This window comes from Salmo salar, chromosome ssa05 (assembly GCF_905237065.1).
Source record: "Salmo salar chromosome ssa05, Ssal_v3.1, whole genome shotgun sequence".
Classification (NCBI taxonomy): domain Eukaryota; kingdom Metazoa; phylum Chordata; class Actinopteri; order Salmoniformes; family Salmonidae; genus Salmo; species Salmo salar.
In genome coordinates, this window is record NC_059446.1 from 86935632 (window position 1) to 87007720 (window position 72089).

A 72089-nucleotide genomic window follows, 5' to 3' on the forward strand; every position below is an offset into this window, starting at 1 on the left:
ATGGGTGGTGGGAAGGTTAGGGTTAGGATATTAGGGGTTGAGGGTAAGGGTGGCTGGTGGGAAGGTTAGGGTTAGGATAGTAGGGGTTGAGGGTAAGGATGGCTGGTGGGAAGGTTAGGGTTGGATAGTAGGGGTTGAGGGTAAGGATGGGTGGTTGGAAGGTTAGGGATCAGGGAGTAGGGGTTGAGGGTAAGGATGGGTGGTGGGAAGGTTAGGGATCAGGGAGTAGGGGTTGAGGGTAAGGATGGGTGGTGGAAAGGTTAGGGTTAGGATAGTAGGGGTTGAGGGTAAGGATGGGTGGTGGGAAGGTTAGGGTTAGGATATTAGGGGTTGAGGGTAAGGATGGCTGGTGGGAAGGTTAGGGTTAGGATAGTAGGGGTTGAGGGTAAGGATAGGTGGTGGGAAGGTTAGGGTTAGGATAGAAGGGGTTGAGGGTAAGGATGGGTGGTGGGAAGGTTAGGGATCAGGGAGTAGGGGTTGAGGGTAAGGATGGGTGGTGGGAAGGTTAGGGTTAGGATAGTAGGGGTTGAGGGTAAGGATGGGTGGTGGGAAGGTTAGGGTTAGGATAGTAGGGGTTGAGGGTGAGGATGGGTGGTGGGAAGGTTAGGGATCAGGGAGTAGGGGTTGAGGGTAAGGATGGGTGGTGGGAAGGTTAGGGTTAGGATAGTAGGGGTTGAGGGTAATGATGGGTGGTGGGAAGGTTAGGGTTAGGATAGTAGGGGTTGAGGGTAAGGATGGGTGGTGGGAAGGTTAGGGTTAGGATAGTAGGGCTTGAGGGTAAGGATGGGTGGTGGGAAGGTTAGGGTTAGGATATTAGGGGTTGAGGGTAAGGTGGCTGGTGGGAAGGTTAGGGTTAGGATAGTAGGGGTTGAGGGTAAGGATGGCTGGTGGGAAGGTTAGGGTTGGATAGTAGGGGTTGAGGGTAAGGATGGGTGGTGGGAAGGTTAGGGATCAGGGAGTAGGGGTTGAGGGTAAGGATAGGTGGTGGGAAGGTTAGGGTTAGGATATTAAGGGTTGAGGGTAAGGATGGGTGGTGGCAAGGTTAGGGATCAGGGAGTAGGGGTTGAGGGTAAGGATGGGTGGTGGGAAGGTTAGGGTTAGGATAGTAGGGGTTGAGGATAAGGATGGGTGGTGGGAAGGTTAGGGTTAGGATAGTAGGGGTTGAGGGTAAGGATGGGTGGTTGGAAGGTTAGGGTTAGGATAGTAGGGGTTGAGGGTAAGGATGGGTGGTGGGAAGGTTAGGGTTAGGATAGTAGGGGTTGAGGGTAAGGATGGGTGGTGGGAAGGTTAGGGCTAGGATTTTAAGGGTTGAGGGAAAGGATGGGTGGTGGGAAGGTTAGGGATCAGGGAGTAGGGGTTGAGGGTAAGGATGGGTGGTGGGAAGGTTAGGGTTAGGATAGTAGGGGTTGAGGGAAAGGATGGGTGGTGGGAAGGTTAGGGATTAGGGATAGTAGGGGTTGAGGGTAAGGATGGGTGGTGGGAAGGTTAGGGTTAGGATAGTAGGGGTTGAGGGTAAGGATGGGTGGTGGGAAGGTTAGGGATCAGGGAGTAGGGGTTGAGGGTAAGGATGGGTGGTGGGAAGGTTAGGGTTAGGATAGTAGGGGTTGAGGGTAAGGATGGGTGGTGGGAAGGTTAGGGATCAGGGAGCAGGGGTTGAGGGTAAGGATGGGTGGTGGGAAGGTTAGGGTTAGGATAGTAGGGGTTGAGGGTAATGATGGGTGGTGGGAAGGTTAGGGTTAGGATAGTAGGGGTTGAGGGTAAGGATGGGTGGTGGGAAGGTTAGGGTTGGATAGTAGGGGTTGAGGGTAAGGATGGGTGGTGGGAAGGTTAGGGATCAGGGAGTAGGGGTTGAGGGTAAGGATGGGTGGTGGGAAGGTTAGGGTTAGGATATTAAGGGTTGAGGGTAAAGATGGGCGGTGGGAAGGTTAGGGATCAGGGAGTAGGGGTTGAGGGTAAGGATGGGTGGTGGGAAGGTTAGGGTTAGGATAGTAGGGGTTGAGGGTAAGGATGGGTGGTGGGAAGGTTAGGGTTAGGATAGCAGGGGTTGAGGGTAAGGATGGGTGGTTGGAAGGTTAGGGTTAGGATAGTAGGGGTTGAGGGTAAGGATGGGTGGTGGGAAGGTTAGGGTTAGGATAGTAGGGGTTGAGGGTAAGGATGGGTGGTGGGAAGGTTAGGGTTAGGATAGTAGGGGTTGAGGGTAAGGATGGGTGGTTGGAAGGTTAGGGTTAGGATAGTAGGGGTTGAGGGTAAGGATGGGTGGTGGGAAGGTTAGGGTTAGGATAGTAGGGGTTGAGGGTAAGGATGGGTGGTGGGAAGGTTAGGGCTAGGATTTTAAGGGTTGAGGGAAAGGATGAGTGGTGGGAAGGTTAGGGATCAGGGAGTAGGGGTTGAGGGTAAGGATAGGTGGTGTGAAGGTTAGGGTTAGGATAGTAGGGGTTGAGGGTAAGGATGGGTGGTGGGAAGGTTAGGGTTAGGATAGTAGGGGTTGAGGGTAAGGATGGGTGGTTGGAAGGTTAGGGTTAGGATAGTAGGGGTTGAGGGTAAGGATGGGTGGTGGGAAGGTTAGGGTTAGGATAGTAGGGGTTGAGGGTAAGGATGGGTGGTGGGAAGGTTAGGGCTAGGATTTTAAGGGTTGAGGGAAAGGATGAGTGGTGGGAAGGTTAGGGATCAGGGAGTAGGGGTTGAGGGTAAGGATGGGTGGTGGGAAGGTTAGGGATCAGGATAGTAGGGGTTGAGGGTAAGGATGGGTGGTGGGAAGGTTAGGGTTAGGATAGTAGGGGTTGAGGGTAAGGATGGGTGGTGGGAAGGTTAGGGTTAGGATAGTAGGGGTTGAGGGTAAGGATGGGTGGTGGGAAGGTTAGGGTTAGGATAGTAGGGGTTGAGGGTAAGGATGGGTGGTGGGAAGGTTAAGGCTAGGATTTTAAGGGTTGAGGGTAAGGATGGGTGGTGGGATGGGTGGTGGGAAGGTTAGGGTTAGGATAGTAGGGGTCTCTCTCTCTCTCTCCCCCCCCGCCCCATACTGGTCAGCTGTCTCCCTGACATCCACTATGAGGCATCAGGCCCTGGCTGTCATCACATTACATACTGACATCCACTATGAGGCATCAGGCCCTGGCTGTCATCACATTACATACTGACATCCACTATGAGGCATCAGGCCCTGGCTGTGGCCACATTACATACAGTAGTAGTGTTAAAAAGTCACTGATATCAATTGAATCTGACAGCTTAAAAATATGGACATGCTCTCATGTGATCTAGCTTGACCTCTAGAAGTACTGTACCTAAATCACACTGGAAATCCCTTAGAGGAGCAATGCCCTAATCAGGAGGTGTGGTTATATTGTCACTCCTTTGCTGTGTCATGTCCTCTAATACTGGGGTTTCAAACATCATGGACTCTAATATTGGGGTTTCAAACATCATGGCCTCTAATAATGGGGTTTCAAACATCATGGCCTCTAATGTTGGTGTTTCAAACATCATTTCCTCTAATATTGGGGTTTCAAACATCATGTTCTCTAATACTGGGGTTTCAAACATCATGGCCTCTAATATTGGTATTTCAAACATCATTGGCTCTAATATTGGGGTTTCAAACATCACGGCCTCTAATAATGGGGTTTCAAACATCATGGCCTCTAATACTGGGGTTTCAAACATTATGGGCTCTAATACTGGGGTTTCAAACATCATGATCTCTAATACTGGGGTTTCAAACATCATGAGCTCTAATACTGGTGTTTCAAACATCTTGGCCTCTAATACTGGGGTACCAAACATGATGGCTCTAATACTGGGGTTTCAAACATATTGGCCTCTAATACTGGGGTTTCAAACATCTTGGCCTCTAATACTGGGGTTTCTAACATCATGGCCTCTAATACTGGGGTTTCCAACATCATGGGCTCTAATACTGGGGTTTCTAACATCTTAGCCTCTAATACTGGGGTACCAAACTTCATGGCCTCTAATACTGGGGTTTCTAACATCATGACCTCTAATACTGGGGTTTCTAACATCATGGGTCTCTAATACTGGGGTTTCTAACATCTTGGCCTCTAATACTGGGGTACCAAACATCATGTCCTCTAATACTGGGGTTTCCAACATCATGGGCTCTAATACTGGGGTTTCTAACATCATTTTCCATTTACATTTTTACATTTAAGTCATTTAGCAGACGCTCTTATCCAGAGCGACTTACAAATTGGTGCATTCACCTTATGATATCCAGTGGAACAACCACTTTACAATAGTACATCTATATCTTTTTGGGGGGGGGAGGGTAGGGGGGGGGTTAGAAGGATTACTTAATCATATCCCAGGTATTCCTTAAAGAGGTGGGGTTTCAGGTGTCTCCGGAAGGTGGTGATTGACTCCGCTGTCCTGGCGTCGTGAGGGAGCTTGTTCCACCATAGGGGTGCCAGAGCAGCGAACAGTTTTGACTGGGCTGAGCGGGAACTGTGCTTCCTCAGAGGTAGGGGGGCCAGCAGGCCAGAGGTGGATGAACGCAGTGCCCTTGTTTGGGTGTAGGGCCTGATCAGAGCCTGAAGGTACGGAGGTCTTGTAGCGGATGTGAGCTTCAACTGGAAGCCAGTGGAGAGAGCGGAGGAGCGGGGTGACGTGAGGTCTCTAATACTGGGGTTTCTAACATCATGGCCTCTAATACTGGGGTTTCTAACATCATGGCCTCTAATACTGGGGTTTCTAACATCATGACCTCTAATACTGGGGTTTCTTTACATCTTGGCCTCTAATACTGGGGTACCAAACATCATGTCCTCTAATACTGGGGTACCAAACATCATGTCCTCTAATACTGGGGTACCAAACATCATGTCCTCTAATACTGGGGTTTCTAACATCATTGTCTCTAAAACTGGGGTACCAAACATCATGTCCAATAATACTGGGCTTTCAAACATCATGGCCTCTTAAAAGGGTCTTTTAGCCGTCCACTCAGCTAAGGATGTCACACTCTTAGAAAAAAGACTTCCAAAAGGTTCTTCGGCTGTCCCCATAGGAGAACCCTTTTTGGTTCCTGTTAGAACCTTTTCTGTGTAAAGGGTCCTACATATAACTCAAAAAGGTTTGACCTGGAACCAAAAGGTTCTAGATAGCACCTTTTTTCCCCCTAACAGAGTAGATACGAACTTCATGATGTGTGGTTGTTTCATCCCTCTCAGACACGTCAGGGTCTCTAGTGAGATGTGAACCAGTAAGGTGAGAAGATGTGAACCAGTAAGGTGAGAAGATGTGAACCAGTAAGGTGAGAAGAGGCCAGTGTGAGCAGGTTTATTTCACCCAGGAGTCACCACTCGATGCCACAGCTGTCAGTTACAATTCAAACCGATGCCGATGGTGACCGATGTTCGTTTAATAGAGGTGTTCCACGACTCGCCTGCCTGTTCTTCAAAGGCTTTGGCCCCTTTAGCCTGTTGAACATGCTGAACCTAAAGTCAAGCAGAATCTGGTCGAAAGTCAAAACCCCACCCAATCTGGCACTCCAGGAAGACTCGTAGCAAACACTCAATTTGAAGGAAAATGTATACTATTTGATCCCATGTCCAGCTGGCTCTGAGACGAGAGGCTGAGAGCCCCTGAGGGTGGAAAGGCGACCCTTTGACTGTCTGGTTGTTCTAGGAAGGCTTCTAGAGAGAGTTGCAGGTCAGGGGAGTGATAATGAAGTCAACACGTCACGCTCTCTCTTCCTTTTTCACTATCAAATGTAAATGTGGGAAACGTGTGGAGCGCTGTGTATAATCACTGGAGACAACATGCCTCCTGTGATCAGAATCAGATCATTTTTTTGTCTTAAAGGGGCAGTGTCCTATTTTGAGACGCTTAAATACAGTAGTAATAATAATGATGACAATGAATTGCATTTTTTGTAAAGTGGTTTCTTGCATCATGTAACATAATATAATTCCATTTGTCAGTCATCTATTTGGCCAATTGTTTTAGATAATGTCTTACAACGTAAACATCAGTCATGAAATGGTTAAGCCATGCATAAGGTTTTAAAAAGGCCTTCATTGAACACCACATATTGGCTATTGTAGACAATATCACAAAAGTCAATAGCTATATCCATGTGGAAATGTTATGGCATTTGCTCCACTCTGATAGCCCTACCTGCTCTGATAGCTACAATAGCCTATTGGCCACTGTCTGAAACTGTAACTTCAAGCAGGTACAGCCTCAGTGTTCACAGTTAACACACGCCAGAAGTTACACAGAATGCTGACAAAATGAACTTTTCCTCTCTCAAGTCCTTTTCTTAGTGCCAAAACATTTTTGTGGGAACGTTGCTTGATACATCCCTTTAATCTGTTGTTTAGTTGCATATCACTGTGTCCTGTCCTGCCAATGACAGACAACCACAGTCATGAACAATCAGTCTGTAGAGTGCCCTTATTGCTGTAGTAGTAATAAAGCTTCTCTTTGAAGCTGAGGAGAGTGACTCGGGGTGGAAGCGAAGCAGTAAAGAGCAGTATTGTGACTTCCTGTCTGTCGTAGGGGCATTGATTAACTCTGTGACCTCTCAGGGGCTTCCATACAGTAATGAAGCAATACTGACGCAATGCGACCGTGACTCCATCATGGCTCAAATGGCTCCAGTCACTTCAAAGGAAACCTTCGAGGCAGGACTACAAAAGTAAACCAAGTCGTATTGCATGATGTCAACCAGTGATTTATATGTACACTAGATAACTGACAGGAGGAGCTGTTTGAAGCCACCGCACGTCCATCTTCGCAAAAGTATATTTAAAAAAAAAGTTTTAATGTTACTGAGCGCACTACAACAACATAATACTTAAATACATGTAAATTTGTCATTGAAACACTTAATTGAAATACTGTAGAATTCCATTCATTCTTATGGAGGACTGCTTCTTCTGGGGAGTGCCAATATGGTCGACCAGTGGTTTCAAAGCCTCTCATTGGCCAATACAAAGCATCAGCAATCCAGGGTTTATGTAAGTCATTGGTGACAACTGACTTGGATTTGCGACTTTAGGAACAACAACATTGTGATTTGTGGAGTTTTTGGATTGCAAATCATTCTAAAATGACATTAAATCAGTATGAAAATATGGTGGAATGATATACACGGCCATTCAAAACATTGTTTACAACACGATCAAAATACTTGCCAATGGACACTGATAAATCAGAAGAATGTTGCTGTGTTGAGGGGGCTTGACTACAGTTATTACAGACCTGATCCTTTGACTTTCATCTTTACATTATTATTCAAGTTGTGTTGTGTCCCTGCCAACTCACTCCCTTCCCATCACAGTGATCTGTCTTTTGCTATTCTGCACTATGGTGAGCTGTTCTCTGAGCCGTCGCCTGGGAAACGCTAAAAACAAGCGATGAGGAGAGGGCAGAGGAGGAGGAGGAGGCGGAGGAAGAGTAGGGGTGTAGTCTATCGTCATCTTCATCTTCCCACACTAAAGAACACATGTTTCGTTTGGAGAAGATAACTCTTCGGGGACGTAGCAGACACGCAAAAACAGTCGGAACCTCAACTCAACAACACAACGTCTTACATGAACTAACTGCCCTTTAGTCAATGGATCCATTCTCTCTGCAGCCTGCTGCATGCAGCTCTCCCACGTCTCTGATTAGTCAGCGATAATGGAGTCTCAGTGAAAAGAGTGATTATAGCTGAAAGGAAGCCCCTGACCAGAACGTGACTCTAGTGGAGGAGGAGAGGAGCTAGCCAGGGATATAACTGTGGAAAATGTGATGGTGAGAGACCAGCCCGGCCACCTCAAAGCATAGTAAGGTGCTTTCCTTAAAGAGTTCAAAGGGCATTAGTACCCATTACTCACGATCCACTCCCACTGTCTCCGGTCTGGGGCGATACAGTACAGTAGTAATCCTACAAGACATTGGAAGGGACTGATTCAGTGCAACCTGTCTAAATAATCCCTAAGCCACATCATCTTCTTAGCAACAGGACCCGGGGAAGCTAAATATCAAGACATGTTATTACTCTCAATTGTGCTCTTTTCAGCAGGCTCATGCTTTAAACAAATGATATGCTTATCCAACTGTGGGATAAGGAGTTTGGCTCTCAATGTTCATTAGGACAAATGGTAATACATGAAAGGGACATTCATTATGTGTTAACTGTATGAGTACGGCTTTCTTTACCATTCGTTAACATTTAAGTCTGTAGTTTGTTTCTGTTTAATCTGTTTGGATTGTTGATAGTTGTAACACTGGACACCAGTGAAAAAGAGACCCAGGTCTGAATTGAGATTATTTTAAGCCTATAAATAAAGGTTAAATAAGTCTATGTATTGGTTATGTACAGTATGTGTAAGGACGAGAAGCAAGTACAATGAGTGAACATTTAATGAAACACAGACAGGAACAGAATACGGACAGTGTCTGGACAAGGAAAACATAACGACATTAATGTTGACATGGGGAACCAATAGAGAAACAGACAGATATAGACGGGGCAATCAACAAGGTGAGGGAGTCCAGGGGTGAGTCCAATGAGCGCTGATGTGCATAATGATGGTGACAGGTGTGCAGAATGAAGGGAGGTCTGGCGCACTCGAGCGCCAGAGAGGGAGAGCGGGAGGAGGCATGACAATATGTGATGACGTCGTTCTATAGTATAATGGAGTGTTATTGATTTAAATCTATGTATTTACTGTATGTTAATGAGAGGGAGTAATGTTTACCTTAGGACTCCATGCCAAATATGATTTTTCTCTGACTGATTGTGTTTTGGTGAGGAGAGCCTTTTTTCTATAATAAAAAAACACTGCATTACTTTAGAGGAGCCTGGAGATCACTGCATTACTTTAGAGGGGCCCGGAGATCACTGCATTACTTTAGAGGGTCCTGGAGATCATTGCATTACTTTAGAGGAGCCTGGAGATCACTACATTACTTTAGAGGAGCCTGGATATCACTGCATTACTTTAGAGGAGCCTGGAGATCACTACATTACTTTAGAGGAGCCTGGAGATCACTGCATTACTTTAGAGGGGCCTGGAGATCACTGCATTACTTTAGAGGGGCCTGGAGATCACTGCATTACTTTAGAGGAGCCTGGAGATCACTACATTACTTTAGAGGGGCCTGGAGATCACTGCATTACTTTAGAGGAGCCTGGAGATCACTACATTACTTTAGAGGGGCCTGGAGATCACTGCATTACTTTAGAGGAGCCTGGAGATCACTACATTACTTTAGAGGGGCCTGGAGATCACTGCATTACTTTAGAGGGGCCTGGAGATCACTGCATTACTTTAGAGGGGCCTGGAGATCACTACATTACTTTAGAGGGTCCTGGAGATCACTGCATTACTTTAGAGGGGCCTGGAGATCACTGCATTACTTTAGAGGAGCCTGGAGATCACTGCATTACTTTAAAGGAGCCTGGAGATCACTACATTACTTTAGAGGGGCCTGGAGATCACTGCATTACTTTAGAGGGTCCTGGACATCACTGCATTACTTTAGAGGGGCCTGGAGATCACTGCATTACTTTAGAGGAGCCTGGAGATCACTACATTACTTTAGAGGGGCCTGGAGATCACTGCATTACTTTAGAGGAGCCTGGAGATCACTACATTACTTTAGAGGAGCCTGGAGATCACTACATTACTTTAGAGGGTCCTGGAGATCACTACATTACTTTAGAGGGGCCTGGAGATCACTGCATTACTTTAGAGGAGCCTGGAGATCACTGCATTACTTTAGAGGAGCCTGGAGATCACTGCATTACTTTAGAGGGGCCTGGAGATCACTGCATTACTTTAGAGGGTCCTGGAGATCACTACATTACTTTAGAGGAGCCTGGATATCACTGCATTACTTTAGAGGAGCCTGGAGATCACTACATTACTTTAGAGGGGCCTGGAGATCACTGCATTACTTTAGAGGAGCCTGGAGATCACTGCATTACTTTAGAGGAGCCTGGAGATCACTGCATTACTTTAGAGGAGCCTGGAGATCACTACATTACTTTAGAGGGGCCTGGAGATCACTGCATTACTTTAGAGGGTCCTGGAGATCACTGCATTACTTTAGAGGGTCCTGGAGATCACTGCATTACTTAAGAGGGGCCTGGAGATCACTACATTACTTTAGAGGGTCCTGGAGATCACTGCATTACTTTAGAGGGTCCTGGAGATCACTGCATTACTTTAGAGGGTCCTGGAGATCGCTGCATTACTTTAGAGGAGCCTGGAGATCACTGCATTACTTTAGAGGAGCCTGGAGATCACTGCATTACTTTAGAGGGTCCTGGAGATCGCTGCATTACTTTAGAGGAGCCTGGAGATCACTGCATTACTTTAGAGGAGCCTGGAGATCACTACATTACTTTAGAGGGGCCTGGAGATCACTGCATTACTTTAGAGGAGCCTGGAGATCACTACATTACTTTAGAGGGTCCTGGAGATCGCTGCATTACTTTAGAGGAGCCTGGAGATCGCTGCATTACTTTAGAGGGGCCTGGAGATCACTGCATTACTTTAGAGGAGCCTGGAGATCACTACATTACTTTAGAGGGTCCTGGAGATCACTGCATTACTTTAGAGGGGCCTGGAGATCACTGCATTACTTTAAAGGAGCCTGGAGATCACTACATTACTTTAGAGGGGCCTGGAGATCACTGCATTACTTTAGAGGGTCCTGGACATCACTGCATTACTTTAGAGGGGCCTGGAGATCACTGCATTACTTTAGAGGAGCCTGGAGATCACTACATTACTTTAGAGGAGCCTGGAGATCACTGCATTACTTTAGAGGAGCCTGGAGATCACTACATTACTTTAGAGGAGCCTGGAGATCACTACATTACTTTAGAGGGTCCTGGAGATCACTACATTACTTTAGAGGGGCCTGGAGATCACTGCATTACTTTAGAGGAGCCTGGAGATCACTGCATTACTTTAGAGGAGCCTGGAGATCACTGCATTACTTTAGAGGGGCCTGGAGATCACTGCATTACTTTAGAGGGTCCTGGAGATCACTACATTACTTTAGAGGAGCCTGGATATCACTGCATTACTTTAGAGGAGCCTGGAGATCACTACATTACTTTAGAGGGGCCTGGAGATCACTGCATTACTTTAGAGGAGCCTGGAGATCACTGCATTACTTTAGAGGGGCCTGGAGATCGCTGCATTACTTTAGAGGAGCCTGGAGATCGCTGCATTACTTTAGAGGAGCCTGGAGATCACTACGTTACTTTAGAGGGGCCTGGAGATCACTGCATTACTTTAGAGGAGCCTGGAGATCACTACATTACTTTAGAGGGGCCTGGAGATCACTGCATTACTTTAGAGGGTCCATGAGATCACTGCATTACTTTAGAGGAGCCTGGAGATCACTGCATTACTTAAGAGGGGCCTGGAGATCACTACATTACTTTAGAGGGTCCTGGAGATCGCTGCATTACTTTAGAGGGTCCTGGAGATCACTGCATTACTTTAGAGGGTCCTGGAGATCGCTGCATTACTTTAGAGGAGCCTGGAGATCACTGCATTACTTTAGAGGGGCCTGGAGATCACTGCATTACTTTAGAGGGTCCTGGAGATCGCTGCATTACTTTAGAGGAGCCTGGAGATCACTGCATTACTTTAGAGGAGCCTGGAGATCACTACATTACTTTAGAGGGGCCTGGAGATCACTGCATTACTTTAGAGGAGCCTGGAGATCACTACATTACTTTAGAGGGTCCTGGAGATCGCTGCATTACTTTAGAGGAGCCTGGAGATCGCTGCATTACTTTAGAGGGGCCTGGAGATCACTGCATTACTTTAGAGGAGCCTGGAGATCACTACATTACTTTAGAGGGTCCTGGAGATCACTGCATTACTTTAGAGGGGCCTGGAGATCACTGCATTACTTTAGAGGGTCCTGGAGATCACTGCATTACTTTAGAGGAGCCTGGAGATCACTGCATTACTTTAGAGGAGCCTGGAGATCACTGCATTACTTTAGAGGAGCCTGGAGATCACTGCATTACTTTAGAGGGTCCTGGACATCACTGCATTACTTTAGAGGAGCCTGGAGATCACTGCATTACTTTAGAGGGTCCTGGACATCACTGCATTACTTTAGAGGAGCCTGGAGATCACTACATTACTTTAGAGGGGCCTGGAGATCACTGCATTACTTTAGAGGAGCCTTGAGATCACTGCATTACTTTAGAGGGTCCTGGAGATCACTGCATTACTTTAGAGGGTCCTGGACATCACTGCATTACTTTAGAGGAGCCTGGAGATCACTGCATTACTTTAGAGGAGCCTGGAGATCACTGCATTACTTTAGAGGGTCCTTGAGATCACTGCATTACTTTAGAGGGTCCTGGAGATCACTGCATTACTTTAGAGGGTCCTGGAGATCACTGCATTACTTTAGAGGGGCCTGGAGATCACTGCATTACTTTAGAGGGTCCTTGAGATCACTGCATTACTTTAGAGGGGCCTGGAGATCACTACATTACTTTAGAGGGGCCTGGAGATCACTGCATTACTTTAGAGGGGCCTTGAGATCACTGCATTACTTTAGAGGAGCCTGGAGATCACTGCATTACTTTAGAGGGGCCTGGAGATCACTGCATTACTTTAGAGGGTCCTGGAGATCACTGCATTACTTTAGAGGGGCCTTGAGATCACTGCATTACTTTAGAGGGGCCTTGAGAGAAGAGAACAAATCAAAGCCTCAATTCCATGATTCTAAAGTACTGTATATATCAGTACAACCTGTCAAGAAGCCTTTTTTCACCTTTAACCAATTTGGAACCAAATTAACCAATGGAACAGTACCAAAAGTGCACACCTCAACAGTCTACTGTTTGGAAGGACAGAGACATTTAATGTGATGTCATAATTGTTTTATCACCAGCGAGGAAGCCAGCGTGATGTTTAGATTGGTGCTTGGATGGCGAGACGGACTAGGCCTTAAAACAATACATGGTTTGTGTCCTAGCCTGTTGCCATTGCTTCTGCTCTGGGCATCCTCAGTTGGGAAACATATGGTTGCTGTTCATCAAAGTCAGGGAGAGCCAGCGTCCCAAATGACACCCTATTACCTATTTAGTGAACTACTTTTGACCATAGCCCATAGGGAATCCCATAGGGCTCTGATCAAAAGTAGTGCACTATATAGGGAATGGGGTGCCATTTGGGACGAATCCTAAGAGAACCAGTGAAGGCCTGAACTCATCACTCCCCAGCCCTCAGCACCTCTCTGGGCTGATGGAATAGCATAGAACCCTTCATGTTCTCTGTCTCTCTCTCTGTCTCTCTCTCTCTGTCTCTGTCTCTCTGTCTCTCTGTCTCTCTGTCTCTGTCTCTCTGTCTCTGTCTCTCTCTCTCTCTCTCTCTCTCTCTCTCTCTCTCTCTCTCTCTCTCTCTCTCTCTCTCTCTCTCTCTCTCTCTCTCTCTCTCTCTCTCTCTCTCTCTTCCTCCCAGGGTGGTTGTTCTGAATGCAGCTCTACAACTGAGCTGGAGCTGCCTGCCATTTCCCAGAAGCAATACACACACACACACACACACACACACACACACACACACACACACACACACACACACACACACACACACACACAAGCGCATATGCGTACACACACCAAAGCTCACAGTGAAACACTGATGGGAAACGATTGTGTGTTTCTGTGTGTGTGTGTTTGTGTGTGTGGTGAAGGTAAAAGTAATTGTGTATCCTTGTTTAAATCAATATAGTGGCTGGGCAACATAGACAGGAGAAATAAGGGTACTCATATTTGGCCCTCTGTCAAACAGGCCGTGACAATGTCCCTCCCTGGCAGAGAAAGTCATTTGAGCTTGACAGGCATATGTTTTATACAGAACAAATAAACACACACAGCTGTATGGGGTATTTCAATGGCATGTCATTCCATCCCACTGTTCTTGTTCAACTCAGGGATTATAATAATAACAAATGTGAGCGACCAATATTATTTTCATCTTATATATTATGTTTGGAATTTCAGCCAAGTGACTTTTAATTTGGAATTTCTGTCCCATTCAATAATGATAAGGTACAAAGCTCTTGGGACGCTAGATGAAAACCACTTTTTCTCTGTTAAAACATGAGCTAATGAATCACATCAAATTGTATTTGTCACATGCGCCGAATACAACAGGTGTAGACCTTACAGTGAAATGCTTACTTACAAGCCCTTAACCAACAATGCAGTTTTAAGAAAAATATGTGTTAAGTAAAAAATAGATAATTATAAAATAAGAAATAAAAGTAACAAATCATTAAAGAGCGAGGCTATACACAGGGGGTACCGTGCACGGAGTCAATGTGCGGGGGCTCCGGATAGTCGAGGTAATTGAGGTAATATGTACATGTAGGTAGAGTTAAGGTCACTATGCATAGATAATAAACAGAGAATAGCAGCAGCGAAAAAGGGAGGGGGGGGTGGCAATGCAAATACTCTGGCTAGCCATTTGATTAGCTTTTAGAATGACTGATATTGTCATTTTTACACCTATTTGAATTCCATCACAAGGTAGAGGAATGTGCCTTGTCCAATGACTGTGCATCTACAGTAGACCAGAGTCATATATTTAGATCTTATTACATGACTCTGCAGTAGACTATTCCATGACAAGGGCTCTAGTACTGGATTTAGAATTATATGGCGCTCCCTGCTGGCCAATATTTGTACTGCGCTCCTACTGATGGATGGCAGACAAATACCAGATGGATAATTACGGTCTTTACGGGAACAGAAAAGATAGCATGAAAATATTACAAGTTATATTGCAAGAATAATAGTTATTATTTCGAGCTAATATAACAACGAATAAATGCGGTGTGTTTTTTTAGTTTTGCTAAAGGAGGATGCGTTTTACCTGTAGGCTATACTCTGACATTGTCATGGAAAACCCTCACACAAAGTAGCAAAAAACTATTTGCAGATTTCGAAAGCATATTGCACGTATTCAAAATCGAATGCAATCTCTCTTCATGTATTCCCCCAAGAACATTCCGGTTAATTAGCCTCAGGCACGTCTCCATCCCCATGTCCACGTCTCAGAAGTTTGAATTGGGTACTTACTTGTGGGCATCAACTTTTTTTCTCTCTCTTCTCCTCAATAAGTTGCTCCTCCTCATCCCCAAACCTTCCCCCCTTATTAAAACAAGTCCAAAAACTCTCCCTGGTTAAGAGTCTTTTGAAATGTAAGGAGCTACGTGCAGGAAGCATAAACCCGGGGCGTCTGGAAGGAATTAGACGCTGAAGAAGTAGTAAAACTAGCGTGGTTGGGCAGTTCATGACTTTAACCTGTATTACCTACAGCTCTTCTCACCAACATTGACTACTGTTGAATGACAGTTTTTTCTTTTTTCTTTATTTTCTTTATTTCTTTTATTCATTGTATAAATTACACTTATGCCAAAGTTGACTAACAAGATGATTTGTATACACTTAAAATGTATACATTATATTATTAATGTATGCAAAGAGAGAAGTTAAAAGAAGAAAAAAATACAATACTTGAATGAATCTTTTCAACCGTTCAAAGCAAGGAGACTTGGTAAATTGCACAAACTTTTTTCTTTATGAAGAACATTTTAAGAAGCTTCATGAGTGTTTCTGCAAAGGTGACTCAAGAAGGGACGTTGCTGAGAAGTTTTCTCCAAGTTGAACGCTGCAAACCGAGCCTATGCTGACTGCATCCATTTAAAGAAACGGCACAGCCACACACAGCTGCTTCAAGGTATGCCCATCACATCAAATGTATTCACTTTGTCAACTTTGTTATCAACTAACTAACTGTTTTATTTCGTTATGAGAACATACATTTTTATTTTGTTTGACATTTTCATTTAGAATAATTTGAATTAAATTAATGGAGCTTTGGGTGAAACTTATCAACTAAAGTTAACTGACATGTCATGGTTTTCCGGTAGTTGCCAAGTCATGGTTTAATCCACATCAGTGAATCGTTTCTGAAGTGATGCTTTATCTGTCAGGGTGTGGGAAGTATGTAGTGTTTGTTATATTAAAGTACTATGGTAGGATATAGACCGTAGGGCTACTATGCCATACAGAACAGTCCTGTAGACATGTTGATGTGTGGTTTGGTTAAGGCTTTTTTTTATAGACTTAAGTATTGCATTAATCTCAGCCAATATGCGGTGGATAAATTAAATAGTGTAACTATAAAGTCGAAACAAGGTAGTTCTTTATTATTCCCTGCTGCCTACGGGAGAGAAAAAAATCTGCACCATAACGTTTTAGAGTAAACTGGATTCACACGGTACTCCGTCGAGGCTGGGCATAATCACTGTCCAAATCATTTATTGTAAGGTTAGAATAAAATGTATGTTGACGTCACGGCCTCATACGTCATTCGAATAGCAGGGGTGCTTGAGCCAATGACAAGGCAGGTATTGGGTTTCCTTCAGAGCACACTCAGTAGAATAGAAATATCGTTTTTTCCATGGATACAGTATTTTATTTATTTTGTATTTATTGTCACAAACACAGGTTAGATGCGGTGAAATATTGTGTTTTACACGGTCAGCCACAGTAGTACTGGAGCAAATTAGGGTGAAGTTCCCTCCTTATTGAAGGACACAACGATTTTCGAACTTCCTGCCTTTCCCGCTCAGGGTTTTTTATACCTTCAGGGTGGATGCCCGCGCTGTTCGAAACACAGAAATAGCAGCCCGCCATTCATTCCATAGCAGTTTATTTAGCTAGTGGTTTTGAGTTGACTTGATTCCATAGCAGTTTATTTAGCTAGTGGTTTTGAGTTGACTTGATTCCATAGCAGTTTATTTAGTTAGTGGTTTTGAGTTGACTTGATTCCATAGCAGTTTATTTAGCTAGTGGTTTTGAGTTGACTTGATTCCATAGCAGTTTATTTAGTTAGTGGTTTTGAGTTGACTTGATTCCATAGCAGTTTATTTAGTTAGTGGTTTTGAGTTGACTTGATTCCATAGCAGTTTATTTAGTTAGTGGTTTTGAGTTGACTTGATTCCATAGCAGTTTATTTAGTTAGTGGTTTTGAGTTGACTTGATTCCATAGCAGTTTATTTAGCTAGTGGTTTTGAGTTGACTTGATTCCATAGCAGTTTATTTAGCTAGTGGTTTTGAGTTGACTTGATTCCATAGCAGTTTATTTAGTTAGTGGTTTTGAGTTGACTTGATTCCATAGCAGTTTATTTAGCTAGTGGTTTTGAGTTGACTTGATTCCATAGCAGTTTATTTAGCTAGTGGTTTTGAGTTGACTTGATTCCATAGCAGTTTATTTAGTTAGTGGTTTTGAGTTGACTTGATTCCATAGCAGTTTATTTAGTTAGTGGTTTTGAGTTGACTTGATTCCATAGCAGTTTATTTAGTTAGTGGTTTTGAGTTGACTTGATTCCATAGCAGTTTATTTAGTTAGTGGTTTTGAGTTGACTTGATTCCATAGCAGTTTATTTAGTTAGTGGTTTTGAGTTGACTTGATTCCATAGCAGTTTATTTAGTTAGTGGTTTTGAGTTGACTTGATTCCATAGCAGTTTATTTAGCTAGTGGTTTTGAGTTGACTTGATTCCATAGCAGTTTATTTAGTTAGTGGTTTTGAGTTGACTTGATTCCATAGCAGTTTATTTAGTTAGTGGTTTTGAGTTGACTTGATTCCATAGCAGTTTATTTAGTTAGTGGTTTTGAGTTGACTTGATTCCATAGCAGTTTATTTAGTTAGTGGGTTTGAGTTGACTTGATTCCATAGCAGTTTATTTAGCTAGTGGTTTTGAGTTGACTTGATTCCATAGCAGTTTATTTAGCTAGTGGTTTTGAGTTGACTTGATTCCATAGCAGTTTATTTAGTTAGTGGTTTTGAGTTGACTTGATTCCATAGCAGTTTATTTAGCTAGTGGTTTTGTGTTGACTTGATTCCATAGCAGTTTATTTAGCTAGTGGTTTTGAGTTGACTTGATTCCATAGCAGTTTATTTAGTTAGTGGTTTTGAGTTGACTTGATTCCATAGCAGTTTATTTAGTTAGTGGTTTTGAGTTGACTTGATTCCATAGCAGTTTATTAAGTTAGTGGTTTTGAGTTGACTTGATTCCATAGCAGTTTATTTAGTTAGTGGTTTTGAGTTGACTTGATTCCATAGCAGTTTATTTAGCTAGTGGTTTTGAGTTGACTTGATTCCATAGCAGTTTATTTAGTTAGTGGTTTTGAGTTGACTTGATTCCATAGCAGTTTATTTAGCTAGTGGTTTTGAGTTGACTTGATTCCATAGCAGTTTATTTAGTTAGTGGTTTTGAGTTGACTTGATTCCATAACAGTTTATTTAGCTAGTGGTTTTGGGTTGACTTGATTCCATAGCAGTTTATTTAGTTAGTGGTTTTGAGTTGACTTGATTCCATAGCAGTTTATTTAGCTAGTGGTTTTGAGTTGACTTTATTCCATAGCAGTTTATTTAGCTAGTGGTTTTGAGTTGACTTGATTCCATAGCAGTTTATTTAGCTAGTGGTTTTGAGTTGACTTGATTCCATAGCAGTTTATTTAGCTAGTGGTTTTGAGTTGACTTGATTCCATAGCAGTTTATTTAGTTAGTGGTTTTGAGTTGACTTGATTCCATAGCAGTTTATTTAGTTAGTGGGTTTGAGTTGACTTGATTCCATAGCAGTTTATTTAGTTAGTGGTTTTGAGTTGACTTGATTCCATAGCAGTTTATTTAGTTAGTGGTTTTGAGTTGACTTGATTCCATAGCAGTTTATTTAGTTAGTGGTTTTGAGTTGACTTGATTCCATAGCAGTTTATTTAGCTAGTGGTTTTGAGTTGACTTGATTCCATAGCAGTTTATTTAGCTAGTGGTTTTGAGTTGACTTGATTCCATAGCAGTTTATTTAGTTAGTGGTTTTGAGTTGACTTGATTCCATAGCAGTTTATTTAGTTAGTGGTTTTGAGTTGACTTGATTCCATAGCAGTTTATTTAGCTAGTGGTTTTGAGTTGACTTGATTCCATATTCTTTGTTATCATTTATGATTAGCCTATACTTTGTGGAGATATTCATATCTCATCTGTTGTGTAGGGGTTATAATTTTTTTCAAAGATGTACACCTACAGTATACAGTAGACTATTTTCATTTCTGAAAGTAAAATATCCCACTGGGCACAGATGTCAATTCAACGTCTATGCCACGTTGGTTCAACGTCATTTACTTCCACATTGGTTCAACTTAATTTCATTACAATGACGTGGAAACAATGTTGTTTCAACCAGTGTGTGCCCAGTGGGATATGACTGTAAATGGTAAAATTATAAAATACATGCTTTGAACTGTGTGAAAACAAAACCACATGACTGCAAGAGTACATGCTGCCATTCATTTTAACCGCATGAAGACTCCTGTTGAGACATGGTAGTCCTCAACTCAACATATATGGAGATGCTTAAAGCTGGACCAAGTTTGGGAATCCCTGATCTACCGGACCAGTACACATTTATAGTTGAACAATAACTTTGTCACAATAAGCCTGCTGCCTATGAGGGAAGTCATTTGTCCGTTCTGGCTCGGTCAAGGTTACTTACTCTTACTTACTATGAGGAAAGTCATGACTCAGCATGCCCATGGCTACGTGTGGGCCATTGCTCAACAACTTACACAGAGAGATGGCAACACACACAAACTAATGCATTGTTTATGTCTGCATTTCAGACTACCATTTATCTCATTTCTAGTAGGCGTACTCTCTATCTAATCCCACCTACAGTATATACAGTGTGTTAGGACTTGCAATCAAGATCTCTGTAGGTTCTATCTACCAATGAGGTGGTTTGTGTTCTTACAGAGGAAGAGCTCTGTAGGAATATCCACCAATGAGGTGGTTTGTGTATTTACAGAGGAAGAGCTCTTTAGGACTATCCACCAATGAGGTGGTTAGTGTATTTACAGAGGAAGAGCTCTTTAGGACTATCCACCAATGAGGTGGTTTGTGTACTTACAGAGGAAGAGCTCTGTGGAATATCCACCAATGAGGTGGTTAGTGTATTTACAGAGGAAGAGCTCTTTAGGACTATCCACCAATGAGGTGGTTTGTGTACTTACAGAGGAAGAGCTCTGTGGAATATCCACCAATGAGGTGGTTTGTGTATTTACAGAGGAAGAGTTCTGTAGCACTATCCACTAATGAGTTAGTTTGTGTATTTACAGAGGAAGAGTTCTGTAGCACTATCCACTAATGAGTTAGTTTGTGTATTTTCACAGGAAGCATTCCACGCCTGTTCCGTATTAGTGCTCCCAGTCAGGGCCTTGCCAGCCATGCTTAAACACTGTATGCTGGGAAGCAGGTAGGCAGGGAAGCTGGGAGGCAGGGAAGGAAGGAAGGAAGATGGGAGGGAGGGAAGGAAGGAAGCAGGGTAGGAAAGAAGCTGGGTAAGAGGGAAGCTGGGAGGAAGGAAAGCAGGGAATGAAGGAAGCTGGGTAAGAGGGAAGCAGGGAAGGAGGAAGGCTGGGAGGGAGGGAAGGAGGGAAGCTGGGAGGGAGGGAAGCTTGGAAGGAGGGAAGAAGGGAAGATAGGAGCGATGGAAGCAGCGAAGGAGGGAAGCATAAAGACGAGGTGAGTAGCAGAAAGTCAGGGAGCTGGAGCAACAATAAGTAGTAGTGGTGGAGGATCACTGACCAGACCAGATAGGAAGGAGGGAGGGGCAGAGAGATGTGATGGATGAGTCAGAGAGCTAGCTGAATCAGGAAAGCATCCAGGAGCCAAGGGTGGCAAGGCGCCACCACCGCCCAAGTTCAACATCACACACAGTCTCCTCCTCTTCCTGAGGTTCAACCCATCCAGAAAGAGAGAGGGAGCTGTATGAGGGAAGACTCTGTGTTGTACGGTAACTACTACAGCTGATTCCAATCAGGAGAGGAAGAGGAGTAGGGTGTTCATTTAATGATGGAACACTTAATGACAACATGATTCCCACACCGTTGAGAATACTGCAGCCACAGGGAAAGGCCTTACATCTACATAGGGTTCCGGAACTACAAGAGGGTTAAGGGGTGGAGGGGGACGAGGACGTCACTTCACACACACACAACCACACACACACACACACACACACCCTTTTGACATATTACTAGTTGTCTCTTAATCACGTTTCAGAACCTCAGTGACTTTTGTTCATTGAGTTTGCTTTTAAGTCCAGTTCAAGAGAAGCTTCGATCTGAACTAACTACAGTAGTAAGCCTAGATAGAACTACAAGTATCTAACTACAAAAGCAAGCAAGAACTACAAGTAGCTAACTACAGAAGCAAGCCTAGCAAGAACTACAAGTAGCTAACTACAGAAGCAAGCCTAGCAAGAACTATAAGCAGCTAACTACAGAAGCAAGCAAGAACTACAAGTAGCTAACTACAGAAGCAAGCAAGAACTACAAGTAGATAACTACAGAAGCAAGCAAGAACTACAAGTAGCTAACTACAGAAGCAAGCAAGAACTACAAGTAGATAACTACAGAAGCAAGCAAGAACTACAAGTAGCTAACTGCAGAAGCAAGCCTAGCAAGAACTACAAGTAGCTAACTACAGAAGCAAGCCTAGCAAGAACTACAAGTAGCTAACTATAGAAGCAAGCAAGAACTACAAGTAGCTAACTACAGAAGCAAGCAAGAACTAGAAGTTGCTAACAACAGTAGCAAGCCTAGCAAGAACTACAAGTTACTAACTACAGTAGCAAGCTTTAAGATAGTACAGTACTGTATATATAATTAACATCTTGTACAAGGATCCCTGGTCATTCCAGGCGTTCCTGTCTTTTAATCTGCTATAGAATAGTCGTCATGAGGCATGTGTTTCCTGCCATTGATAATGGCAGTATTGAGGGCCATCTTCATTTTACTGCAGCTGTGCCTCTTAGACATGAAGTGGAATCTCTGCAGACTTGAACTATAGTACTGTAATATAGTACCGTTACTGTATTAGCATGTAACACAGATGCGTTATGAAACCATAAATAATGAAATGAGGATCTAACTTTACTGGTCTTCATGACTACACATGAGGTTCCACTTCAGCGTGTGCTACACTAAATCCCATCCAGCAACAGAAGGACATCGCTTTAACATTTATTAATTACAGGACACCAACTGATTTTTTTCCTTCAACAACCCCCTTCTATCCAGATATATTTCCCCCTTCTGCACATGCTGTAAGGTGTAAGTGCCATTGAAGCCATATATTCATGGTGATGGTACACCATTTGATTGATTGATTGATTGATTGATTGATTGATTATTCCCCACATGAAGTTTCACCTCACCATACACCTCAGTATGTCAATTCAATGTCTTATTTTTTAATTCAACAACCCTCTTCTATCCTTTCATCCTCCTTCTACACATACTGTTAGCAAGGCAACTGTTACCAAGACAACTGTTACCAAGACAAGTGTTAGCAAGACAAGTGTTAGCAAGACAAGTGTTAGCAAGACAACTGTTAGCAAGACAGCTGTTAGCAAGACAAGTGTTAGCAAGACAAGGGTTATTAAGACAACATTTAGCAAGCAAATGTTACCAAGACAAGTGTTAGCAAGACAGCTGTTAGCAAGATAAGTGTTAGCAAGACAAGTGTTAGCAAGACAAGTGTTAGCAAGACACGTATTAGCAAGACAACTGTTAGCAAGACAACTTTTAGCAAGACAACTTTTAGCATGACAGCTGTTAGCAAGACAAGTGTTACAAAGACAAGTGTTACCAAGACAAGTGTTAGCAAGATAATGGTTAGCAAGACAATGGTTAGCAAGATAAGTGTTTACCAAGACAACTGTTAGAAAGACAAGTGTTACCAAGACAACTGTTAGCAAGATTAGTGGTACCAAGACAACTGTTATCAAGACAAGTGTTACCAAGACAACTATTACCAAGACAACTGTTAGCAAGACAAGTGTTACCAAGACAAGGGTTATTAAAGTTATATCAAGTGTGGGCGTGGTTGTGTCTGAAATGGCACCCTATTCCCTATCTAGTGCACTTCATACAGCTGTGGCCTACAGGGCTCTGGTAAAAAAAAGTAGTGCACTATATAGGGGATTTGGTGTCATTTGGGACACAGCCCACATCACTGACCAGGTGTGAACTGCACCTCCACGGCGGTAGACCACTACATTAATAAAGTGTTTTTGACTACAGCAGGTATTCCTTTTAGAGCTGTAAAGTCCATTGACCACAGTCATTGCCACGATTATATTTCAGTTGTTGAACAGAACAGACCTCAAGTCCTCTTGGCCCAGTTTCAGCTTTGCTCAGTTCTGCTCTGGCCGCGGTGTTGTATTTCATCTAAACCGTCAAAGCCTTGGAGTTTAGGTTTTCCCCACTGACCATGATTCAACTGTCCGTTGAGTCTATCCAGCTCAGCACAGGAACCCCTCCCTGTGTCCGCCTAGCCTTTATACCCCTCCTGGAACAGGTCCAGGTCCAGCAGAATCAAACTAATGGTCTTCATGTTGGATTCTCAGACATGTAGTCAGACAACAGGTGTAAATATGAAGTCTTTACATGTCAGCTACCATGCCGTTTCACCAACATGGCAGATACATTACGCTATAGCCTACAGAAACACACACACATGTGCGCACATGCACATACAGGCTCACACACACACACGCAAGCCCAAACACAGATACACACACACATATACACACACACACACACACACACACACGCGAGCACAAACACAGATACACACACACACACACACACACACTCACTCACTCTACCTCAGCTGAAGGTACAGTACAGTATAACATGACATGTGTTAGACTTGCTGTTGGCTGCAGCCACAAGGTTTTTATTGGTTATCTTCACTCTCCTACATCCCCCTTCACTTACTCAGCCTTCACTCTCCAACATCCCTCTTCACTTACTCAGCCTTCACTCTCCAACATCCCCCCTTCACTTACTCAGCCTTCACTCTCCCACATCCCCCATCACTTACTCAGCCTTCACTCTCCTACATCCCCCATCACTTACTCAGCCTTCACTCTCCAACATCCCCCATCACTTACTCAGCCTTCACTCTCCTACATCCCCCTTCACTTACTCAGCCTTCACTCTCCTACATCCCCCATCACTTACTCAGCCTTACTCACTATCAATTGAGATCATTGGCGGTGTTATCTCAGGCAAAGGGAGTGTCCCGCCCAGACCCAGACCCAGGCCCAGACCCAGGCCCAGACCCAGCCCCAGCCGACACAGTGCGTCAGTCAGGCCGCATCACAAATGGCACACTATTTAGTGCACTACTTTTTAACAAGGGCTCATATGGCTCTGGTCAAAAATAGTGCACTATACAGGGAATAGGGTGCCATTTGGGACGTATTGTCAGTCTGGAAGTGTTCAAGCTAACCCACCAGCAAACAGCCCTAGACATCACACACAGGGCCTTGTGCAACTGTGAGGTGACATCATCTCAATACGTTGATGACACCCTCAATGTCTCACACACACACACACACACACACACACACACACACACACACACACACACACACACACACACATTTGACATACTTTATTTACATCCACCAATTACATTTTATTTCAATCCACCATTCAATTGAAACATTTCAAAGGTCCCTGTATGCATGGCACTCAAGGGTACAGAAAGCACCTCCTTCTCCAAACAGTCCACTACAGCTGAAACAGAGCAGTACCTAGCCAATTTCTTTGTCCTAGTTTTTGTCAGGCCCACAATCTGGAGGCTCCACCCGAAGCTGTCCAAGCGTGCCACGAGGGACTGGTGCTTAAGCAGCTTCTCGGCAAAGGCCTGCTCCAAGTAGCCGTCAAATGAGCAGCCCACTTCCAAGATGAGCACTTCACCCTGGCCCCCATCAACAACAATATCTGGTGTTTGGCACACAGAAAAACACATCATCATCAACATCAAACCAGGGTTTAGATCTACATAGGGTCCGGAACAACAAGGGTGTTAAGAGGGGGGGTGCAAAACGTCACTTCAAACACACATTAGTGGTTAATACTTCTGCATCTGGCCCGCAGGGTTTAGCTATCTAGGCTGTTTTAGCACCCTCTGAAGGGGGGGTTTAGGTTCACAGTTGACACAAAGTGTAGCCTACAACAGTGAGACTTGAAAATAAAGATTTTAGGGTTGGGACACTCTTTGTACTGGTTTAACACTACAGACGTTAACACCAATGCGTTAGGTTAACCAGTTGGCCAAGTGGTGGGGACTTGGAACATATGGAGGGGAATGGAGTCAGATGTCTTGTAAATGTGATGACGCTTAAAGTCCAGAAACATGCCAGTTCAGCACTCAGCTCGCCTCACACACTGATTACATCCACTTTTCATCCTGTATCAAGTGATCCAGGCCTTAATCCATGCCAAGAAGGTGGCTGATTTTATAAAAAGAAACCAAACTACAGTCTAGACACAAGGCATATCAGGGTTTCTTTGCTTCACAACAGCATCGAAACACTTCAAGGTGTCACTTATGCAATCAAATATCCAAGACTTTAACCACGATGTACCACCTTCTTCTTCACTGTGACAGATAGAGGGGTCTTTCATGGAGAGTAGCCTCTGCTGAGTCCCTAACAACCAGATGGATGTTCCAGTTTTCAGGGGAAATGGAAAGAGAGCCTGTGACTTCGCGTGACTTCCACTTTTGGATGTTAACAAGGAGACACTCCATCTTAACTCATCCTCCACATTTACTGGATTGGTTGAACAGTGCAGAAGAGAACCTCCCCCGACAGTTTATTTCCTTCTCGTCAAGACCAGGATGTACTGTAGGGAATCTAGTTTCAGACCAGTATGTAGGGGATCTAGTTTCATACCAGTATGTAGGGAATCTAGTTTCAAACTAGTATGTAGGGGATCTAGTTTCAGACCTGTATGTAGGGAATCTAGTTTCAGACTAGTATGTAGGGAATCTAGTTTCAGACCTGTATGTTGGGAATCTAGTTTCAGACCTGTATGTTGGGAATCTAGTTTCAGACCAGTATGTAGGGGATCTAGTTTCAGACCAGTATGTAGGGAATCTAGTTTCAGACTAGTATGTAGGGAATCTAGTTTCAGACCAGTATGTAGGGAATCTAGGGAATCTAGTCCTTATTCCAAGTCAAGGAGGCGGCTGATTTAAAAACTCAAATAACTAGTACTCAAGTCAAACAAGACATGTCAGGGTTTCTTTGCTTTTAGACAGCCTTGGACAGCCTTGGACTGCAACTTATACTACAAGCCTTTAATATAGCCTACCAAGACGACCTCTTCCTTTAATATAGCCTACCATGACGACCTCAGTCTTTAATATAGCCTACCATGACGACCTCAGCCTTTAATATAGCCCACCAAGACGCCCTCAGCCTTTAATATAGCCTACCAAGACGACCTCAGCCTTTAATATAGCCCACCAAGACGCCCTCAGCCTTTAATATAGCCTACCAAGACGACCTCAGCCTTTAATATAGCCTACCAAGACGACCTCAGTCTTTAATATAGCCTACCAAGACGATCTCAGCCTTTAATATAGCCTACCAAGACGAACTCAATCTTTAATATAGTCTACCAAGACGACCTCAGCCTTTAATATAGCCTACCAAGACGACCTCAGCCTTTAATATAGCCTACCAAGACGACCTCAATCTTTAATATAGTCTACCAAGACGACCTTAGCCTTTAATATAGCCTACCAAGACACCCTCAATCTTTAATATAGTCTACCAAGACGACCTCAGCCTTTAATATAGTCTACCAAGAAGACCTCAGCCTTTAATATAGCCTACCAAGACGACCTCAGCCTTTAATTTAGTCTACCAAGACGACCTTAGCCTTTAATATAGCCTACCAAGACGCCCTCAGCCTTTAATATAGCCTACCAAGACGACCTCAATCTTTAAAATAGTCTACCAAGACGACCTCAGTCTTTAATATAGTCTACCAAGACGACCTCAGCCTTTAATTTAGTCTACCAAGAAGACCTTAGCCTTTACTTGACCAAGGCGTACCACTTTGTGCTCCATTGTGACAGATGGGTCTTTAGTGTTACTGGACAGACCCATGCAGGCAGCATTGGACACATCAAAGTGTCACTTATGATAGATCCAAGATCTTTAATTAAAACAAAGTAACAAGATGCACTACTACCTGCATCACTGTGACAGAAGGGTCTTTAGTGGAGACCCAAAAAACTGGCATTTAAATAAAACAAGACATGATAGTGTTTCATTGCTTTTCAACGGCATTAGACACCTTGAAGTGTCACTTAAACTATCACATGTCTAAGCCTTAAACAAAAGGTGCCACCCTCCTACTGCCTAAACTGATCAAATGTAGCAGCATATTCTTCAATGTGGCAGAAGGGTCTTTACTGGAGAGGCAGCGTTTTACATTTCCCTGCTCTTGTCTTCCCACGGAGATATAAACAGATGATGTCAGAGGGTGGTGCTCGCTCTCTCGCTCCACTCTTACGTCTGCCCAGCAGATGGGATGCAGCATTAATAAAGAGACTTGGAACAATCGGCCATAGAGAACCATCTGACATTTAGAGGGGGATTTTGGGGAGGGGGATGTAGGGAGAGAGGGATGGAAGGAGTCTGTTTACAGTCTGTCTTGTCCTGTTTTTTTGTTGTTGTAAAACATGGAGTCTGTTGCTATGGTGACAGAGTAGAGTTAGAGCTTTTACTGTGACACATCGTAATGATGATTATTAGGTACATTTATCATCATTATCATCATTATGGTGATTATTAGGTACATTTATCATCAATATCATCATTATGGTGATTATTAGGTACATTTATCATCATTATCATCATTATGGTGATTATTAGGTACATTTATCATCAATATCATCATTATGGTGATTATTATGTACATTTATCATCATTATCATCATTATGGTGATTATTAGGTACATTTATCATCAATATCATCATTATGGTGATTATTAGGTACATATATCATCATTATCATCATTATGGTGATTATTAGGTACATATATCATCATTATAATCATTATGGTGATTATTAGGTACATTTACCATCAATATCATCATTATGGTGATTATTAGGTACATATATCATCATTATCATCATTATGTCTTCTGTATATTTCTAACAAGTTGACCAATTAATATCTGAAGCTGTGTTCATTTAGTAATTACCGTATCAATGTCCTCCCAGTGTCCCTACTGTCATCTCATTATTGATCCCACTGTATGTCCCTACTGTCATCTCATTATTGATCCCACTGTATGTCTCTACTGTCATCTCATTATTGATCCCACTGTATGTCTCTACTGTCATCTCATTATTGATCCCACTGTATGTCTCTACTGTCATCTCATTATTGATCCCACTGTATGTCCCTACTGTCATCTCATTATTGATCCCACTGTATGTCTCTACTGTCATCTCATTATTGATCCCACTGTATGTCTCTACTGTCATCTCATTATTGATCCCACTGTATGTCCCTACTGTCATCTCATTATTGATCCCACTGTATGTCCCTATTGTCATCTCATTATTGATCCCACTGTGTCCCTACTGTCATCTCATTATTGATCCCACTGTATGTCCCTACTGTTATCTCATTATTGATCCCACTGTATGTCCCTACTGTCATCTCATTATTGATCCCACTGTATGTCTCTACTGTCATCTCATTATTGATCCCACTGTATGTCTCTACTGTCATCTCATTATTGATCCCACTGTATGTCCCTACTGTCATCTCATTATTGATCCCACTGTATGTCTCTACTGTCATCTCATTATTGATCCCACTGTATGTCTCTACTGTCATCTCATTTGACATTGACAATGATTCTGTTCTGGTTTGCTTTTCCAGATGAAATGTGACAAAGCTCTCACCTACCTAAGAATTTTCGGGACGACAATGTTTGGAGTCTCGCTACTCGTGGGAATCTCTACCGCCTACATCATGGGCTACCAGTTTTTCACCACGGCACGAAACCACTTGTCCTTCGGGCTGTACGGGGCCATCCTGGTCGTCCACCTCATCATCCAGAGCCTGTTTGCTGTCCTAGAACACCGGAACATGAGGAGATCCCTGGAGACGCCCATCAAACTCACCAAATCACTGGCCCTGTGCATTGCAGCCTATCAGGAGGACCCGGCCTACCTGAGGAAGTGTTTGGTATCGGTCAAGAGGTTGACCTACCCGGGCATCAAGGTCATCATGGTGATCGACGGGAATAACGAGGACGACAACTACATGATGGAGATCTTCCGGGAGATCATGGGGTGGGATAAAGCCACCACGTACGTCTGGAAAAACAACTACCACCACCGGGGACCTGAGGAGACGGACGAGATGTACGCTGAGAGCCTACAGGCCATCTCGCGCCTTGTGCTCAATAATAAATGTGTCTGCATCATGCAGAAGTGGGGAGGCAAGAGGGAAGTAATGTACACAGCCTTCAAAGCCCTGGGGAGGAGTGTGGACTATGTTCAGGTAAGTCCTGGGGGGAGGAGGGGTTGGAGGGGGCGGTGGGGTACACAAAGACCCTTTTGTGCTTTCTTTCTTTAAAAGGATGGTGTGGAGGCCTTGTGTATGTACTGTAGCCCTACGGCTGTAAGGCTAATGCTGTTCACAGAGTGCTAGAGCTCAGCGTGAAACCCATTTACATATGTTTCTGCACTCAGTCCAACTCAGACAAAGTGGGGAGACCTGTAGGCTAATAGGTTGGAGTCAGATCATGTTGCATAGCATCGTGTCAAAACACAGTATTCTCAGTGAGGAACTTTAAAAGTGACAGTATCCACATTAGCTACTATCCCAAGGTGTGTATTAACTTCCTACATTAACATTTACTAAGTAAACAGCACCAACTGTGCTGTATATACTACATTGTGAATAGTTATACAATAATATTGTAGAGTAGGTCCTCCAAACTGCTCTGGATAATACTGGAGTGTAGGTCCTCCAAACTGCTCTGGATAATACTGGAATGTCGGTCCTCCAAACTGCTCTGGATAATACTGGAGTTTAGGTCCTCCAAACTGCTCTGGATAATACTGGAGTGTAGGTCTGATGAAACTGCTCTGGATAATACTGGAGTGTAGGTCTGATCAAACTGCTCTGGATAATACTGGAGTGTAGGTCCTCCAAACTGTTCTGGATAATACTGGAGTGTAGGTCTGATGAAACTGCTCTGGATAATACTGGAGTGTAGGTCTGATCAAACTGCTCTGGATAATACTGGAGTGTAGGTCTGATGAAACTGCTCTGGATAATACTGGAGTGTAGGTCTGATCAAACTGCTCTGGATAATACTGGAGTGTAGGTCCTCCAAACTGCTATGGATAATACTGGAGTGTAGGTCTGATCAAACTGCTCTGGATAATACTGGAGTGTAGGTCTGATGAAACTGCTCTGGATAATATTGTAGAGTAGGTCCTCCAAACTGCTCTGGATAATACTGGAATGTCGGTCCTCCAAACTGCTCTGGATAATACTGAAATGTCGGTCCTCCAAACTGCTCTAGATAATACTGGAGTGTAGGTCTGATCAAACTGCTCTGGATAATACTGGAGTGTAGGTCCTCCAAACTGCTCTGGATAATACTGGAGTGTAGTTCTGATCAAACTGCTCTGGATAATACTGGAGTGTAGGTCTGATCAAACTGCTCTGGATAATACTGGAGTGTAGGTCTGATCAAACTGCTCTGGATAATACTGGAGTGTAGGTCCTCCAAACTGTTCTGGATAATACTGGAGTGTAGGTCCTCCAAACTGCTCTGGATAATACTGGAGTGTAGGTCCTCCAAACTGCTCTGGATAATACTGGAGTGTAGGTCTGATGAAACTGCTCTGGATAATACTGGAGTGTAGGTCCTCCAAACTGTTCTGGATAATACTGGAGTGTAGGTCTGATCAAACTGCTCTGGATAATACTGGAGTGTAGGTCTGATCAAACTGCTTTGGATAATACTGGAGTGTAGGTCTGATCAAACTGCTCTGGATAATACTGGAGTGTAGGTCTGATCAAACTGCTCTGGATAATACTGGAGTGTAGGTCTGATCAAACTGCTCTGGATAATACTGGAGTGTAGGTCTGATCAAACTGCTCTGGATAATACTGGAGTGTAGGTCCTCCAAACTGCTCTGGATAATACTGGAGTGTAGGTCTGATGAAACTGCTCTGGATAATACTGGAGTGTAGGTCTGATCAAACTGCTCTGGATAATACTGGAGTGTAGGTCCTCCAAACTGTTCTGGATAATACTGGAGTGTAGGTCTGATCAAACTGCTCTGGATAATACTGGAGTGTAGGTCTGATCAAACTGCTCTGGATAATACTGGAGTGTAGGTCTGATCAAACTGTTCTGGATAATACTGGAGTGTAGGTCTGATCAAACTGCTCTGGATAATACTGGAGTGTATGGGACCTATTCAGTGCACTACTTTTGTCCAGGGCCCCTAGGGCTCCATTTGGGACGCAGCCTAGTACACTGCTGTCTTTCCACCGTAAACTCCTGGTTTCAGTTATAATTGTAACCTCTGATCCAAAGCTTATGGAGGGCTAACTGTGTTGGTCTTGTCACAGATCTGTTTTAGCTAGCTATTCGCTACCAGACCTGTGTGGTTATTCTCACTGTGGGGTCGTCTGTCTAACGTACCTGATCGTGACGGTTAAAGCCTTGGCTTGGCAACACACAGATGACTTACTTGACTTGACTTAGGTTACGTCCCAAATGGCACCCTATTCCCAAACATAGTGCACTACTTTTGATCACTACCCTAAGGGCCCTGGTCAAAAGTAGTGCAGTATATAGGAAATAGGGTGCCAAAACAGTTCGGTAGAGTTTGTGCATATACTGTATTATAACAACATTTTGTGACATTTTAGTTCGTTTTGGACTACGGTCAGGGTTTTTTCAGCTGTTCGTGCACACACATTTTTTTTCTGGAGGCAAGCCTAAGTTCGGTGTCTGAAGTTTCCACCCCTTCGTCGGTGATTGGTCAACGGTAGGGATTCTTCAATAAAGTCTTTGTTGTCATTCAACATAAGACGACTTGTTTTCATGCACATTTTTTAATTGAAAAACACTGCACCAAACATCTTAGTTAGATGTAAAATTGTGTGACTAAGATCACTTCGGCAAAAAACAGATTTCTTGAGTTATCTTAGATTAATTCAGACTATTTTGAGGAAGTGTATACTGGCTACGGCATGTCAAAATGGACAAACAGTACTATTGCCGCTCTTTTATCATTTTTAAAGTGAAGGTCTTTTTAAGAGAGTATGCAAGCACACTCGTTCGGTTCGACTAGCTTCAGCCAACAAGTGCTCAGCATAAGTGGGAACTCCTTCAAGACTGTTGGAAAATAATTCCAGGGTGAAGATTCAGCCGAACTGAAGCATGCTGACGCTTTTATTCCTTTTAGCTACTATTGGAGCAGAGGGCCTCGACAGTTCAACACAGACATGACAGATTGTTCTCTAAGGCCATGTCCTTTCAAAGGTAGCCAGTTTAAACTGAATTACTCCAAATTGCTTAAATGGAAATAAAAAATAAAAATATCTACATCATAGTCATTATCTCCAGAACCATCCCTGCGTCAACATATGTGAAAATTGCACATTTCTATGTTTTGTAGTAAAATAGATAGAAGAAGATGTTTCCAATGACATCATCGGTGTGCATCATGTGATTTTAACCAATTGTGAGGAGGCATTATCTACTAATTACCTACTAATTGTCTACTAATTAGTTTATGATGTCATTGGAAACACCTACCTTCCTCCATCTTTTTTTACTACTAAACATAGAAACGTGCCATTTTCAACTATGTTGACGTTGGAGTGGTGCTGGAGATGATGGCTATGACATTGAGTTGTCCCTTTAAGCATTCCTCTTAGTAGTCAGGTTATGTCGGATAAGATATGTTGCATCAGTGGATGAACTTGACGTGACCTTTATTTAGCTACCGGTTGCTGCATGATCATCACAATAAACTAACATGGCCCGAATGCGTCCCAAATAGCACCCCTTTTTCCCTATATAGTGCATTACTTTTCACCAGGGCCCATAGGGTCAAAAGAACTAAACCTTATATTCTCACCATAACTGTGTGTGAATGTATTGATATTGTGGCATAGGGTAACACTTAACTACACAGGCGTAAGAGAAACTTAGTGTAAGGTGTTACCCGGCATGGCTTTGCGGTGTCATTATTCTGTTGGCAGGTACATTATGGGTAATATTCACCACATTGTGAGAGGAAAGCCCCCCAGGACACCCAAGCTGTCCTCAGACAACCCCTCGTTTGTTCGAGGACTAGCTCCATGTGACCGGCGTACTACGGCGTTAGGAGAAGGACTACAACGCTGTCTGTCAGACAGAGGACATGTCCTACGTTAGGAGAAGGACTACAACGCTGTCTGTCAGACAGAGGACATGTCCTACGTTAGGAGAAGGACTACAACGCTGTCTGTCAGACAGAGGACATGTCCTACGTTAGGAGAAGGACTACAACGCTGTCTGTCAGACAGAGGACATGTCCTACGTTAGGAGAAGGACTACAACGCTGTCTGTCAGACAGAGGACATGTCCTACGTTAGGAGAAGACTACAACGCTGTCTGTCAGACAGAGGACATGTCCTACGTTAGGAGAAGACTACAACGCTGTCTGTCAGACAGAGGACATGTCCTACGTTAGGAGAAGGACTACAACGCTGTCTGTCAGACAGAGGACATGTCCTACGTTAGGAGAAGACTACAACGCTGTCTGTCAGACAGAGGACATGTCCTACGTTAGGAGAAGGACTACAACGCTGTCTGTCAGACAGAGGACATGTCCTACGTTAGGAGAAGGACTACAACGCTGTCTGTCAGACAGAGGACATGTCCTACGTTAGGAGAAGGACTACAACGCTGTCTGTCAGACAGAGGACATGTCCTACGTTAGGAGAAGGACTACAACGCTGTCTGTCAGACAGAGGACATGTCCTACGTTAGGAGAAGACTACAACGCTGTCTGTCAGACAGAGGACATGTCCTACGTTAGGAGAAGACTACAACGCTGTCTGTCAGACAGAGGACATGTCCTACGTTAGGAGAAGACTACAACGCTGTCTGTCAGACAGAGGACATGTCCTACGTTAGGAGAAGGACTACAACGCTGTCTGTCAGACAGAGGACATGTCCTACGTTAGGAGAAGACTACAACGCTGTCTGTCAGACAGAGGACATGTCCTACGTTAGGAGAAGACTACAACGCTGTCTGTCAGACAGAGGACATGTCCTACGTTAGGAGAAGGACTACAACGCTGTCTGTCAGACAGAGGACATGTCCTACGTTAGGAGAAGACTACAACGCTGTCTGTCAGACAGAGGACATGTCCTACGTTAGGAGAAGACTACAACGCTGTCTGTCAGACAGAGGACATGTCCTACGTTAGGAGAAGGACTACAACGCTGTCTGTCAGACAGAGGACATGTCCTACGTTAGGAGAAGACTACAACGCTGTCTGTCAGACAGAGGACATGTCCTACGTTAGGAGAAGACTACAACGCTGTCTGTCAGACAGAGGACATGTCCTACGTTAGGAGAAGGACTACAACGCTGTCTGTCAGACAGAGGACATGTCCTACGTTAGGAGAAGGACTACAACGCTGTCTGTCGGACAGAGGACATGTCCTATGTGTAGTATGGATCCAGATGGAACATCAGTGAATCCATTGTTCGTCTGCTGACTTTATGACCCCCGACCTTAGCCTTTTGTGATGTAAAAACCCTGTGGTATTTGTGGTACAGGTCAACCGACTGACGCCAGATTGAACATGTTTTACTGAGGAGACCTTTTACACAACCTATTCCCCATAACCTCTTATCGAAGGAACAACTCATTATTAGCGGTTTTCATGTCATCTCCCCAAGCTGAGGCTCGTTACAGCTGCAATCTGTTACCTCTTTTACAGTCAAACTATAAATATTAAATGGGACTTTCCCCCTTCGTTTTCAGCATCTGTAGTCTTTGCAGTGATTTGTTGCGGGTGATCTGTGAATATTCATGCCATTTATGGACCTGTCAGAACAGGTTTGGTGCTAACGTTGCTATGGGACTGGTTGCCAAGGGGCAGTGATCAAAGAAATAGAATTCCATTTCTATGGTAGTGATGCAGCATCGCTTAATCAAACACTCTACAGATGATGAAAATAACATGAGGAATGTTGTGCACATTAGCAGACGTGCCAACAGGCTATGCCAAACTACACATGAGTATCTGTTCTCACCGGGAAAGGGAGAATGTGTGTTGGTGTTCTGTGTATCAAAACCAATAGACTGGTTAGGGGTACAGAAGTCTATTCCTGAAGTGGTTTGATTATCTTCTGGCCATATCATTCTCTTTAGTTACTCTCCTTTCATGCCATTTGTGTTTTAATACATTTCTCTTACAGTAGAAAGATATAATTGAATTATCACAGCGCTACACGATCAAAATGTATTCCTTTTCAAACAATTCAAACAGCTGTCTTGATCTTTCTCCATATATGACCATTTTGAAACAGCTATACAGCTATACTACAAAATCTCTGTCACCATCAGAACACAACCAATCACAACACAACCCTCTCTCAATCAGAACACAACCAATCATAACACAACTTCTCTCAATCAGAACACAACCAATCACAACACAACCCTCTCTCAATCAGAACACAACCAATCATAACGCATCTTCTCTCAATCAGAACACAACCAATCACAACACAACCCTCTCTCAGTCAGAACACAACCAATCACAACCCTCTCTCAGTCAGAACACAACCAATCGCAACCCTCTCCCAGTCAGAACACAACCAGTCATAACACAACCCTCTCTCAGTCAGAACACAACCAATCACAACCCTCTCCCAGTCAGAACACAACCAGTCATAACACAACCCTCTCTCAGTCAGAACACAACCAATCACAACCCTCTCTCAGTCAGAACACAACCAATCAAAACCCTCTCTCAGTCAGAACACAACCAATCACAACACAACCCTCTCTCAGTCAGAACACAACCAATCACAACCCTCTCTCAGTCAGAACACAACCAATCACAACCCAGCCCTCTCAGTCAGAACACAACCAATCACAACCCTTTCTCAGTCAGAACACAACCAATCATATCCCTTTCTTAGTCAGAATACAACCAATCACAACCCAGCCCTCTCAGTCAGAACACAACCAATCACAACCCTCTCTCAGTCAGAACACAACCAATCACAACCCTCTCTCAGTCAGAACACAACCAATCACAACCCTCTCTTAGTCAGAACACAACCAATCGCAACCCTCTCTTAGTCAGAACACAACCAATCACAACCCTCTCTCAGTCAGAACACAACCAATCACAACCCTTTCTCAGTCAGAACACAACCAATCATATCCCTCTCTTAGTCAGAACACAACCAATCACAACCCAGCCCTCTCAGTCAGAACACAACCAATCACAACCCTCTCTCAGTCAGAACACAACCAATCACAACCTTCTCTTAGTCAGAACACAACCAATCACAACCCTCTCTTAGTCAGAACACAACCAATCACAACCCAGCCCTCTCAGTCAGAACACAACCAATCACAACCCTCTCTCAGTCAGAACACAACCAATCACAACCCTCTCTCAGTCAGAACACAACCTTACTGTATCACTTCCAGTCTAGGAAGCCGTCCCAAACAGCACATCAACCTTCCTTCCAGCCTTCCAGCCAAACCCCAGCCCTCCTTACACCGGCCCCAATGATTTCACTTCCCCAATGAAATCATTCCCAATTAAGGAGTGACTGAAGAAACCTTTCTGATCTGTGAAGAGATCGCTGCAAATATGACTTTACTCACACGGTTGGTTGTTGACCAACTGACGGACCTTCCCACTTGACACTAACTTGTTTTGGAACAATCTTTCCGGGGAAACATCCACGTTGCAAACAAATCTTCAACTTGACATCCAAAAGAGTTTCAAAGAAACACAAAGCAACACTGTACATCAGTAATCAGTGTAATTAATGTACCAACACTGTACATCAGTAATCAGTGTAATTAATGTACCAACACTGTACATCAGTAATCAGTGTAATTAATGTACCAACACTGTACATCAGTAATCAGTGTAATTAATGTACCAACACTGTACATCAGTAATCAGTGTAATTAATGTACCAACACTGTACATCAGTAATCAGTGTAATTAATGTACCAACACTGTACATCAGTAATCAGTGTAATTAATGTACCAACACTGTACATCAGTAATCAGTGTAATTAATGTACCAACACTGTACATCAGTAATCAGTGTAATTAATGTACCAACACCGTACATCAGTAATCAGTGTAATTAATGTACCAACACCGTACATCAGTAATCAGTGTAATTAATGTACCAACACTGTACATCCGTAATCAGTGTAATTAATGTACCAACACTGTACATCAGTAATCAGTGTAATTAATGTACCAACACCGTACATCAGTAATCAGTGTAATTAATGCACCAACACTGTACATCAGTAATCAGTGTAATTAATGTACCAACACCGTACATCAGTAATCAGTGTAATTAATGTACCAACACTGTACATCAGTAATCAGTGTAATTAATGTACCAACACTGTACATCAGTAATCAGTGTAATTAATGTACCAACACTGTACATCAGTAATCAGTGTAATTAATGTACCAACACTGTACATCAGTAATCAGTGTAATTAATGTACCAACACTGTACTTCAGTAATCAGTGTAATTAATGAGCTGCTGATTGGTCAAATTGGCCAATATAAAACAAACATATCCCGCCCAAAAAGTTGATGAAGGACTCTTTGTCCGTGTAACGAGATCTTCTGGCCTAGTTTAACTTTCTAACTTTGTGTTCTGAGAGAGAGAGAGCGTGAGAAGTGTTTTGGGTAAAGTGTTTTGTGGATTCAACAGGATCGTGTGTCCCCCTTGTGTTTCAGGTGTGTGACTCTGACACTATGCTGGATCCTGCGTCCTCTGTGGAGATGGTGAAGGTTCTGGAGGAAGACCCCATGGTGGGAGGAGTGGGAGGAGACGTCCAGGTAATGTCTCCATTGTTATTGACTAGTCTGTTTGTCTGAGACGGTGTTCTCCTAGCCTGGTACCGTACTGTAGGTGCTGAAACCAGCTCCAGTCTTCTGTTGATAGAAGACTAGTGTTGCGTTCAGCACAGTGGAGTCTGCTGAGGGGAGAACGGCTCACAATAATGTCTGGAATGGAGTAAATGGAATGGCATCAAACCATGTGTTTCATGTATTTGATACCTTTCCACTCATTCCGCACCAGTCATTACCACGAGCCCCGTCCTCCCCAATTAAGGTGCCACCAACCTCCTGTGGTTCAGCACCTACAGTACATACGGCATGAATACAAAGCTAGGGTTGTCCAACTGCTTTCAGAGATGTACTGGGTGTGCAGGTGGGTCATCTAACCCAGTGGAGTCTGCTGAGGGAAGGATGACTCATAATAATGTCTGGAATGGAGTGGAATGGAGTGAATGAAATAGTATCAAACACATGAAAACCATGAGCCGTCCTCCCCTCAGCAGCCTCCACTGATCTGACCCATCACTAACAAAGCTGGTAAAAAATGATCCTGATCTTCAGTCTGGACCGTGATTGGCAGATCCAGGTGTGTTACTGCTGGACCAAAAAGCCTGACCACCCAGTAGCTCTCCAGGACTCGGGGTTGGAGACCCCTGCCTTATATAGTGCACTGCTGTAGTCTACGTGTCTACACTGCCTAAACGGAACTCTATTCCCTATAGAATGCACAACTTTTACCTAGAGCCCTTTGATCCATAAGCACAATTTGGGCTCTGGCCAACAGTAGTGGACTCTATAGGGAGGCTGTGGGAATCTTCAGATTTTCTCTGGTTAAGCTGAGAGAATCTTCAGATTTGCTCCAGGTTAAGCTGAGAGAATCTTCAGATTTGCTCCGGGTTAAACTGAGAGAATCTTCAGATTTGCTCCGGTTAAGCTGAGAGAATCTTCAGATTTGCTCTGGTTAAACTGAGAGAATCTTCAGATTTGCTCCAGTTAAACTGAGAGAATCTTCAGATTTGCTCCAGGTTAAACTGAGAGAATCTTCAGATTTGCTCCGGTTAAACTGAGAGAATCTTCAGATTTGCTCCAGGTTAAGCTGAGAGACTCTTCAGATTTGCTCCAGGTTAAGCTGAGAGAATCTTCAGATTTGCTCCGGGTTAAACTGAGAGAATCTTCAGATTTGCTCCGGTTAAACTGAGAGAATCTTCAGATTTGCTCCGGTTAAGCTGAGAGAATCTTCAGATTTGCTCCAGGTTAAGCTGAGAGAATCTTCTCACACTGTGGTTTATTAACTGATGTAGTGATGTTGATGCCTTTACGACCCACATTTAGAAGTTACAAAGAAATAAACACAAACCTCTTAATAGTATTTTGATAGCTTTTTCAACAAGTAAGCTTCAGTACATAAAATAAAGCTTTAGTGCTTTCTTTTATGATCCTGTAAAGTATTTCTGGACAAGAGAAAGAGTAATGGTTAAGCCTACACAGTTGTTGAGGACCAAATCTGGCCTTATTGACTTTAAAGTTCCCTGAATACCAAATAATACAAACTATAAAAATGAATCTACACAACAGGACATTCCTTGACAAAATTGAGTTAGCCTATACCTTAGGCTTACATTGATTACTCTCATGTGAGAATTCTACACAATAGCAGGTTGATAGGGTGGAACATTTGTAAGAGCTCTGGGAGAGTTGATAGCATTTTATTTTGCTAATTAGGGGTCCTTAAACCAATTGCCCACGATTGTGCCGTTTGGTTGCTATGCTAATACTATAGAATGTGTTTACAGCAGTTGTTAACCAACTTAAATACCCTGACCCTATGTGTCTTTCTTCCTCCACAGATCCTGAACAAATACGAGTCCTGGATCTCGTTTCTTAGCAGCGTCCGTTACTGGATGGCCTTCAACATCGAGCGAGCGTGTCAGTCCTACTTCGGCTGCGTCCAGTGCATCAGCGGACCACTGGGAATGTACAGGAACAACCTGCTCCACGAGTTCATAGAGGATTGGTACAACCAGACCTTCATGGGCAGCCATTGTAGCTTCGGTGATGACCGCCACCTCACCAACCGCGTGCTGAGCCTGGGCTACGCCACCAAGTACACGGCCCGGTCCAAGTGCCTGACCGAGACCCCCATCACCTACCTACGCTGGCTGAACCAGCAGACCCGCTGGAGTAAGTCCTATTTCAGAGAGTGGCTCTACAACGCCATGTGGTTCCACAAACACCACCTCTGGATGACCTACGAGGCTGTCATCACTGGGTTCTTCCCCTTCTTCCTCATCGCCACGGCGATACAGCTGTTCTACCAGGGGAGGATCTGGAATATCCTTCTCTTCCTATTGATCGTCCAGGCGGTCGCCCTCATCAAGTCCTCCTTTGCCTCCTGCATGAGGGGCAACATCGTCATGGTCTTCATGTCCTTCTACTCAGTGTTGTACATGTCCAGTCTGCTACCGGCCAAGATGTTCGCTATCGCCACCATAAACAAGGCTGGCTGGGGCACGTCAGGGAGGAAGACGATCGTGACTAACTTCGTAGGGCTCGTTCCCATATCGGTCTGGTTCACCATCCTCTTCCTTGGCATTATCTATACGGTCGTCCAGGAAACCAGAAAAGATTTTCCTTTTCCAGACTCTGAAAAGATAGTCTTAATCGTTGGTGCGATAGTGTACGCCAGCTACTGGGTCATGCTCTTGACGTTGTACATGGTACTGATCACTAAATGTGGCAAGAGGAAGAAAGAACAGCAGTATGATATGGTGCTGGATGTATGACATCTCCCTCCTTTCCTCCTCCTCCTCCTCCCCTGAAACTCCTCCATTGGGTCTTAAACGCCACTCTATTTCCTGTATAGTGCACTACTTTTGACCAGGGTCCATACAGGGCTCTGGTCAAAAAGTAACACACTTTTTAGGGATCAGGGTGCAGTTTGAGATGCAGACATTCTCCCCTCTCAACGTTTACAAAGTGAAGAATCTCAAACTGCTCTGATTGTTGGACTCTCGGCAGGTGACGTGAAGTGACAATGCCAAAAGAGCGATATCATTGCTGCTGTGACTGACTGATACAAGAAACTACAGATATTTCCTTCTGAAATATTATGGTGATGAGGTAAAAAAGAAATAAAAAATGGAACTCTTGTTGGTGATGTGTTTTGCCAAATGGAAAACCACCAAATGGACATCCTGTTTTTCCACATAGATACACAGAGATGATATGCATAATGTCCTATGCACTTTTACGTCTCACTCTCATTGTGCATAATGCTTGACAGAGTCATTTGAAGATGAAATACCTCAGTGGTTATGCTTTTCATTGTATGAGTGAGTGATCGGGATGCACCCAGAAAATGGCTCGTTCTTGATCATAACATAATTTATGATGTTTTTGGTCATATTTGTCATTTTTTTATACACAGTTCTTAATGAAAGTCAAAGCTGGAATTTCTCAGTTCTTTTGGCCATGCTGTATCTGTTGACTTGTTACTTTGTAAGTTACATATTATATTTTAATGCCTTTTTATATAGACTTTTTTAATTCTATTTTTGCTTTAATAACCACCAAAGATTCTTTATTTTCATTCATTTTTATATAAGATGGGGAGAAAAAAATACATTGTGCATTCAACTGTTATAACAATGATGTGTATCTGACCAAAAAATGTGAAGTTAACAGCTGGGTTTTTGTCTGCAATGATAACAATAAAATGCAATTCTAGGGATAAGTTATTGAATACAAGAAGGGTGATTAACCTGTGTTTTTTATGTACATTGACAGATAACCAGCAATATTTATAAGAACATTCTGTGGTTTATAGATAATTATATATTTGAATATACATTTCAGACCTTATAGAGACCAATACTCGTTTTGGAGAGGTAGCCGTTCTGCAGGATTTTGCTCCAGCCCTAATCTTAACATAGCCTTTCTCAAATCTAAATTAGCAAGACAGCACAAACAGATCTGGGACCAGGCTAGCTCTAACACACTCTATTCTACTGATCAGCACAAGCTGATCTGGGACCAGGCTAACTGTTACTGCAGGGCAGGGCTGGAGCAAAAGCCTGCCACGCAGTATCTCTTCAGGCGGCGGTTTTGACCACCTCTTGCCTTACTGTCGGACTTCCTGAAATAGTTTTCAAGGTTTCATACGAGTTCACATGAGGACATTCGTAACATGATGCATTCTGAAAATTGTATAAACAATGCGTTAATCCACATCAGATTAAAATCCCAAAAGATACATTTTCATGTATCATGTATCGATGTAATGATCTATTCCAGAGTATTTACTCTTTAGAGAGTTTAAGAACACATTTTAGTCCATCTTATTAAAATTGATCAGACCGAATATTGAACCGTGACTTTGGGATCATGGGTAGTACTATCATGAAGCACTTTTGTGTTGTGCCAAAAATAAAATAAAAAAATAATGTCTTACTATGTTTAGAAAGTTGTCATTATTAATCTGTAATACTACCTATGCCATAATGAATACGTGTGACTCCCTCGTGTCTTATAACACTGATGGTCAGTAAAACACACTTGTTTGCACATAAAATGAGACATTCTCACTAGTGTAGTAGTGTTAGTTTACATTGGCGGATGTTGCTGTTTGGCTGTTATTGTGTTTTATTGATTCAATGGAGACAGCTGAATGTGGAGGATACAGGGCCTTTCTCCAGACAAGAATCAGGGGGTGGAGAGTTGCCATGGCAGAGAAGCTTATTTATTGTACACACAAACATTTTAGTATAAAGTAGCAGAGTAGTGAAATCAGTCGTCTAGGCTTGGCCATTCCATAAGCATCCTCTCACTAATCTTCCCAGATCATCCAGGAAGCTCACTTTGAATGAGATACATCACACGGTATTAATAGGGAAGATTTTTCTTTTTCTTTAATGAACAGAATTCTCTCACAGAATTCTCCCACAGAATTCTAACTCAATACTCTATTATTCAAGGCAGCCCATTCCAGAGTACAGAACTAGGTTATTACTCACACAATATGACATGTTCAAGTCCTCCTAGACTAACATTGGATTGAACACCTGCTGTTAAAATCCTCCTGAGATCTGCTGTATTTCTGTCCAGTCTCCAACGTGGCTCCCAAATGGCCCTAGTCAAAAGGAGTACACTATATAGGGAATAGGGTTCCATTTGTGATGAAAACTCTTGTCTGGTCTCAGACCATAAGGGGAAAACTGGAACCGCAACACTGTACTATACCACTTTCAACAGGTGGTCAAAAAAAATCCAGCTTCTTCCTGGTTGGTTGGGTCATGGAAAGAAAAAGTAAATGTGAATTCTCTCAGTACTGCACAGCCACCAAGCCAGCTGTGTTTTCTCTGTCTAGCTACCTCACTGTAGTAACAGACTGAGAGACCCAGTCATACATCCAGAACGGCACATGTGGGCAACACCGGAGCCAAGTCCCCCAGTGCGTCACACCTGGGTTCAAAAACTATCCGAAATCATTATACATACTTTGTCTATGTTTGATTGAGCTTGCCTGGCGAAATGGAACCAATGGAATCATTCCAAAAGTGTAAAACCCCGCCAATCTGGCACTCCAGGCAGGCTAAAGCAAATGCTGAAAGTATGCAAAAGATTTGGAATAGTACTTGAACCCAGGGTCTGCAGTGCGTCAGCAGGGAAACGCCATTCCCAGCTCTGCCGGAGGCGTTAAAGTAGCGCTCAGAGCTGCAGCTATTCCCCTCTGTCTGTGGGAATTAATGTATGGAACTCATGTCATGTTCTCCTGCATGCAGAGCTCCAGTTCTTGGTCAGAGCTGCCAGACTCTGCACAGTGGAATCATTAGCAGTACAGCTGATACATATACCATGAGGATCTGTGGGACTGAATGACTCAACCGTTCTAGAAACCATTGAGACTCTAAAGAACACATTGGCTGTTGTGAATGTTCTACTCATACTGTAGATATAGAACAGATGTGAAGAGTTTTATTCCAAAACGTTATATATGCATTTTCATAATTCGCTTTCGTAAATTTGCTTTTTTTGTTCAAAGAATTTCTGAAAGAGATGGGTGTGTTTTCACCATCTAATCATGGAACGGGGTTGTTGAATGACAGATGGGTGTGTTTTCACCATCTAATCATGGAATGGGGTTGTTGAATGACAGATGGGTGTGTTTGACACCTATCACTACGTGGTTTCATGTCAGAGAGACAAACCATCACATGTTTTTGCAAAACAAGATACAGTGCATTCGGAAAGTATGCAGACCCCTTCCCTTTTTCCACATTTTGTTACGTTACAGCCTTATTCTAAAATGGATTAAATAAAAACGATTTCCTCAATCTACACACAATACACATAATGACAAAGTGAAAACAGGTTTTTAGAATTTTAGCAAATGTATTAAAAATAGAAAACAGAAATACCTTATTTACATAAGTATTCAGACCCTTTGCTATGAGACCCAAAATTGAGCTCAGGTGCATCCTGTTTCCATTGATCATCCTTGAGATGTTTCTACAACTTGATTGGAGTCCACCTGTGGCAAATTCAATTGAATGGACATGATTTGGAAAGGCACACAACTGTCTATATAAGGTCCCACTGTTGACAGTGCATGTCAGAGCAAAAACCAAGCCATGAGGTCGAAGGAATTGTCCATAGAGCTCCAAGACAGGATTGTGTCGAGGCACAGATCTGGGGAAGGGTACCAAAACATTCCTGCAGCACTGAAGGACCCCAAGAACACAGTGGCCTCCATCATTCTTAAATGTAAGAAGTTTGGAACCACCAAGACTCTTCCTAGAGCTGGCCGCCCAGCCAAACTGAGCAATTGGGGGAGAAGGGCCTTGGTCACGGAGGTGATGGTCACTCTGACAGAGCTCCAGAGTTCCTCTGTGGAGTTGGGAGAACCTTCCAGAAGGACAACCATCTCTGCAGCACTCCACCAATCAAGCCTTTATGGTAGAGTGGCCAGACGGAAGCCACTCCTCAGTAAAAGACACATGACAGACCGCTTGGAGTTTGTCAAAAGGCACATAAAGGACTCTCAGCTCATGAGAAACAAGATTTTCTGGTCTAATGAAACCAAGATCTCTTTGGCCTGAATGCCAAGCGTCACGTCTGGAGGAAACCTGCCAGGGACTGGGAGACTAGTCAGGATTGAGGGAAAGATGAACGGAAAAAAGTTTAGAAAGATCCTGGATGAAAGCCTGCTCCAGAGTGCTCAGGACCTCAGACTGGGGCGAAGGTTCACCTTCCAACAGGACAATGACCCTAAGCACACAGCCAAGACAATGCAGGAGAGGCTTCGGGACAAGTCTCTGAATGTCCTTGAGTAGCCCAGCCAGAGCCCAGACTTGAACCCGATCGAACATCTCCGGAGAGACCTGAAAATAGCTGTGCAGTGACGTTCCCCATCCAACCTGACAGAGCTTGAAAGGATCTGCAGGTGTGCCAAGCTTGTAGCGTCATACCCAAGAAGACTTGAGGCTGTAATCACTGCCAAAGGTGCTTCAACAAAGTACTGAGTAAAGGGTCAGAACACTTATGTAAATGTGACATTTCCGTTTTTTATATTTAATACATTTGCAAGAAATGCTAAAAACCAGTTTTTGCTTTGTCATTATGGGGTATTTGGTGTAGATTTGAGTGGGAAAAAACTATTAAACGACCGTAACGTAACAAAATGTAGAAAAAGTAGCACTGGAAGGTTTTACACAGTCAAATGTGACAAATGATACATTTGTGAAATCAATATTTAAATTTAATTTGTTTTTATCTCGGCTCTGGTCAAGAGTAGTGCACTATATAGGGTGCCATTTGGGACGAGACCTAACTCTAACCAAACACTGTAGCATGAGGCTAGAATTGGTGTTAAATATACAGGATTGAAACATTCCATTCCAGCTAATCAATGGATATACAGGATAGGAACATTCCATTCCAGCTAACCAATGGATATACAGGATAGGAACATTCCATTCCAGCTAACCAATGGATATACAGGATAGGAACAATCCATTCCAGCTAACCAATGGATATACAGGATAGGAACATTCGATTCCAGATAACCAATGGATATACAACATTTTGCAACTAAACCCATTGTAATACACATCTAATACACATCAGTTAATCCAAAATATGAGGACAGTAATATTTATACACACTTATACACTTAAAGGTAGCCAAAAGCATTAATTTCTGATGAAAACAAACAAATGTGAAATGGTTCTGCTGTCAAGAGGGAGGGCTGTGTATTCGTTTGGTCTCTCATTTATATGATACAGTTGAAGTCGGAAGTTTACATACACCTTAGCCAAATACATTTAAACTCAGTTTTCACAATTCCTGACGTTTAATCCTAGTAAAATGTCCATGTTTTAGGTAGGTTAGGATCACCACTTTATTTTAAGAATGTGATATCTGTGAATAATAGTAGAGAGAATGATTTATTTCAGCTTTAATTTCTTCATCACATTCCCAGTGGGTCAGAAGTTTACATACATTCAATTAGTATTTGGTAGCATTGCCTTTAAATTGTTTAACTTGGGTCAAACGTTTCGGGTAGCCTTCCACAAGCTTCCCACAATAAGTCGGGTGAATATTGGCCCATTCCTCCTGACAGATCTGGTGTAACTGAGTCAGGTTTGTAGGCCTCCTTGCTCGCACACGCTTTTTTAGTTCTGCCCACAAATATTCTATAGGACTGAGGTCAGGGCTTTGTGATGGCCACTCCAATACCTTGACTTTGTTGTCCTTAAGCCATTTTGCCACAACTTTGGAAGTATGCTTGGGGTCATTGTCCATTTGGAAGACCCATTTGCGACCAAGCTTTAACTTCCTGACTGATGTCTTGAGAAATTGCTTCAATATATCCACATAATTTTCCTCCCTCATGATGCCATCTATTTTGTGAAGTGCACCAGTCCCTCCTGCAGCAAAGCACCCCCACAACATGATGCTGCCACCCCTGATGGTGTTCTTCGGCTTGCAAGCCTCCCCCTTTTTCCTCCAAACATAACGATGGTCCTTATGGCCAAACAGTTCTATATTTGTTTCATCAGACCAGAGGACATTTCTCCAAAAAGTACGATCTTTGTCCCCGTGTGTAGTTGCAAACCGTAGTCTGGCTTTTTTATGGCGGTTTTGGAGCAGTGGCTTTTTCCTTGCTGAGCGGCCTTTCAGGTTATGCCTATATAGGACTCGTTTTACTGTGGATATAGATACTTTTGTACTGTTTCCTCCAGCATCTTCACAAGGTCCTTTGCTGTTGTTCTGGAATTGATTTGCATTTTTCGCACCAAAGTACGTTCATCTCTAGGAGACAGAACACGTCTCCTTCCTGAGCAGTATGACGGCTGCATGGTCCCATGGTGTTTATACATGCGTACTATTGTTTGTACAGATGAACGTGGTACCTTCAGGCGTTTGGAAATTGCTCCCAAGGATGAACCTGACTTGTGGAGGTCTTGGCTGATTTCTTTTGATTTTCCCATTTTCCCACTGAGCTTGAAAGTAGGCCTTGAAATACATCCACAGGTACACCTCCAATTGACTCAAATTATGTCAATTAGCCTATCAGAAGCTTCTAAAGCCATGACATCATTTTCTGAAATTTTCCAAGCTGTTTAAAGGCACAGTCAACTTAGTGTATGTAAACTTCTGACCCACTGGAATTGTGATACATTGAGTTATAAGTGAAATAATCTGTCTGTAAACAATTGTTGGAAAAATTACTTGTGTCATGCACAGAGTAGATGTCCTAAATGACTTGCCAAAACTATAGTTTGTTAACAAGAAACTTGTGGAGTGGTTGAAAAACGAGTTTTAATGACTCCAACCTAAGTGTATGGAAACTTCCGACTTCAACTGTATATGTTGAAGCTATGTTATAAAAGTTAACTGTTAACGAGGTCAAAGGTTATTCGGTCCTTTGGGAGCGTTGTACAGTATGCACTAGGCCAACCTTACATAAATATACAGTATATACTAGGTCAACCTTACATAAATATACAGTATATAAAGTCGTGAAGAGGGCACAACAAAGCCTATTCCCCCTCAGTAAACTTAAAAGATTTGGGATGGGTCCTGAGATTCTCAAAAGGTTCTACAGCTGCAACATCGAGAGCATCCTGACCGGCCTCCGACCGCAAGGCACTTCAGAGGGTAGTGTGTACGGCCCAGTACATCACTGGGGCAAAGCTGCCTGCCATCCAAGACCTCTACACCAGGCGGTGTCAGAGGAAGGCCCTGAAAATTGTCAAAGACCCCAGCCACCCCAGTCATAGACTGTTCTCTCTACTACCACATGGCAAGCGGTACCGGAGTGTCAAGTCTAGGTCAAAAAGGCTTCTCAACAGTTTTTACCACCAAGCCATAAGACTCCTGAACAGGTAATCAAATAGTTACCCGGACTATTTGCATTGTGTGCCCCCCCCCACCCCTCTTTTACGCTGCTGCTACTCTCTGTTTATCTTATATGCATAGTCACTTTAACTATACATTCATGTACATACTACCTCAATTGGCCCGACCAACCAGTGCTCCCGCACATTGGCTAACCGGGCAATCTGCATTGTGTCCCACCACACGCCAACCCCTCTTTTTACGCTACTGCTACTCTCTGTTCATCATATATGCATAGTCACTTTAACCATACCCACATGTACATACTACCTCAATCAGCCTGACTAACCGGTGTCTGTATATAGCCTTGCTACTGTTATTTTCAAATGTCTTTTTACTGTTGTTCTATTTCTTTACTTATCTACACACACACACACACACACCTTTTTTCCCCCGCACTATTGGTTAGAGCCTGTAAGTAAGCATTTCACCTGTTGTATTCGGCGCACGTGACAAATGAACTTTGATTTGATTTTGATTTGATTATACTAGGCCAACCTTACATGAATCTACAGTATACACTAGGCCAACCTTACATGAATCTACAGTATACACTAGGCCAACCTTATATGAATCTACAGTATACACTAGGCCAACCTTACATGAATCTACAGTATACACTAGGCCAACCTTACATGAATCTACAGTATACACTAGGCCAACCTTACATGAATCTACAGTATACACTAGGCCAACCTTACATCCATCTACAGTATACACTAGGCCAACCTTACATCCATCTACAGTATACACTAGGCCAACCTTACATCCATCTACAGTACTGTGGCACGCAATGTTATAAGAAAGAGCAGAAAGGTTTGATTTCCACTGAATTCATTTCTGTTTTAGGTTTATACTTGTGACTTCAATGTTCCTTACAACTGTTGGCCTTAATAAGACAATTAGATTTGGGACATACTTGAGCATGGTTACTGTAAGCTATAAAAACTCAGGCTCGGTGAAGAAGGCACTGAATAATTGTTAGGAATCTAGAGGTCATTACAGTACATTTTATAGATTTGGCCTCTTTCCTCAAGACACTCAAATGTGGCTGGCCACTATACCATTATCAGTTTCCCATGGTTTTGAGAGGACAAAATACATACTTAATGAGGGTATATATGTAAATAAATACATAACATCTATCCACATAGAAAAGGTTATCCAAGGCCATAAGATCTGAGTCTTAATAGCTGTGTTTGATTCAGCATGAACTATTGCTTCCCATGCTTATATATTTACATTTTAGTCATTTATTATTTTTTATGTTTTATTTAACCTTTATCTACCATTCAATGTCATCTACCATTCAATGTCATCTACCATTCAATGTCATCTACCATTCAATGTCATCTACCATTCAACGTCATCTATCATTCAATGTCATCTACCATTCAATGTCATCTACCATTCAATGTCATCTATCATTCAATGTCATCTACCATTCAACGTCATCTACCATTCAACGTCATCTACCATTCAACGTCATCTACCATTCAACGTCATCTACCATTCAATGTCATCTACCATTCAACATCATCTACCATTCAACATCATCTACCATTCAATGTCATCTACCGTTCAACGTCATCTACCATTCAATGTCATCTACCATTCAATGTCATCTACCATTCAACATCATCTACCATTCAATGTCATCTACCATTCAACATCATCTACCATTCAACATCATCTACCATTCAACATCATCTACCATTCAACATCATCTACCATTCAACATCATCTACCATTCAACGTCATCTACCATTCAACGTCATCTACCATTCAATGTCATCTACCATTCAACGTCATCTACCATTCAACATCATCTACCATTCAATGTCATCTACCATTCAACATCATCTACCATTCAACATCATCTACCATTCAACATCATCTACCATCCAATGTCATCTACCATTCAACATCATCTACCATTCAACATCATCTACCATTCAACGTCATCTACCATTCAACGTCATCTACATTCAACATCATCTACCATCCAATGTCATCTACCATTCAACATCATCTACCATTCAACATCATCTACCATTCAATGTCATCTACCATTCAACGTCATCTACATTCAACATCATCTACCATCCAATGTCATCTACCATTCAACATCATCTACCATTCAACATCATCTACCATTCAACATCATCTACCATTCAACATCATCTACCATTCAACATCATCTACCATTCAACATCATCTACCATTCAACGTCATCTACCATTCAACATCATCTACCATTCAACATCATCTACCATTCAATGTCATCTACCATTCAATGTCATCTACCATTCAACATCATCTACATTCAACATCATCTACCATCCAATGTCATCTACCATTCAACATCATCTATCATTCAATGTCATCTACCATTCAATGTCATCTACCATTCAAGTGTCTGTTCTCAAGATGTCCTGTTCACTTATCTCCAGGGGGTTTTGTCTCTTGCCTCCCAACAATAAACATGTGTTTTATTTCACTTGTTTCATTGTTTCGCTCAGCGGGGAAAGGTCCAAACAGAGACACATGAAGAGACCCTCCCTCCCCTCAACAGCAATTATTTACTAACTGTCGTCATTAGTCTTTCCTGACCAACAGGCCATTCAGAGAAATCATATTTACCCTGCTGCCGTTAATAAAATCACAGATGGAACTGGAACCTAGAATCAACGAAACGCACCGCCTGCCGTCGTTCCCCTCCCTGCTAAAACAGCCTGCTGTCGTTCTCCTCCCCTGCTAAAACAGCCTGCTGTCGTTCCCCTCCCTGCTAAAACAGTCTGCTGTCGTTCCCCTCCCTGCTAAAACAGCCTGCTGTCGTTCCCCTCCCTGCTAAAACAGCCTGCTGTCGTTCCCCTCCCTGCTAAAACAGCCTGCTGTCGTTCCCCTCCCTGCTAAAACAGCCTGCTGTCGTTCTCCTCCCTGCTAAAACAGCCTGCTGTCGTTCCCCTCCCTGCTAAAACAGCCTGCTGTCGTTCCCCTCCCTGCTAAAACAGCCTGCTGTCGTTCCCCTCCCTGCTAAAACAGCCTGCTGTCGTTCCCCTCCCTGCTAAAACAGCCTGCTGTCGTTCTCTCCCTGCTAAAACAGCCTGCTGTCGTTCCCCTCCCTGCTAAAACAGCCTGCTGTCGTTCCCCTCCCTGCTAAAACAGCCTGCTGTCGTTCCCCTCCCTGCTAAAACAGCCTGCTGTCGTTCCCCTCCCTGCTAAAACAGCCTGCTGTCGTTCTCCTCCCTGCTAAAACAGCCTGCTGTCGTTCTCTCCCTGCTAAAACAGCCTGCTGTCGTTCTCTCCCTGCTAAAACAGCTGTGAGCTCCATCTGAAAACAGTGAAAAGTCAGGACTCTCCTGATGGGCATGGGGTATGTGGAACAACACACGCACACACATAAACACACACAGGACACACACACACACACACACACACACAGCTGAAGGCAACGCCGCCTGTCCTCTTTCATACAGTTGCTATTGTCTGGATCCCAAATGACTGACTCAGCCATCCTGACTGGATCCCATATGACTGACTCAGCCATCCTGACTGGATCCCATATGGCTGACTCTGCCATCCGGACTGGATCCCAAATGAATGACTCAGCCATCCTGACTGTTTCCCATATGGCTGACTCAGCCATCCTGACTGGATCCAATATGGCTGACTCAGCCATCCTGACTGGATCCCATATGGCTGACTCAGCCATCCTGACTGAATCCCAAATGAATGACTCAGTCATCCTGACTGGATCCCATATGGCTGACTCTGCCATCCTGACTGGATCCCAAATGACTGACTCAGCCATCCTGACTGTTTCCCATATGGCTGACTCTGCCATCCTGACTGTTTCCCATATGGCTGACTCAGCCATCCTGACTGTTTGCCATATGGCTGACTTAGCCATCCTGACTGGATCCCAAATGACTGACTCAGCCATCCTGACTGGATCCCATATAGCTGACTCAGTCATCCTGACTGGATCCTATATGGCTGACTCAGACATCCTGACTGGATCCCATATGGCTGACTCAGCCATCCTGACTGGATCCCATATGACTGACTCAGCCATCCTGACTGGATCCCATATGGCTGACTCAGCCATCCTGACTGGATCCCATATGGCTGACTCAGCCATCCTGACTGGATCCCATATAGCTGACTCAGCCATCCTGACTGGATCCCATATGGCTGACTCAGCCATCCTGCCTGCTTGTCTGCCCTGAATCAGGTTTACAACCATAGAAGAACCCATTGTGTTTTTACAGGATTAAACTGTATATCCCACGGTTGCCCCACTTCGATGGTGTTACATCCCAAATGGCACCCTATTCCCTATATAGGGCACTACTTTTGACCAGGGCCTTTGGCCCATAGTAGGGAATAGGGTGCCATTTGAGACGCAGACATGGTGTTTCGGTGGGGGAACCCTGGGTGGTCAACCACAAACCTCTGGTAGAGCAGCAGACGGAGTTTACCAACGCCCCCCGTCAAACTGAAGCCCTGGCTGGCTGCAACAAAAGGGAGTTATCAACTCATTACCTTCTGGTGATTACATCTAATTATGTAGTTAAGTTCTGGTGAATACATCTAATTATGTAGTTAAGTTCTGGTGAATAGATGTAATGATGTTATTAGTGGTTAAGTAGAGAGGGTCTGAAGAAGGGAAGGAAAGAACACTAGAGCGGATACTTTGATTGTGCAGCACCAGGCCAGATCAGCCCGACCACCCGTAACATTGGGAGGGAGAAGTCAATGGGATTTACCATGGCTGCCCCAGGGCAGTAGTGTCTGGAAAGAATCAAGACACTTTGCTTATGCTCCACAATGGTAGGTCAATTAGTGACTCCACAATGGTAGGTCAATTAGTGACTCCACAATGGCAAGTACATTTGTCACTCCACAATGGCAGGTAAATTTGTGACTCCACAATGGTAGGTCAATTAGTGACTCCACAACGGCAAGTAAATTTGTGACTCCACAATGGCAGGTCACTTAGCGTGGTTATATATCATTACTAGCAGGGCTGCTCCCTACAGGATGATAAATGACAGTAAAGACACTGACATGATGGATCAACCCTGAAAAACAGCATTTATAAAATGTACAGTGTATTGGCAATGAGATTTGCAGTTTCCCTTTTCCCATTGGGTAAACCACTTGGGATAGTTTTCCAAATATATCCGATTGCCCCAGTCCAGATCATTGGGGTTTGCCAGCAATCAGCTGCTCTGTTGATTGAAAAGGATATCACATTTATAAAGAAAACATTATGTCATAACACTGAGGAAAATACACAGCATGAGAGGCTGATCGGACTCAGACCTGGGTTCAAAGACTATTTGTTATCATTTCACATACTTTATCTGGGCTTGATTGAGCTGGCCTGGCACAATGGGACTAATGGAATAGTCACAAAACTGCAAACCTCACCCATCTGGCACTCCAGGCAAACTAAAGCAAACGTTACAAGTGTTTGAAAGATTTCAAGTAGTACTTGAACCCTACAGGTCTCGACTGGACGGTCTACCACCACCTGCATTTACTTACTACAGCCAATACTGGGCATTGGAGATCATTGTGCCAGAAATCAAATGAATGAACATTGTAAGTCATTTCGTGTTTGACTGTTGATGAATGGCTGTAGGACAGGAAGTCATTGCACACCATCTTGTGAGCTTTTTAATTAATGTGCTGCTGCCAACATTATGTCTGGAAGAACATGGGTATGGAACAAGAGTTTGTCAAAGATGATTAACTGAATGTATTCACAATGATGTCCGAGGGTCTAAATGATTGTCCAATGATTTCTAGATAGTAGTAGTAGATATATTACAAGATACCACGCCAGAGTTGAACCAATTATTGACCTTTATTATTTGACCTTGCTTGGACCTTTACGTATTGCACTATAATCTCTGTGTGTGGCGTATTGGAGGAAATGTAGTTTTAAATGTTGTGGACCTCACCAAGGAGAACTCATTTAAAACTCTGTAAACACTGCAGACGTTGTCTAGTGTCTTTCTCTGTATGTAGTCAGTTTGGAACAGTTCCCCTATACACTGGGTGGAGTTATCAGGGTTCACTATAAACCATGTGTTGGGTGGAGTTATCAGGGTTTACTATAAACCATGTGTTGGGTGGAGTTATCAGGGGTTCACTATAAACCATGTGTTGGGTGGAGTTATCAGGGTTCACTATAAACCATGTGTTGGGTGGAGTTATCAGGGTTCACTATAAACCATGTGTTGGGTGGAGTTATCAGGGTTCACTATAAACCATGTGTTGGGTGGAGTTTTCAGGGTTCACTATAAACCATGTGTTGGGTGGAGTTATCAGGGTTCACTATAAACCATGTGTTGGGTGGAGTTATCAGGGTTCACTATAAACCATGTGTTGGGTGGAGTTATCAGGGTTCACTATAAACCATGTGTTGGGTGGAGTTATCAGGGTTCACTATAAACCATGTGTTGGGTGGGGTTATCAGGGTTCACTATAAACCATGTGTTGGGTGGAGTTATCAGGGTTCACTATAAACCATGTGTTGGGTGGAGTTATCAGGGTTCACTATAAACCATGTGTTGGGTGGGGTTATCAGGGTTCACTATAAACCATGTGTTGGGTGGAGTTATCAGGGTTCACTATAAACCATGTGTTGGGTGGAGTTATCAGGGTTCACTATAAACCATGTGTTGGGTGGAGTTATCAGGGTTCACTATAAACCATGTGTTGGGTGGAGTTATCAGGGTTCACTATAAACCATGTGTTGGGTGTTCCGGAACTCCAATTTGAGCAGCAGCAGCTGAAAAATGAGCTCCTACAAATATTGAAATTTACATGGTTTTTAGAGTGAAGTACATCGGAAAAAAAGCAAAAGAAAACTGCAAGACTGAATAGGAGAAAAAACAAGCAACAAACAAAGAAGATAGGCTTTTGAAAAATAACTATTTTTCATAAAATTGTAGTTATCTTAGCTAGCTGAATTGTTTACCAGTTGCTAAGCAGTTGCTAGGGACTCTTTTGGAAGAAGCTAGCTAGCTAACGAAGAACAACAAAGAATATCTAGTTAACAGAAGAAAAGAAAGAGAAAATCAGGACAGAAGAAAAAGGATATCAAAGTGAAACAGTTCTCTAAAGACACAGGAGACAATAATACAAGAAACAACACTTCTGTAGCTTGTCAACTATGTGTCTGTCTATCCCTGTTCTCTCCTCTCTGCACAGGCCATACAAACGCTTCACACCGCGTGGCCGCTGCCACTCCAACCTGGTGGTCCCAGCGCGCACGACCCACGTGGAGTTCCAGGTCTCCGGCAGCCTCTGGAACTGCCGGTCTGCAGCCAACAAGGCTGAGTTCATCTCAGCCTATGCTACCCTCCAGTCCCTAGACTTCCTGGCGCTGACGGAAACATGGATTACCACAGATAACACTGCTACTCCTACTGCTCTCTCTTCGTCTGCCCACGTGTTCTCGCATACCCCTAGAGCATCGAGCCAGCGGGGTGGTGGCACTGGAATCCTCATCTCTCCCAAGTGGACATTCTCTCTTTCTCCCCTGACCCATCTGTCTATCTCCTCATTTGAATTCCATGCTGTCACAGTTACCAGCCCTTTCAAGCTTAACATCCTTATCATTTATCGCCCTCCAGGTTCCCTTGGAGAGTTCATCAATGAGCTTGACGCCTTGATAAGTTCCTTTCCTGAGGATGGCTCACCTCTCACAGTTCTGGGTGACTTTAACCTACCCACGTCTACATTTGACTCATTCCTCTCTGCCTCCTTCTTTCCACTCCTCTCCTCTTTTGACCTCACCCTCTCACCTTCTCCCCCTACTCACAAGGCAGGCAATACGCTTGACCTCATCTTTACTAGATGCTGTTCTTCCACTAATCTCATTGCAACTCCCCTCCAAATCTCCGACCACTACCTTGTATCCTTTTCCCTCTTGCTCTCATCCAACACTTCTCACTCTGCCCCTACTCGGATGGTATTGCGCCGTCCCAACCTTCGCTCTCTCTCTCCCGCTACTCTCTCCTCTTCCATCCTATCATCTCTTCCCTCTGCTCAAACCTTCTCCAACCTATCTCCTGATTCTGCCTCCTCAACCCTCCTCTCCTCCCTTTCTGCATCCTTTGATTTTCTCTGTCCCCTATCCTCCAGGCCGGCTCGGTCCTCCCCTCCTGCTCCGTGGCTCGACGACTCAATACGAGCTCACAGAACAGGGCTCCGGGCAGCCGAGCGGAAATGGAGGAAAACTCGCCTCCCTGCGGACCTGGCATCCTTTCACTCACTCCTCTCTACATTCTCCTCTTCTGTCTCTGCTGCTAAAGCCACTTTCTACCACTCTAAATTCCAAGCATCTGCCTCTAACCCTAGGAAGCTCTTTGCTACCTTCTCCTCCCTCCTGAATCCTCCTCCCCCTCCCCCCTCCTCCCTCTCTGCGGATGACTTCGTCAACCATTTTGAAAAGAAGGTTGACGATATCCGATCCTCGTTTGCTAAGTCAAACGACACCGCTGGTCCTGCTCACACTGCCCTACCCTGTGCTTTGACCTCTTTCTCCCCTCTCTCTCCAGATGAAATCTCGCGTCTTGTGACGGCCGGCCGCCCAACAACCTGCCCACTTGACCCTATCCCCTCCTCTCTTCTCCAGACCATTTCCGGAGACCTTCTCCCCTTCCTCACCTCGCTCATTAACTCATCCTTGACCGCTGGCTACGTCCCTTCCGTCTTCAAGAGAGCGAGAGTTGCACCCCTTCTGAAAAAAACCTACACTCGATCCCTCCGATGTCAACAACTACAGACCAGTATCCCTTCTTTCTTTTCTCTCCAAAACTCTTGAACGTGCCGTCCTTGGCCAGCTCTCCTGCTATCTCTCTCAGAATGACCTTCTTGATCCTAATCAGTCAGGTTTCAAGACTGGGCATTCAACTGAGACTGCTCTTCTCTGTGTCACGGAGGCTCTCCGCACTGCTAAAGCTAACTCTCTCTCCTCTGCTCTCATACTTCTAGACCTATCTGCTGCCTTTGATACTGTGAACCATCAGATCCTCCTCTCCACCCTCTCCGAGTTGGGCATCTCCGGCGCGGCCCACGCTTGGATTGCGTCCTACCTGACAGGTCGCTCCTACCAGGTGGCGTGGCGAGAATCTGTCTCCGCACCATGCGCTCTCACCACTGGTGTCCCCCAGGGCTCTGTTCTAGGCCCTCTCCTATTCTCGCTATACACCAAGTCACTTGGCTCTGTCATATCCTCACATGGTCTCTCCTATCATTGCTATGCAGACGACACACAATTAATCTTCTCCTTTCCCCCTTCTGATAACCAGGCGGCGAATCGCATCTCTGCATGTCTGTCAGACATATCAGTGTGGATGACGGATCACCAGCTCAAGCTGAACCTCGGCAAGACGGAGCTGCTCTTCCTCCCGGGGAAGGACTGCCCGTTCAATGATCTCGCCATCACGGTTGACAACTCCCTTGTGTCCTCCTCCCAGAGTGCTAAGAACTTTGGCGTGATCCTGGACAACACCCTGTCGTTCTCCACTAACATCAAGGCGGTGACCCGATCCTGTAGGTTCATGCTCTACAACATTCGCAGAGTACGACCCTGCCTCACACAGGAAACGGCGCAGGTCCTAATCCAGGCACTTGTCATCTCCCGTCTGGATTACTGCAACTCGCTGTTGGCTGGGCTCCCTGCCTGTGCCATTAAACCCCTACAACTCATCCAGAACGCCGCAGCCCGTCTGGTGTTCAACCTTCCCAAGTTCTCTCACGTCACCCCGCTCCTCCGCTCTCTCCACTGGCTTCCAGTTGAAGCTCGCATCCGCTACAAGACCATGGTGATTGCCTACGGAGCTGTGAAGGGAACGGCACCTCCATACCTTCAGGCTCTGATCAGGCCCTACACCCAAACAAGGGCACTGCGTTCATCCACCACTGGTCTGCTGGCCCCCCTACCTCTGAGGAAGCACAGTTCCCGCTCAGCCCAGTCAAAACTGTTCGCTGCTCTGGCACCCCAATGGTGGAACAAGCTCCCTCACGACGCCAGGACAGCGGAGTCAATCACCACCTTCCGGAGACACCTGAAACCCCACCTCTTTAAGGAATACCTAGGATAGGATAAAGTAATCCTTCTAACCCCCACCCCCCTTAAAATATTTAGATGCACTATTGTAAAGTGGTTGTTCCACTGGATATCATAAGGTGAATGCACCATTTTGTAAGTCGCTCTGGATAAGAGCGTCTGCTAAATGACTTAAATGTAATGTAATGTAATGGGTGGAGTTATCAGGGTTCACTATAAACCATGTGTTGGGTGGAGTTATCAGGGTTCACTATAAACCATGTGTTGGGTGGAGTTATCAGGGTTCACTATAAACCATGTGTTGGGTGGAGTTATCAGGGTTCACTATAAACCATGTGTTGGGTGGAGTTATCAGGGTTCACTATAAACCATGTGTTGGGTGGAGTTATCAGGGTTCACTATAAACCATGTGTTGGGTGGAGTTATCAGGGTTCACTATAAACCATGTGTTGGGTGGAGTTATCAGGGTTCACTATAAACCATGTGTTGGGTGGGGTTATCAGGGGTTAATTACAAATAGAAAATGAAGATGTCTTGATTGCGTCTGTCTTCACACCCCAGAGTTAATACTGGGTGGAAGCACCTTTACAGCAGTTAATCATTTTGAATAAGGTTCTACCAACCTTGCACAACTCTTAGGGCAACATATATGCATAGTTTTTTATCAAAATTGCTCAAACTCAGTAAATTTGGTTGCGATCCTTGATGGAAAACAATATTCAAACCTTGTGTTACGAATACTCTTTGGCCCTGCAGTCTAGGGGGGATGGCAACGAGACCCGTAACATAAATCATGTAAATTATAATAGGGAAAAAGTAACAGTGAGAATGAAAAACCACAGACAACTGAAAGTTACCGTCAAACACTAAATGTTTATTTTTAAACATTTAGTGTTTAAGGGGTGTGAGAAAAGGGGCTGAGCTGGACCCAAGCAAAGAAACAATAATCCAAAAACACCCCTAAACTAGACTAGCCTACTTCAAGAACAGCTAGCTAACTAACCAAAAATACAGTGGGTGGTCCGCCCAGTTCTAACTAGGGTACTTAGACAAAGTATTCCTATGGGTAATGTGGGTAATCTATGGGTAACGCCATGGGCGACTTGTCTTGGTACCCCCTTTTCCCACCAAACAAACAAACAGTCAAACAACAAAACAATACTCACAGGATAACCGGACAAATTTGACATGTAGTTGCAAAACAAAAGAGAGATCAATACAGAAAGAGAGATTGGGGACACAGAGAGAGAGATTGAACACAAAGATTGATCTGGGGAGAAAACAACTGAATGGGTTTTTAAACCAAGGGAAAGGGGATGGGCTATACTCAGCCTTGTCTCAGGATGGTAAGTTGGTGTTTGAAGATATCCCTCTAGTGGTGTGGGGGCTGTGCTTTGGCAAAGTGGGTGGGGTTATATCCTTCCTGTTTGGCCCTGTCCGGGGGTATCGTCGGATGGGGCCACAGTGTCTCCTGACCCCTCCTGTCTCAGCCTCCAGTATTTATGCTGCAGTAGTTTGTGTGTCAGGGGGCTAGGGTCAGTCTGTTATATCTGGAGTATTTCTCCTGTCTTATCCGGTGTCCTGTGTGAATTTAAGTATGCTCTCTCAAATTCTCTCTTTCTCTCTTTCTCTCTTTCTCTCTCTCGGAGGACCTGAGCCCTATGCCCCAGGACTACCTGACATGATGACTCCTTGCTGTCCCCAGTCCACCTGGCTGTGCTGCTGCTCCAGTTTCAACTGTTCTGCCTGCGGCTATGGAACCCTGACCTGTTCACCAGATGTGCTACCTGTCCCAGACCTGCTGTTTTCAACTCTCTAGAAACAGCAGGAGCGGTAGAGATACTCTCAATGATCGGCTATGAAAAGCCAACTGACATTTACTCTTGAGGTGCTGCATTGTTACACCCTCGACAACTGTAAATATTATTATTTGACCATGCTGGTCATTTATGAACATTTGAACATCTTGGCCATGTTCTGTTCTAATCTCCACCCGGCACAGCCAGAAGAGGACTGGCCACCCCTCATAGCCTGGTTCCTCTCTAGGTTTCTACCTAGGTTCTGGCCTTTCTAGGGAGTTTTTCCTAGCCACCGTGCTTCTACACCTGCATTGCTTGCTGTTTGGGGTTTTAGGCTGGGTTTCTGTACAGCACTTTGAGATATCAGCTGATGTAAGAAGGGCTATATAAATACATTTGATTTGATTTGATTGGCTGAGGGAAAAGGAACAGGTGTCATCTGATTGTGGCTGATTGGGAAGTGATGATTGTCACCTGCGAGGAGGAGAAGGAGAGAAAAGAAATACACATACAGGATACACACTCAGGATACCTGAATCCGTAACACCTTGTCTCTGATTTTCTAGAAGATTTAAGTCAAGACTGAGACTGGACACCTCAGGCACACTTAAGACTGCTTGGAAAGCCATTCCGGTGTGTCTTTGGCATTAAAATGTGTGTAATTGTCCGGCTGAAAAATAAAACGATTATTTTGAAAATGTATGAGTATGTTGTGTAGATAAAAAAATAATAATCCCTTTTCAGATATAATTGTAGCCCTTTCCTGCAGTCACATGACCTAGTGGCCTCATGGAATGTGGAATGTTATTCAGATTATTCATCATTTCATAATTAATACACTTTTTTTTACACCGGTGTTTGTATGTCAAATGGTTTTGTGATATTTCAGTCTTCTGTGATGTATATAAAGTGTAATATTTGGATGCAAACTCAAACTGTAATACATTACAACTCTATATCTGATATGGTAAAGATGTCTTCTTTTTTAAAGCCCATAACCCTGTGTGTGAGGTGTATATTTTTGTTTCAAAGTAGATTTGTTTAAGACTACCAAGAAACACTGTGTGACCCTGATTTAGCCCACTGCATTAAAAGGTTAAGGTGGCAAAATGTGAAGACTGTGCAGGGGGTGTGTAGACTTTCACTAACAATTGTATGTCGAAGATGGAGGAGTGGACTTCAATTAATGAACTTCATCTTTGAGATTTATTTTCCCAAGCTTGCCATGCATTATTTAACTCAGGTATATCACAAGGGACTAAGAAATAAATATATTTCTACTCAAAATGGCTGTGGAAACTGGCGGAATGGCTGGTAGAAAAGAGAAAAGCCAATGCAGGAAGAACATATTGAAGCTTGAGTTCCTCTAAAACAAACAATGAATAAATAAATAAAAGCAATGGGACTTCCTCCTCCCTAAACCAAGATCTTGTTCAAAAAGGCCTTAGTGTCCGATATCAGGCTGATACAGTAGATGTCAGGCAGACAGGCTACAGTACTCAGTTAAATAAAGGTTCAATAAAAATGAATAAAATGAACAATGAAAGTACTCAGACCATGCAGATGAAAAATAAAATGAAATCTCCACTGGAAAGGACTATGTTTTCTTGCATTGGTGACAACAGCTATAAGAGGAAAAGGCAAGGCTTCAACCATATCTGAAATATGTCTCTGTGCTTTTAAAGTCTGAAAGTAACTTCCCATTCGTCCATTTGGTAGCGTTTTTGATTGAGGATGCAACAAAGGCCCTTCTGACATGGCTGTGCTCTGGTGATTTACTGGTCCCCAGGGACACTGCCATTCCGCTCGGCTCCAGATGCTTTATAAACAGGGGGACTTCCTGTGATTCTGGAGGCTGCGTATCAAATGGTACCCTATTCTCTATATAGTGCACTACTAGTGACCAGAGTCCTATGACCAGAGCCCTAAAGTAGTGCACTTTATAGGGAATAAGGTGCCATTTTGAAATGCAGCCTGACTGGCGCTCATTGCACATGTCGAGCAAAGCACTCCCCTCAGTCAGCGCTCAGTCCCACTTCCAGCCCTGAAAACTGCCTGGCGCAGTCTCTGAAGGGTGGAAGGGCTTGGAGGGCCCCTGGTTTTATAGTGTTATAGTGTTTCACAGCAGTACTGTGCTGTCTGGCTGCTGAGTGTTCCCAATAGTACTGCTGGGATTATCTTGTCACCGAACAACATCTGGAAGAGTGTTTACGCTGTACATCCGACATGAAAAGACAAGCCCCTCTAAAGAGTTATTTGCTTCAGAACACAGTGATTTAAGACTACTTTGAGCCTTTTAAGGGATATGTTTTAAATCATTGTTCAACACGTAAGGAAATTAACATGTTGAAAGTGCTGTGTTGAAGTGACTTTGATTCATGAATAGTTGAACTCTCTGAATAACCTTGAAAACATTTAACAAACTATGATATACTGTACATCTACAGTATCTGCCAATGTCAAAAATAAGGTTTGTGCCTCTAAATCCAACTATAGCCTTTCATTCATTATCAGTAGTTTAGTGTCTTAGACTCCGTAGAGCCTCAGAGATACTGTAGAGAACAGAACACCTATCCTGTACCTCAGAGATACTGTAGAAAACAGAATACCTATCCTGTACCTCAGAGATACTGTAGAAAACAGAACACCTATCCTGTACCTCAGAGATACTGTAGAGAACAGAACACCTATCCTGTACCTCAGAGATAATGTAGAGAACAGAACACCTATCCTGTACCTCAGAGATAATGTAGAGAACAGAACACCTATCCTGTACCTCAGAGATCTCCCCTCACATCCTCACATTCTTTACATCTGAAGTCCACAGGCAAAACTGGACACTGAAGTACTTTCTCAGGTTCTTTGTGTGTCTGAGTTCTACTGGCCTGGCGTTATTTATGTAATTCTCTGTTCATTTAGGAGTGGTGGGGGACACAAACTCGCCCTAAAACTAAACTGTTCTTCCATCTAGGTAAGGAGTCATTCCGCTAGGTTTAACATGGCTGTAGTGCCCTCCCAGCCTGCCTGGATGGATGGACGATGGATGGATGGACGATGGATGGATGGGTCCTCATGGCGTTTGTTCTGGGTTGTTAAATACAGACGTTAAGGCATTTTTTTCATGTTCAAAATAGCTGTCAAGTCTACGTAGTTTTGGTCGTTAAGATGAGCAGACTTTGGGGAAGTGAAATGTGCCTTCGTTTTGTAGTTTTTTGTAAATGTTAGTTACAAAATTTGGTGCCTGTCCTCCGTATCCTTCAGACCACAGCAACATGGTGGACAAAAGTGCTTTGATGATAAAGAAGAAGATGTACAAGAGATATACAATGTAGGTGCTTCAGTACACTCTTCAGATATTGGCTGCCTATAACCTTTAAAAACCCTTGAATTAACTAAGTGTGGTCAAACAAAGCCTAACATCAATCTGCTTAAGTACTGAGACGCCAATCCAACTGATCGGATAAGATGTCTCTGGGTACTGTAGAGGCTGAGATGACGGAAAATGCACCAAGACTGTATAACTATTGCCCTCCAAGACTGTATAACTATTGCCCTCCAAGACGGTATAACTATTGCCCTCCAAGACTATATAACTATTGCCCTCCAAGACTATATAACTATTGCCCTCCAAGACTATATAACTATTGCCCTCCAAGACTGTATAACTATTGCCCTCCAAGACTATGTAACTATTGCCCTCCAAGACTATATAACTATTGCCCTCCAAGACTGTATAACTATTGCCCTCCAAGACTATATAACTATTGCCCTCCAAGACTGTATAACTATTGCCCTCCAAGACTGTATAACTATTGCCCTCCAAGACTATATAACTATTGCCCTCCAAGACTGTATAACTATTGCCCTCCAAGACTATATAACTATTGCCCTCCAAGACTGTATAACTATTGCCCTCCAAGACTGTATAACTATTGCCCTCCAAGACTATATAACTATTGCCCTCCAAGACTGTATAACTATTGCCCTCCAAGACTGTATAACTATTGCCCTCCAAGACTATATAACTATTGCCCTCCAAGACTGTATAACTATTGCCCTCCAAGACTGTATAACTATTGCCCTCCAAGACTATATAACTATTGCCCTCCAAGACTATATAACTATTGCCCTCCAAGACTATATAACTATTGCCCTCAAGACTATATAACTATTGCCCTCCAAGACTATATAACTATTGCCCTCCAAGACTATATAACTATTGCCCTCCAAGACTATATAACTATTGCCCTCCAAGACTCTATAACTATTGCCCTCCAAGACTATATAACTATTGCCCTCCAAGACTATATAACTATTGCCCTCCAAGACTATATAACTATTGCCCTCCAAGACTCTATAACTATTGCCCTCCAAGACTATATAACTATTGCCCTCCAAGACTATATAACTATTGCCCTCCAAGACTATATAACTATATAACAAATTCTTAAGGCCCATAGGTCATCCCAAATGTACTGTCCAGCTCACCTCTGACATATTTGGGCTCTACTGGTCTCCTGGATCAGGGTTAGGCCTTCAGAACGTCCCTGACATACATACTACCTCCTCAGACAGTCATTACTGGACGCCGACAGGAGGAAGTTGGTTTCCAAAGCCTTTGTTTCTCTGCTTGCTTCTGATCCAAGTCTCCACCTTGGCTCTAGCTAATGGGTCCAGTCAAGTTTAAGGAACAAAAAACGATAAAACCAGCGGTCAAACTTGAGTTACAGTTAGGGCTTCTGAACATCTCTGACCGCCTAGCTCCTCTGTCATCATTACTGGACACTAACCGGAGGAATGTTTACTTTATTTGTCTTGCCTCTGTGATTGGACCTGACCCAAGTCTCCACCTTGACTCTAGCTGATGAGTCCAGGTCCAGTTTCAGAAGATTATTCAAAGGCCTTCAAGACCAAAGGTGACCTCTGACAACACTTCACTGAACTGGCTGTACTTTAAAGGCTTTACAGACAGACTGTACCTGTAACTATATCTCTAGTTTCTAGAATAGCTCTCGTCGTTATGACCCTGGCTGACCCGTCCCACCCAGTCCAGTCTTATCAACTCATTCTAAAAGCTTTTAAAACCAAAGGTCACGTCAAAAGGACTGTTCATATCACCTCTGACACCACTTGTGTCTGGTGGGCTGTATTTAAACGGCTTGGGCTGTACCAACCGACTAAGATTAAAATACCTAGTGGTAGATGTGGCTGTAGTATCTACAGTAGTATGGTTCTCAGTATCAAGACACTAGCAGTGCAGTCCAGTCATAAGAACTCTTCAGAAGAAGTTGAAGCCATTAAAGCCGAAAGGTCACTCCAAACAGACTGTCCATGTCGACTCTGACACACCTTGGGACAGAGCCAACTGTACAGTAATTAAAAGGCTATAAAAACAGTCTGAGATAATAGATACAATGATAAAACGTCTCTCACGCCGCCGATGAGATTCAAACTGTCAGGAAGAATAAATGGTTTGAATCCCAAGCAGCCTGATCTCGGGGAGGCTGCAGCAGTTACCATCACAACCACCGCATCACAGACGGACAGCATCCGACCTCCATGACTGACTTTAATTCTCCAGCGAACTTAAACAATGTCGTCAAATACTTATTTACACAGAGAATAAAGTGACCGTATCGAAGGTCTTGATGAATGTCTTTTTAGACTGGTCTCTGTCAACACAGCCATTAATGGAAGGACTAATAGTGACTGATTGTCTTTCTGGCAGAGGGAAAGTAGAAACAGATGTAGACTTACAGATGGAACATCTCATTGGAATTAATGGACAGTCAAGAGGAGATATCCTGCAGGGTTTCAGGCAGTTGCAGAGAGAGATACAAGTAGCTAATGCTAACTCTAATGCTCTTTCTTTCATCTGGGATGTGGTTCCTTTAGATTGAGCCAGAGTAGGAGTTAGTACAGGTCTGCTAACTGGTAATGCTAATGCAGTGCTCTTTCACTGTGTGGGGAGAGTAACATTCATAGAGCACATGGTAGACCTACAGGGTGGTGTGGGGAGAGTAACATCCACAGAGCACATGGTAGACCTACAGGGTGGTGTGGGGAGAGTAACATTCATAAAGCACATGGTAGACCTACAGGGTGGTGTGGGGAGAGTAACATTCATAAATCACATGGTAGACCTACAGGGTGGTGTGGGGAGAGTAACATTCATAAAGCACATGGTAGACCTACAGGGTGATGTGGGGAGAGTAACATTCACAGAGCACATGGTAGACATACAGGGTGGTGTGGGGAGAGTAACATTCATAAAGCACATGGTAGACCTACAGGGTGGTGTGGGGAGAGTTACATGCACAGAGCCCATGGTAGACCTACAGGGTGGTGTGGGGAGATTAACATTCATAAAGCACATGGTAGACCTACAGGGTGGTGTGGGGAGAGTAACATTCATAAAGCACATGGTAGACCTATAGGGTGGTGTGGGGAGAGTAACATTCATAAAGCACATGGTAGACCTACAGGGTGGTGTGGGGAGAGTAACATGCACAGAGCACATGGTAGGCCTACAGGGTGGTGTGGGGAGAGTAACATTCATAAAGCACATGGTAGACCTACAGGGTGGTGTGGGGAGAGTAACATGCACAGAGCACATGGTAGGCCTACAGGGTGGTGTGGGGAGAGTAACATTCATAAAGCACATGGTAGACCTACAGGGTGGTGAGGGGAGAGTAACATTCATAAAGCACATGGTAGACCTACAGGGTGGTGTGGGGAGAGTAACATGCACAGAGCACATGGTAGACCTACAGGGTGGTGTGGGGAGAGTTACATTCACAGAGCCCATGGTAGACCTACAGGGTGGTGTGGGGAGATTAACATTCATAAAGCACATGGTAGACCTACAGGGTGGTGTGGGGAGATTAACATTCATAAAGCACATGGTAGACCTACAGGGTGGTGTGGGGAGAGTAACATTCATAGAGCACATGGTAGACCTACAGGGTGGTGTGGGGAGAGTAACATTCATAAAGCACATGGTAGACCTACAGGGTGGTGTGGGGAGAGTTACATTCACAGAGCCCATGGTAGACCTACAGGGTGGTGTGGGGAGATTAACATTCATAAAGCACATGGTAGACCTACAGGGTGGTGTGGGGAGATTAACATTCATAAAGCACATGGTAGACCTACAGGGTGGTGTGGGGAGAGTAACATTCATAGAGCACATGGTAGACCTACAGGGTGGTGTGGGGAGAGTAACATTCATAAAGCATATGGTAGACATACAGGGTGGTGTGGGGAGAGTAACATTCATAAAGCACATGGTAGACCTACAGGGTGGTGTGGGGAGAGTAACATTCATAAAGCACATGGTAGACCTACAGGGTGGTGTGGGGAGAGTAACATGCACGGAGCACATGGTAGACCTACAGGGTGGTGTGGGGAGAGTAACATTCATAAAGCACATGGTAGACATACAGGGTGGTGTGGGGAGAGTAACATGCACGGAGCACATGGTAGACCTACAGGGTGATGTGGGGAGAGTAACATTCATAAAGCACATGGTAGACATACAGGGTGGTGTGGGGAGAGTAACATGCATAGAGCACATGGTAGGCCTACAGGGTGGTGTGGGGAGAGTAACTTTCATAAAGCACATGGTAGACCTACAGGGTGGTGAGGGGAGAGTAACATTCATAAAGCACATGGTAGACCTACAGGGTGGTGTGGGGAGAGTAACATTCATAAAGCACATGGTAGACCTACAAGGTGGTGTGGGGAGAGTAACATTCATAAAGCACATGGTAGACCTACAGGGTGGTGTGGGGAGAGTAACATGCACGGAGCACATGGTAGACCTACAGAGTGATGTGGGGAGAGTAACATTCATAAAGCACATGGTAGACATACAGGGTGGTGTGGGGAGAGTAACATTCATAAAGCACATGGTAGACCTACAGGGTGGTGTGGGGAGAGTAACATTCATAAAGCACATGGTAGACCTACAGGGTGGTGTGGGGAGAGTAACATGCACAGAGCACATGGTAGACCTACAGGGTGGTGCGGGGAGAGTAACATTCATAAAGCACATGGTAGACCTACAGGGTGGTGTGGGGAGAGTAACATTCATAAAGCACATGGTAGACCTACAGGGTGGTGTGGGGAGAGTAACATGCACAGAGCACATGGTAGACCTACAGGGTGGTGTGGGGAGAGTAACATCCACAGAGCACATGGTAGACCTACAGGGTTGAATTTGTAATGGGTGATAACCTGACCAACAGGAGTTTACATTACAAAACTGAACAAACGCATTAAAAACTGTTGGAAAATGAGTACTTTAAACAGACGGTAAGAGGTTGCTCAATGCTTGCCTGATTTTATTTCAATTCCAAATCCCTTCCAATTACAGCTCAGTCACTACGACCAAACATACTACTCAATCCATTTGTATTGGCGTGGTCCAAGGTATTGAAAAGTTGATAGTCCTTCACTTTATTTGTTTTATTTTTTTATTTCACCTTTATTTAAACAGGTAGGCAAGTTGAGAACAAGTTCTCATTTACAATTGCGACCTGGCCAAGATAAAGCAAAGCAGTTCGACAACATACAAAAAACACAGAGTTACAAATGGAGTAAAACAACATACAATCAATGATGCAGTAGAAAAAATAAATAATAATAATAATAATACAAATAAAAAAACAAGACTATATACAATGTGAGCAAATGATGTGAGATAAGGGAGGTAAAGGCAAAAAAATGCCATGGTGGCAAAGTAAATAAAGTATAGCAAGAAGAAAACTGGAATGGTAGATTTGTAGTTTGAAGAAAGTTCAAAGTTAAAAATATAAATAATATGGTGCAAAGGAGCAAAATAAATAAAATAAATAAATACAGTAAGGGAAGAGGTAGTAGTTTGGGCTAAATTATAGATGGGCTATGTACAGGTGCAGTGATCTGTGAGCTGCTCTGACAGCTGGTGCTTAAAGCTAGTGAGGGAGATAAGTGTTTCCAGTTTCAGAGATTTTTGTAGTTCGTTCCAGTCATTGGCAGCAGAGAACTGGAAGGAGGGACGACCAAAGGAGGAGTTGGCTTTAGGGGTGACCAGAGAGATATACCTGCTGGAGCGCGTGCTACAGGTGGGTGCTGCTATGGTGACCAGTGAGCGGAGATAAGGGGGGATTTTACCTAGCAGGGTCTTGTAGATGACCTGGAGCCAATGTGTTTGGCGACGATTATGAAGCGAAGGCCAGCCAACGAGAGCGTACAGGTCGCAGTGGTGGGTAGTATATGGGGCTTTGGTGACAAAACGGATGGCACTGTGATAGACTGCATCCAGCTTGTTGAGTAGGGTATTGGAGGCTATTTTGTAAATGACATCGCCAAAGTCGAGGATTGGTAGGATGGTCAGTTTTACGAGGGTATGTTTGGCAGCATGAGTGAAGGATGCTTTGTTGCGAAATAGGAAGCCAATTCGAGATTTCACTTTGGATTGGAGATGATTGATGTGAGTCTGGAAGGAGAGTTTACAGTCTAACCAGACACCTAGGTATTTGTAGTTGTCCACAAATTCTAAGTTAGAACCGTCCAGAGAAGTGATGCTGGACAGGCGGGCAGGTGCAGGCAGCGATCGGTTGAAGAGCATGCATTTAGTTTTACTTGTGTTTAGGAGCAGTTGGAGACCACGGAAGGAGAGTTGAATGGCATTGAAGCTCGTCTGGAGGGTAGTTAACACAGTGTCCAAAGAAGGGCCAGAAGTGTACAGAATGGTGTCATCTGCGTAGAGGTGGATCAGAGATTCACCAGCAGCAAGAGCGACATCATTTATGTATACAGAGAAAAGAGTTGGCCCAAGAATTGAACCCTGTGGTACCCCCATAGAGACTGCCAGAGGTCCAGACAGTAGGCCCTCCGATTTGACACACTGAACTCTGTCAGAGAAGTAGTTGGTGAACCAGGCGACGCAATCGTTTGAGAAACCAAGGCTACTGAGTCTGCCGATGAGGATGTGGTGATTAACAGAGTCAAAAGCTTTGGCCAGGTCAATGAATACGGCAGCACAGTATTGTTTCTTATCGATGGCGGTTACGATGTCGTTTAGGACCTTGAGCGTGGCTGAGGTGCACCCATGACCAGCTCTGAAACCAGATTGCATAGCGGAGAGGGTGCGGTGGGATTCGAAATGGTCGGTAATCTGTTTGTTGACTTGGCTTTCGAAGACCTTAGAAAGGCAGGGTAGGATGGATATAGGTCTGTAGCAATTTGGGTCAAGAGTGTCACCTCCTTTGAAGAGGGGGATGACAGCAGCTGCTTTCCAATCTATGGGAATCTCAGACGACACGAAAGAGAGGTTGAACAGGCTAGTAATAGGGGTTGCAATAATTTCGGCAGATAATTTTAGAAAGAAAGGGTCCAGATTGTCAAGCCCAGCTGATTTGTAGGGGTCCAGATTTTGCAGCTCTTTCAGAACATCAGCTGAATGGATTTGGGAGAAGGAGAAATGGGGGAGGCTTGGGCGAGTAGCTGTGGGGGGTGCAGTGCTGCTGAATGCAGTAGGGGTAGTTAGGTGGAAAGCATGGCCAGCCGTAGAAAAATGCTTATTGAAATTCTCAATTATAGTGGGCTTATCGGTGGTGACAGAGTTTCCTATCCTCAGTGCAGTGGGCAGTTGGGAGGAGGTGTTCTTATTCTCCATGGACTTTACAATGTCCCAGAACTTTTTAGAGTTGGAGTTGCACGAAGAAAATTTATGTTTGAAAAAGCTAGCCTTGGCGTTTATAACTGCCTGTGTGTATTGGTTTCTAACTTCCCTAAAAAGTTGCATATCGCGGGGGCAGTTCGATGCCAATGCAGAACGCCACAGGATATTTTTGTGTTGGTTAAGGGCAGTCAGGTCTGGGGAGAACCAAGGGCTATATCTGTTCCTGGTTCTAAATTTCTTGAAAGGGGCATGCTTATTTAAGATGGAGAGGAAGGCATTTAAAAAAAATAACCAGGCATCCTCTACTGACAGGATGAGGTCAATATCCTTCCAGGATACCAGGGCCAGGTCGATTAGAAAGGCTTGCTCGTTGAAATGTTTCAGGGAGCGTTTGACAGTGATGAGTGGAGGTTGTTTGACTGCTGACCCATTACGGGTGCAGGCAATGAGGCAGTGATCGCTGAGATCTTGGTTGAAAACAGCAGAGGTGTATTTAGAGGGCACGTTGGTTAGGATGATATCTATGAGGGTGCCAGTGTTTGCGGCTTTGGGGTTGTACCTGGTGGGTTCATTCATAATTTGTGTGAGATTGAGGGCATCAAACTTGGATTGTAGGATGGCTGGGGTGTTAAGCATGTCCCAGTTTAGGTCACCTAGTAGCACGAGCTCTGAAGATAGATGGGGGGCAATCAGTTCACATATGGTGTCCAGAGCACAGCTAGGGGCCGAGGGGGGTCTATAGCAGGCGGCAACGGTGAGAGACTTGTTTTTGGAGAGGTGGATTTTTAAAAGTAGAAGTTCAAATTGTTTGGGTACAGACCTGGATAGCAGGACAGAACTCTGCAGGCTATCTCTGCAGTAGATTGCAACACCGCCCCCTTTGGTCGTTCTATCTTGTCTGAAAACGTTGTAGTTAGGGATGAAGATTTCAGAGTTTTTGGTGGACTTCCTAAGCCAAGATTCAGACACAGCTAGGACATCCGGGTTGGCAGAGTGTGCTAAAGCAGTGAATAAAACAAACTTAGGGAGGAGGCTTCTAATGTTAACATGCA

General features: G+C 43.8%; 1 protein-coding gene across 1 annotated transcript; it reads left to right on the forward strand.

Moving 5' to 3' along the window:
* The first annotated feature begins 15167 nt into the window (after positions 1–15167).
* Positions 15168–42498, forward strand: LOC106596763 (hyaluronan synthase 2). The gene is made up of 4 exons (XM_045719285.1): positions 15168–15746; positions 28843–29469; positions 37968–38069; positions 39920–42498. Exons 2-4 carry the CDS (start codon positions 28843–28845, stop codon positions 40853–40855), a joined length of 1665 nt encoding a protein of 554 aa, XP_045575241.1. The 5' UTR covers positions 15168–15746; the 3' UTR covers positions 40856–42498.
* The last annotated feature ends 29591 nt before the right edge of the window (positions 42499–72089 follow it).

Coding starts and splice junctions, on each gene's coding strand:
- LOC106596763 (XM_045719285.1), top strand. CDS start 28,843: ATGAAATGTGACAAAGCTCTCACCTACCTAAGAATTTTCGGGACGACA. Junction 29,470..37,967: donor GGAGTGTGGACTATGTTCAG/GTAAGTCCTGGG, acceptor CTTGTGTTTCAG/GTGTGTGACTCTGACACTAT. Junction 38,070..39,919: donor GAGTGGGAGGAGACGTCCAG/GTAATGTCTCCA, acceptor CTTCCTCCACAG/ATCCTGAACAAATACGAGTC.